The sequence below is a fragment of the Mustela putorius genome, unplaced genomic scaffold (genome assembly GCF_011764305.1).
Source record: "Mustela putorius furo isolate JIRA1106 unplaced genomic scaffold, ASM1176430v1.1 tig00000196_pilon_pilon_pilon, whole genome shotgun sequence".
NCBI lineage: Eukaryota > Metazoa > Chordata > Mammalia > Carnivora > Mustelidae > Mustela > Mustela putorius.
In genome coordinates, this window is record NW_025421310.1 from 3,837,345 (window position 1) to 3,908,969 (window position 71,625).

At 43.2% G+C, this 71,625-nt stretch overlaps 2 protein-coding genes across 5 annotated transcripts in view; both read left to right on the forward strand.

The window, feature by feature from the left end:
* Nucleotides 1-17,613: 17,613 nt before the first annotated feature.
* PEG3 (paternally expressed 3) lies at nt 17,614-51,803 on the forward strand. 3 transcript variants are annotated; one of them, XM_004776905.3, is made up of 11 exons: nt 17,614-17,790; nt 22,786-22,872; nt 29,649-29,759; nt 33,776-33,852; nt 36,213-36,692; nt 37,310-37,399; nt 38,420-38,575; nt 38,663-38,772; nt 42,943-43,045; nt 43,842-43,934; nt 44,110-51,803. In XM_004776905.3, the coding sequence occupies exons 5-11, from the start codon at nt 36,299-36,301 to the stop codon at nt 48,282-48,284; spliced, it is 5,121 nt and encodes a 1,706-aa protein (XP_004776962.2). In that variant the 5' UTR covers nt 17,614-17,790; nt 22,786-22,872; nt 29,649-29,759; nt 33,776-33,852; nt 36,213-36,298; the 3' UTR covers nt 48,285-51,803. The 3 variants fall into 3 exon arrangements, with proteins under 3 accessions (XP_004776962.2, XP_004776961.2, XP_044932791.1); XM_004776904.3 differs by lacking the exon at nt 29,649-29,759; XM_045076856.1 differs by lacking the exon at nt 29,649-29,759 and having other exon boundaries at nt 36,440-36,692.
* A 16,359-nt stretch (nt 51,804-68,162) lies between these two features.
* The window catches only part of LOC101694394 (zinc finger protein 383-like), a 15,703-nt gene continuing 12,240 nt past the window's right edge, over nt 68,163-71,625 (forward strand). Inside the window, exons 1-2 of one of the 2 annotated variants that reach the window (XM_004776907.3) lie at nt 68,163-68,236; nt 71,230-71,315. In XM_004776907.3, the coding sequence (XP_004776964.1) occupies nt 71,282-71,315 (34 nt within the window). In that variant the 5' untranslated portion in view covers nt 68,163-68,236; nt 71,230-71,281. Of the gene's footprint in view, nt 68,237-71,226; nt 71,316-71,625 lie in introns of both variants that reach the window. The other variant, XM_004776908.3, reaches the window with a different exon arrangement.

Consider the following 71,625-nt stretch of genomic DNA (forward strand, 5'->3'; position numbering starts at 1 on the left):
AGCTTTTAACACACAGAAAAGTCTTGCATCAACCACTGATGGAGAAGGTTTTAGGGCTTCAGGCAGTCCTCCCCATCCCCCAGTCAGCCAGGATGACGTCAATGGTTCGTTCTGGCTTGTTCCCCCTCAAGAGCGCTTAGCTCTTGTTAGCTATAGAGGCAGGTTCAGTCTGTTACCATGGAAACTGCAGCTGGAGTGGGGAAAAGGAGGGAGGTTGAGGAGTGGGCGGGGACTGGAACTTTCCAGCTCCAGAGGCTGACTGTGTGTGTTTGGAATCGAAAAGCAGAATCAGTACACAGTTCTCAGTAAATATTCTTGGGGCGACGGAATAAAATCGGGAGCTTGGACAAGCGACTGCATCTCTGAGCCTCTTCCCTCATTTGTAAAGTGAGATGGTTACCCCACTGCACGGGAGGTTTCAGTTAAGATGACGTGCACACAGCCCTTAGCAGAGGGCCCCGCGCTTTAGAAACCTCAAGCATCTCCAGGATGGTCTTCAGATCTGCCCAAATTCCAGACGCCATTTTTTCCTTCCTCCAAGAGGAATGCAGGCCCCTTCCCTCTCTATCTTACCGCGCGGCCTTGTCCCTAAGGCCCCGGATTAAATACAGGGGCCGCAGTGCACCCCAACGGGACTACCTAGTGCCAAGAAGACTGGTATTTATGGGAAATGCGATGGAAGCGGGTGGGCTGGTACCTGCGTTTGCTGGAGCCGTGGCCCCCTCCTTGCCCTAGGCTACTCTGCGACTGACGAAGCGCTGGTCTTGTCGGCCCACCTAGATGATTGCTCCCTGACCGCGGCTCCGCGTCAGGCGCTCCTCAGGGGCTCCGGCCCCGCCTTTGAAAAGCCGTCGCGGAACGTCCCTTCCGGGCCAGCCACCGCGGACGCTCACCTCTGACAAGTGCCAGCCCCCGGGGCAGTCGTTCTAGGACGGGTGGAATCCGCTCTCTTTCCACCAGAACGTATTCAATCCAGTAAACATGTGCCCCGATGGAATTCTAAAACCGGAGCTTACTTCCGGGCTAGCCAACACGCTGCCTCCCGCACCAGACACAGGTAACGGGTCTGTAGACACGTAGCGCAGGCCCTACCCCGGGTGCCTCAGGCCAGGGAAGGGCCATACATCTGCGCCACCCTCGAGGTCCTCGACTGCAAGGCCCCTCTCCCGCCACGGCGGGTCTCCCAGGCGCCCTTGCGCAGGGGCTCCAGGTGCGCCTGCGCACTCAGTACCCACGCTCCACCACGCTAATGCTTGTTTTCAGGGCCTCACACCGTCCTCCGCGGGGAGCCGGGGAAGGCCTAGAGACCAGCGACGGTAGGACTTTAGCAGACCCACGGCGTCGGTAGGATCTTAGCAAACCGATGCCGTGCTTCTACCGACTGTTCTCTGCAGCCTTGGGTAAATACACAGAACTCTGTAGGCCCGGCTCCAGAGCCTAACCCCAAAGGCCGGAGCAGGCGCCTGCGCAGACAGCCGGGCTGGGGGCGGCGCCATCTTGGGCAGCCGCTGTCTCCCTCTCCTTCTGGCCGCGAGGACTCCTGCAGATGAGGGCTTCGCGTCCCTCGCGTGACTCCTGTGGCATCCCCGGCCGCCGTCACAGCCTGGGATCCTGCGCCGTCGTTGTGGCCAGCCCCCGGAAGGCCTCCGGGCAGTCGGGAGCGGCGCGCTTTTCTGAGCCCGGGATTTGTGGGGAGGGCCGTGCGCCCGCAGGAGAGCACGCCCGGGCAGGGGTCTCAGAGGAGCACTGCTGCCGTGTCCACAGCAGCTTCCCGAAGATGGGAGCGCCCGTCCTCGGAAGCTCAGCCGCTGTAAGTGCACAGCCCCGTGGTGTTTGAAGCAGGTGTCGGAGTTGTGCATCCTGGCTCCAAGGCCGCGTTGCCCCCGGTGTGCTCTCCCTCGGCACGGGTCCCAGCACCCAAGCAGCCACCCATGTCCTTGATGTCTCTTCAGACGTCCCTTTCCTGGGCCTCTGGTGAGAATGGGGTCGTACGATGTGTGGTCTTTGGCTGCTGGCTTCTCGTACTTAGCAGAATGCTTTTGGGGGTCCACGTGTTGGTCACGTGTCGTACGTTCACCCGGCATGGGGTCCCACATCCCTTCAAGGAAAGTAGCTTTGGTTCAGAACTGCTCTGCGGGAGTCGAGACGGACTGTCAAGACTTGTTCAGACATTGTGGGAATGCGGCCGCACCTACACCGTCCCCCCAACCCCCCTGAAAGTCTGGACCAGTTTTGCCAATTTCTGTTTTCCCTGGGTCAAGCATATTTAATTCGGATTTATTACCATGGAATCCTAGGAAGTTATTAAAGATGCTGACTTTGGGGGCGCCCGGGTGGCTCAGTGGCTTAAGCCTCTGCCTTCAGCTCAGGTCATGATCTCGGGATCCTGGGATCGAGCCCCACATCAGGCTTTCTGCTCAGCAGGGAGCCTGCTTCCCCCTCTCTCTCTGCCTGCCTCTTTGCCTACTTGTGATCTCTCTCTCTGTCAAATAAATAAATAAAATTTAAAAAATTCAGGTCCTCTCACTCGTCGGTGGAGAGACTCTGGACAGCCGCTCAATCTTTCTGCGTCTCTGTTTGCAGGAGATCATTGTTACTAGACTGAAATTACTGCATAGAAAGTCTTCGTGCACTGGTGCATACCCCAGATTAGAATGTTAGCTCTTATTAACTTTTACAGATTCCTTTTTTGGGATAGCAAGGGTGGTGGGTCAAGAAATGGATGCTACTGCAACCCACCCGTGGGCTAAGGCATAAAGTTCGTTGAGAAACACTTTTTTTATGACTAAGACCCTTTTGTGGCTTATAATTATTTGCTCCCTGGGAGTTGATAGGAAGTTTATAACCACCTCCCCCCAACCACCAGTATTGTTTTGATAGTTTGGGTACTTTTATTTTCTCAGGAAATTGTGCATTTCCTTAATCTTTGCAGATTTATTAGGTTAAAATTAAATAGCTTGCTCTTAAGAGTGTAGTCCCTGAAGGTAGAAACAAGGGTTAGAGGCCTGAGCCCTTACCAACTTTGGTGACTTGAGCAGTGTCCTTGACCTCCTGAGGCTCCAATTTCATGTTCAGAAATGGATAACAATAGCACCTACCTTCTCTTGTGGAGAGGATTAAGTGGAAACCTTTGACTTAACACTAAACCTGGCAGCATAGAGAAAGTTCCATAACTATCAGCTGTTGTTATTTTCATTATGCAGAATTCTTTCCAATTAAAACAGCTTAGGGATTGTAAACCTCTGTGAACTAGTTAATTAAAAGAAGTTGGGAAGCCCTCCACTGTTTCCTAGGCCTTGGAACATGTTATGGAACAGATAAATTACATGTTCCTTGAAAGTTGGAAGGAAGTTCCCATTCCTACTCCAGTCACCCTTCAAAGTCATGCTTTTTCTTCCTTTTGGGACGTATTTTTTATATTCTCCCCTTTCATTTTGCTAAGAGTTTTAAATTTAATACTAGAGAATGGGGGTGAGTAAACCCTTTCTGTAAAGGACCAAATAGTAAATATTTTAGGCTTTGTGGGGTATTTGATGTGTGTTGAAATTACTTAAGTCCGCCATTGTGGTATGAAAGCAGCCATAGATAGTATGTAAATATGGGTATGGTTATGTCCAATGAGACTTTATTTATGGACATCGAAATTTGGATTTCATGTGACTTTTGTGTTTGATTATTCATTTGATTATTTTTTCAGCTATTTAACCACTTTTTAATTCAACTATATTGTATGTAGTCTGTCCAGAGAGAGGGCTGAATTTGGGTGTAGTTTGCTGACCCTGCCATAGGATTTCATGGCACAGTGACTAGTGGTGTGATCTGGAGTCAGATAGGCATTATACTAATCTACCTCCCTCCCTCCCTCATATATATATTGAGATAATATATATGAAAGGTCTTAGTGTTGGGAGGCAAGAGATCACATTTTAGCTATCTCACATTTCTGAGACTTAGTTGAATAGAATTAAGTGGTAGAGGTTGACACTAGATAACTTGAGTTTAAATCCTGGCCACTTACTAGCCATGTAACTCTGAGCTGGTCACTCAGCCACTCTCCCTCCTATTTCTCATCCCTAAAATAGAGATTTTAATTGTACCCACTTCAAACAGTTGTCCTAAAGATTAAATAAGCTAACACTTTATTTATAAAGTACTTAGAAAAATCCCTGGCACATATAAATTTTCAATTAGCATTAGCTGTTATTATTTCACAATACGATATATTTGGTGTTGAAAATCCCTGCGCTGTGTTGTTAAAATGAAAGATTTTCATTTCACTGAAGTACAGTTTATAAAGCAGAGGAATTATTTGTTCCTTGGAAGTGTGAAGAAAGTTGCCAGAAAAAGGCAAGGGCTTAGAGAAATATTTCAAGAAAGTACTCCCTTGATATTTGCCAAATTTTTATTATCTGCCTTCCTTCCAAGAATGATATATTTCATTATGGCTTTCAAATTTAATAGCCTAGACATGTACCCAATGGTGGTTGAGAGTTCAGGCGTCTCACGAATTTGGGTTTGATTCCTGACTCTACCACCTACTAGCATGTACCTGAGATGAGATAACTAACTTCTCAAGGCTTGCCTCTGATGCATAAAACTTGGATAATACTAGCATGTACTTCATAGAGTTGTGATGTGGGTTAGCCATCATAATGCACATAAACGCTTGGTGCCAGGCTTTGCCCATTGTAAGAATTTAATGAATGATAGCTATTACTTGTATTATCTTCCAGGGCACTTTTAATGTAAGACGCATTTGAGATTGAAAACCATTTGCTAGGTTTTTAAATGGACAGCCTTCCCTCTTCTTCTAGGTTTGGAATGCTTAGTATTATTATAGGAATTTTTGGTCTTAGGAGATTGCCTTCAGGAACCCATTAGTCACCAGTTTACTTCTCATAAAGGGGGCCATTTCTTGAAGATTTTCATTGTATTTGCATATCATTGTATTGGGAATTTAAAGCAGTGTAGACAAAAAGACCTAGGTTTGAAATCTGGCTTTCTCAACTGGTCAGATTATGACTTTGAGGAGATAACATCCTCTCTGAGCTGAAGATTTCTCATCTGTAAAACAAATATATTAGTTCTAGTTTCATTATGATTACTGGGAAAATACACCCAGATACGTAAATTTGCCAATAACTTCATCTAGATCTAATTACCCATTTAAAGTGTACAAATCAGTAGCATTTAGTATATTCACAGAATTGTGCAACCATCATCACAAGAAATTTTAGAACGTTTGCATTACCCTGAAGGGAAATCTCACTCTCCATTCCTCTCTTCCCCAACCCTGGGCAACCATTAATCTACTTTCTGTCTCTACAGGTGTGCCTGTTCTGGACAGTTTACATGAATGGAAGAGAGCTCTTCCGACTGGCTCCTTCACAAAGTGTAATGTTTTCAAAATGGATCCGTGTTGTGGTATATATCTTTTTTCCCCCCAATACTCTTGTTGTATGGATATACCATAGTTTATTTGTCCACTCAGCACTGATGGGCATTTGTGTTGTTTCTACTTTTGGCTGTTCTGATAATTCACGTATGTTCTCATGAGGACATACGTCTTCATTTCCTCCAGAAATGGAATTGCTGGGTCCTGTGGTAACTGTTTGACCTCTCAGGGAACTGCCAGACTTTTCCAAGTGGTACCCAGATTGTTTTTGTCAGAAAATGTTCTTGAAAGCCACTCTCCTAATTTAGTTAAGGGAATTGGCAAGCCTTCTGCCTTTTTTTAACGCCCTGTAACAATTTGTGCAGACTAAGAATAATTAGTTTCTTGGGCATTTGAAAGACACTCCAGTCAAACTGAGATTTCAAGTAATTGCTGCCTCCCTAGAAAATGATAGCATTTCTTTAAGTTTTTCCAATGTGTTAGCATAGAATTACATGGCATAGTGGTTGAAGAGCCTGACCTTTGGAGTCATTTATGAGGTATGCAATTTTGAGTGAGACTCTGTGAGCTTCAGTCTCCTTGTATATAAAACAGATAAGGACACCTGTCTCACCTATTGTAAGGACGAGCTGCAAAACATGTAATGCTCGATGCAGTATGGAGAGCCCAAGAAGTGTTAAATAAAGATTAGTTTTTAATCATATAGATCTTATGCAGTTGAAAATCCCTCTGCTGGGTTACTGAAATATATTGGAGAGCATTTTAACATAGTATTCTTTGTAAGAAGATCTTTCCCAATTTTTTTCCCTATCCTTTTAGTAGTCAATTTTGGTCATTTTTATTTTCTTTGAAAATGTTCCTTTTCATTGAATTTTCATATATATCATTTTAAAGTCTTATTTAATATTAATGTGTTTGCTTTAACTTTTAATTATTAACGTATTTGTGTGATTCGCAATTAAAAAGGAGAAAAGGGTATGTAGTGAAAATTTCCTTCCCACGTGCAATCTCCAGCCACCAGTTTCTGGTCCTGTAGATAGCCAGTGTCACTAGTTTTCTGAATAGTCTTTCAAAAGTTATCCTGCGTATATAGTGGTAAATATAGATATGTTTCCCTTTTAACTTAACAAAGTGTTCAACTCCTTGGCTTTTCATTTAATAATGTGTCTTGGACATCATTCCATCAAATATTTCTCCTTTGGATTTTTTTTGGATAAAATATTTCTCCTTTGGATGGTAATATACTATGGGATTTTCTATTACATACAGAATTTGTAAAATCTTTATTTCCAGCTGTTTTTCTGCTTTCTGAGTCATTTTCTACTTTTATCTCAATGATTGTCTTTTTCTTTCTTTCTTTTGTAAGATTTTTATTTAGTTAGTTTACAGAGAGAGAGAGAGAGAGAGCCAGAGAGCACAAGGGGTAGAGAATAGCAGAGAGAGAAACAGAAGCTGGCTCCCACAGAGCAAGAGCCTGATGGGGGGCTTAATTCCAGGACCCTGGGATCATGGGGTCAGAGCCAGAGACAGGCACTTAACTGACTGAGCTACCCAGGCACCCCTGATTGGTCTTTTCTTGTTCTCTTTAGATGTATCTTGTGATGGGCCTTTAGCAAAACACATTTGAGGTGTTGACATGTGAGTATGTGTGGAAATCGTGCCATTTTTCAGGAGACTTGGGTGAGATTTGAGTGTTGGTTGCCCCTAGGAGGATGTGCTGGAGGGTGTGATTGCTGGGGATCTCGTTTTTAAATGGTCTACAGGACCTGTATGGTCTGACTTCTCTTTCTAGCATTTGTCTTATGCCTGTCTGTTTCCAGTTCTGTGGCTCTCCAGATTCCTCTCTGCCTCCTAACCTTCATACGCACCATTAATTAGGCATCGGCTGTCTTTTCTCAGCCCCGATCCAGGTCAGACTCTCCCGTTGTTCATGTATATCTTCATGACATTTACTGCTCGTCACTCACATTGTGTGGTTATATGTGATTATTGGGCTTCACCATGGACCGTATGGCCCATGACGGCAGAGACTGTTTCCTTGTTCGTTGTACCACAAGTGTCTGGATGTAGTTGATATTCCCTGCCTGTTTGTTGAATGATTAAATAAATAAGCCTCTAGGATGTTGCCAGTTCAGGATTAGGGCTTTCAGGCTGATACACCAATTTGAGAGAGAACGGACAAGCAGGCAGAGTGGCAGGCAGAGGCGGTGAGAGAAACAGGCTCCCTGCTGAGCAACGAGCCCAATGTGGGGACTCAATCCCAGGACCCTGGGATCATGACCTGAGCTGAAGGCAATGGTTTAACCAATGGAGCCATCCAGGTGTCCCAATGCCTTTAATATAAATGTTTGGTTTTCAGTTGTCCTGACATCCTTTGAGAGGGTTAAAAAATAAAAGTAAGTTTACCCTTAAGGAAAACTGCATTACTGAGGAATTTTATACAAATTTGTATACTAAGATATTTACCCATTCAGCAATGAATATGTATGTAAGAGCCCTAAATACTGAAGAATGATTTCTTTCTTTATCTTGTAAAGTGGTGTTTATTTTAACCTACCTATTCGTGTGTTGACCCAGCTCGGAACAGGAGCGGAGGACTTCCAGCACTAGCGCTCCAGCAGAGGCCTCTCAAGACTCCCTGCTTAAGCTCTCCACTTGATAGGAGCACAGGCATTTCAGTGGTGACATGTCCAAAAGAGCGCTTTTGATTTTAGGCTCTTCCCTAAACATGTAATTCAGAAACTCACTAAATTACACTTCCATTTACTAAGTTGCCCAAATGAGAAACATAAGAATCATTTCTGACACCTTTTTTCCTGGCCATGTGCACACAGACTGCCAGCAAGATCTCTCTCTTCTGTCTCCAAATTACACTGTATTTGTTCGCCTCTCCCTGTCTCCACTGCCACCAGGTTAGTTCAGAGCACCGTCATCCTTTGCTAGACAGCTGCTTCCTCTCTTCCCCATCTCTCATTCTCAACACAGCAACATGAATCTTCTCAGGATGGATTGAGACAGACCTTATGTATAAGTCTTTAATGGCTTCCCATCATATTTAGGATTAAATTCAAGATCATCTTGGTCCACAGTTCCTAAAGAGCTGGCTCTTGCACATTTGTACAACCTCATTTTGTGTACCTCAACCTCATCCTAACTACCCTCCATCAATTCAGATGTCTTTCTGTTGTTTCCCTTTATGGTCTTTGTATGTTGCTGTTTCGTCTGTTTAGAATGTCATTCCCCTTGCTTTTCTGGCTGGCTCTTTCCTACAACTGAGTCTTTGCTTCTCTTTGTCAGAAAAGCCTTCCCTGACTACGTTGTAACCACCATACAAACACATCCCTCCTCATTTCCACATCCTGTTTTTGTTTGTTTGTTTGTTTTTAGTTGTTGTTGTTGTTCAGAGCCCTCAGCACAGTTTTTAAAGGTTTATTTTGCCAACTTACTTACTGTATGTATCTTCCTAGCTAGACTGAAGCTTGAAGACACATTTATCAAATGAGTAAGGGCAGGGGTCATTTTAGTGGCACTCAAAATGAACCATGAACCTGGCCTTAGCATTGGTCCTTATATGTAGTGGGCACTCAAATAGTTGTTGAAAGAATGGATGAATAAGTATTTACTGAGAGATTTCTATGTGTTTAAGATCTGTATAAGCTATGGGATCAGAATACCCAGTTAGTCCAATCTATTGCAGATTTATTGCATGCCAGAGATTCTCAAACTCTGGTTTTAACACCCATTTACAATCTTGAAAATGATTGAGTCCTCCAAAGAATTCTGTTAATGTGGGTTATACTTGCCACTATATATAGGTTTAGAAATTGAAACAAAAATTATAAATGTATATTAGTTCACTTAAAAATAATTGTAGTAGGGCGCCTGGGTGGCTCAGTGGGTTAAGTCACTGCCTTCAGCTCAGGTCATGATCTCAGGGTCCTGGGATCGAGTCCCGCATCGGGCTCTCTGCTCAGCAGAGAGCCTGCTTCCTCCTCTCTCTCTCTCTGCCTGCCTCTCTGCCTACTTGTGATCTCTCTCTGTCAAATAAATAAATAAAATCTTTAAAAAAAAAAAACATAAAAAAAATAATTGTAGTAAATCCCAATACATGTTAATATAAGCAACTTTTTTTTTAAACTGAAAATGTCTTAATTCCTAAAACAAAAGATTACTGAGGAGAGCAGCATTGTTTTACATCTTTGCTAATCTCTTTAACATCTGGCTTGAATGAAAATAGCTAAATGCTCATCTGCTTAAGCATTCCCTCTGTCAGCCTCAGGAGAACTCCACTATACACTTGGGAAAGAAATGAGATTACTGATGTAGATAACTTAGAAGATACTATTTTTGAGATGGTGCTGGGAGTTTTTGCTTTCACACTTCCACTTCTTTTTAATACGAACTTGCAATGATAGAGATATTTATGACATCTCTGTGGATCAAAAACTGAACAGAAAGACATAAAGATATGTGGGGTTCAAAGAGATAAACCTGCAGGACTTTTGCTCTTAAAATAGGCAGAGGAAGTTAATTCCACTGCTGTGGAGTAAGGAGGTCCAGGAGAAGCTGATGCGCACTGAGGTCCCAGGTTCACTGTGTCAAACGGGCTGGGGTGGAGTTGTCCTGACATAAAATGAGACTGGAAAAAGGCAGTGACGGTTATTCAGGCCTCCAGCTTATGATGGTTATACTCAGGGCAGTGGGGAAAAACATGACCATGTAGAGAGTACCTAGCCTAAGCTGAAGTCTTGTTCAGTGAATAATATACTCTCTCTTCACATGGCATATATTCCCTAATTGACAATATAAAACTTGTCTTGGGATTAAGTTTCTCACTGGCAGGTAGAGATTAACCCCACCCCACCCCCCAAAAAAAAGCTGGATGTGGAGGGAAGAGAAGTTCTGAGAGGAGGGGAAAAGATAATCCACAGGAGAAACACTTAGAAACTAAAATTGCAAAGCACTGAGTTAAATTTAGGAAAACCTGTAATAAGTAAGACAATAAAATCAACAGATAGGACATGAATTCACTCCTGACAAATTGCAATTCAAATTAGATAGTTTCAGTGTGATCTTAAGATTATTATTTTTTAAAGATTTTATTTATTTGAGAGAGAATGAGAGAGAGTTCTAGAGGGGGGAGGGTCAGAGGGAGAAGCAGACTCCCCGCTGAGCAGGGAGCCCATGTGGGACTCAGTGTGGGCCTCAATCCTGGGACACCGGATCATGACCTGAGCTGAAGGCAGTCACTTAACCAGTTGAGCCACCTAGTTGTCCTTGACCTTAAGATTCTTAAAAGATGAAAGATAGTATTCATAACATGTTCATCCATTTGAGAAAGGTGGTCATAAAAGAGTACCAATTAAAAATCATAGACAAAAAGAAAATATAGCCATTATAAAACACATAAAGTGAAATACTATACTGGATGCAGATAAAAGGAGGAATTACAGGGGCACCTGGCTGGCTTAGTCTGTACAGCATGCAACTCTTGATCTTGGGGTCTTGTGTTCAAGTCCCATGTTGAGTATAGAGTTGACTTAATATAAAAAAAAATGTGTGTGTGTTTAAAAAGGAAAAAAAGGAATTAGCAACACAGAAAAGAATATGAAAAATAGAGAAATTAAGATAAATGGAGGATAGATGAAGAAAGGCCAGTATACTCCAGTACAGAAGAAAATAGAATTGGAATGGCAGAAAAGTGATTTTGGCCAAGACATACTGGCATGAATTCTCCAAATGGGAAGAAATACCTTCATCAAGCACACAAGTTCTGAGCAGGATAAACAGAAATAAATCCCACCACCTATTCTAAAAGCTCCAGGGACATTTAAATTGATATCAGACCTTCTTCTCAGCAGTGTCTGAAGACAATGGAATATTATCTTCAAAATAAGGAGAGAAGATAAAGGTCACCTTAGAATTCCATACCTAGATAAACTGTCATTTAGAAATGTCTCCTAAAGCCATTTTTAGAAATACAAATAGAAAGACTGTCTTACACACTAACTAAAATTTTATTTAAGGATTTATTTCATTAACAAAGATGAATCTAGAGAGGAGTAAAATTTAAGCAAAAATGAATGAATAAATTATTAAAATATCAATAAATATAAAATTAGTCATTGAATATAAAAAACTTTTTGGTTTATTTAAAAAGTATGGCTAAATTTCTTGACAATAACTAGAAAGGGGGAATAGGAAATTCAAAAATTGCTAAGGTATTCCAGGATATCTTTTATTATTTATACTGTTAAATATATACTTGTATACAAATTAGGAATTTAAGGTGGACAATAAAATAACTGAAATATAATTGAGAGCTTCCATATTAGCAGATGGGAAAAAAGGGGGGTAAAGAAAATTTGATCTACTCAGTAGAAAGTAAGAAAGGAAAAAATAAACAGAGGAAAAAGCACAATCATCAAGCAAATATATCAGAAATTAATAATGCAAACAAATTAACTCCTCTGTGAAGAATAAACTCACAGAGTAATTTCTTTGATATCCAACTTAACAGAGGAAATCATGGACTTGTTTCTACCTAAAAATATGGCCTTGAAACATAAAGCAAAAGGTAAAGAATTAACCAGGAGCAGTGGATTAAAACCTTAGGCATAATGGACAGTTTCATGATAATTACTTAGGACTGATATATTAAGCAGAGAGAAAATTAGTAAGAATTCTGAAAATGTGAACACATAGTTAATAAGCTTGTCTATGAACACAAACAGAAATTGGTAGCTAGTATTTACAGAATACTCATTATTTTCTAATGCACTGAACAATTAAAAATTGATTATATCAAGATCACAAAGGAAGTTTTAACAAAAACATCAAATAATAACATACAGGTGATGTCATTTGGCTATAATGCAGTTAAATTAGGAATCTGTAATTAAAGACTTTTGCAGAACTTAGAAACCTAAAGGCATTCTTAAATGTCATGAAGAGGAAGTGTGATGGAAACAATATAACATGGTACTGAACAGCAGTGAAATACATGCAAAGCCAGTCAAGTGATACTTGGAGGGAAAGTTAACAGTTTTAAGTATATCTGTTAAAAATTAATGGATTAAAATATATGAGTTAAATATGCAACTCAAGATGCGAGGAAGAGAAACCCAAATAAGTAGGAGCTAGGAAATAATAAAATGAACAGAAATTAAATGGAAAAAAGGAATATGGTTAAAAAAGCCAAAAGTCACTTTAAAAACATAAAATTGTCAAATCTTTAATAAAACTGGTAACATCAGAGTAGATGAAATGGTATTAGTACTAGAAAAGGTGACATTTTACCAATGCAGAAGAGATTATAAATCAAAGAGAATACTGTGAATAGTTCTGTGCTAATAAATTTGAGTGAAGTGAACAGTTTTCTTGTAAAATATAAACGACCAAAATGACTCCAGACGAAGCAGAAATAAAAGTCCCAAACTTACAAGGAAACGAAATCTAAAATATTCTATGAGAGAAGACATCAGATCTACATAATTTTATGGTGAGTTATACTAAGCTTTCAAAAACAGAGAACCCTATTTTTTTTATAGACTGTTGTGGAGAATATAAGCAGCAAGATAACAATCCAAGTCATTTTATAAGGCTGGCATAACCTTGATAAGGAAACCAGGCAAGGACAGTATAATTAAGAACTTAGATGTAAAAAACAAACATGAAATATAAGCCAGTAGTATCCAGCTGCATATATATATATAAATCAGACTCTTGTAGTCATGCTCAAGTAGGATTTAGGAATGCAAACATGTTTCAGCATCAGAAAATTAGATTTCATTCTCCACATTAACAGATTATATAAAATAATAAAGTATAATCTTCCCCCAAAATATAGAAAAGTCATTGTATGAAATTAAACTTATTCACGGTAAATTTTTTAGGAAATTAGAGCTTAAAGGAATTTCCTTAAACCCCAATAAATAGGCTCTACAAAAAAGCTTGTGAACATTTTTACTTGATAGCGAAAGGTAAGATGTATCCCCACCTCAAAGATCCTAACCAATGTGTTATGATAATGGAATGAGTTATGATTGTCAAGAGAAAAAAATTGTCATTAATAAAGATAGTGACATTACCAAAAACCAGGAAAATTTGTAGACAAACTAACAAGTGTTAGAGCTAACAGGACTGGTAAACAAATTCACTGACTATGAAATCAAAAAAGCAATAGCAGATAATTCTTCTCAAAAGCTCATAATCTAATGCAAGTCATGAGAAAATATTAGATAAACTCATTTGAGAGACATTCTATAAAATCTTACTGATACCTCAAAACTGCCAAAATCATGTAAAACAAGGAAGTACTGAGAGGCCGTCACAGCCCAAAGCCTAAGGAGAAGTAACAATGTGTCCTGGATAGGATTCTGGAACAAAAGGAAGATATTTACAGAAAAACCAGTAAGATAAAAATAAAGTCTGTAGTTTAATTAATAATTCTGTACTAATGTTAGTTTTTTCATTTTCACAACATTCCAAGGTTAGGCAAGATGTTAACATCAGGGGAGACTGGGTGAGGAATCTTTATCTTTGCAATTTTCCTATAAACCTGAAGTTACTTAAAAAAAAAAAAAAAGCTGTACCACATTGTAACCCCAAAATAACTGATTAAGTAATAGGGGGAAAAGACCTCCTAAAATCAAATTGAAATTCCAATAGGATATATTTTCTTCAGGTGTTTTTTTGGTTGTTGTTGTTTTTTTAAGTAATATTTGTACCCAACAAGGGGCTTGAACTCACAACCTTGAATCATCAAGAATCGCGTGCTCCACTGCCTGAGCCAGCCAGGCACCCTTGCAGTAGTGTGTTTCATCAAACTTGACAAGCTAATTCCAAAACTCATTTGAAGATGGAGGGTGAAGAATAGTCAAAGACACTTTCAGAAAGCAAGGTAGGGCAGATGCCCTTTCAGGTATCAAGATATTGAAAGCTATAACAATTACTATGATGTGTTAACATAGAGATAGACAAATGGGCCAGTGGGACAGATGAGAGAATTTAGGAACAGGCCTGCCCATACAGAAACATGTCAGGAGAAAAATCAGATCCCAATCACAAAACATACAGAAAATTAAACATAAAAACTTTAGACTTTTAGAATAGCTTTATGACTTCAGTGTGGAAAGGGATTTCTTAAGGTACAAAAAGCAGAAATATGAAGGAAGAGATTGTTAAATTTTACAGCGTCAGTATTTAACACCCATAGGAAAGGATTTTGATGGCTTTTCTTTAAACTTGTTTATGGTACATATTTTAGACTTATATTTAAGTGCAACTGGGGTAGGAAATGGGAGGTAATTCAAATTCATTATTTGCCTTTAAAGATCACCCTGGATGTTCTGTAGAGAATGTTGGGAGGGAAGGGTTTGGACTAAAAGCAGTTTTTCCAAGTGAGTAGGCTAATGACCAAGGGAATTCATGGTGATTAGGATTGTCAGAAAGAGGGAAAACATTGGACAGATTTGGGATGGCTTAGATGTAGGGTCAGCAGGACTTGCTGATGAATTAGATGGTGTTATTAAGGAAAAGAAGACTCAAGAACAATTGTGAGATTTTTGGCTACCACAACGGGTGCTGTTTATAGCAGCATATAGAAATATAGAATGAGGAAAAGGAAAATAAAATATTTGTTTTAAATGCTTTCAGTTCCTGTTAGATATCAAGGAGCAGTCAGCTGTTCAGCCTACAGATAAAGGAGATTGGGCTTCTGTGTAAAGTTCTGTGGCAGAGTATAAACGTGGGAGCTGCTGGCATCTCGGTGATATTTAAACCATGCTACTAGCCGAAACTGCTGCCTCGGGAGCAGATGTTGATGGAGAAGTCTAGTGACTAACTGAGTTATGAGCTTTTATAAGTTGAACAGAGCAGAAGCCAGCTAAGATGATGGAGAAGAGGCCACTGAAAATCAGAGTGGTGTAGGGTCACCAAAAAGAAGATAGTGTGTGTTCTTGTTTGTTATTGTTTCTTTTAGTGAGGATGTTGAATATCACTGAAAGATCCAGTGAAATTAAGATCAAGTGTCCTAACTGCATAGGGAATTGCTCAGCAATTTCTTTGGCTAGAAGGTATGGCATAGTAGAGGGAAAGAATGTGCAGTAAGGCCTTTGAGTTAGAAGACCACTCCATCAAGAGAGGATTTTGGGGAGCGTGGGAGGAAGGAGTGCTGAGGAAAGGGGTAATAGCTGGAGGAGCTCAGAGGGGATGTGGTATCTGAACGGAATGAATGATCTAGGAAGCAGATAGAGGACTATGAGGAGAGAGAGCATGGGGTCCATAGAATGTGTTAAAATCACCTCCAAAACCTTAATCAGACATTAACATCACCGGGAGCTCCAAAACAGCTAGAGTGCTCAGTAGTTCCCCAGGTGATCCTAATGGGTGGCCAGATGTGAAAACCTCTGACCTAAGGGTAGTACCCCATTCACTTGCACTGGTGCCTCTAGAATTTCTGTAGAGGCTGCTGGGGAATATGTTTCAAAGGTGCATAGCAAGCACAATGTTTTCATTCAGGTTTTATGTTTACTGTGGTGCGGCTGGCTGGCTGAGAAGAGACTGGTGAAGACTTGGGGAGTTTAAAACATCCTCCATCCCACGCCAGTAACTTCTTAATGTAACAAGCAACCACTGATTTCTATTTATACTTACTAAGTATAAATAGAAAATTTAATTTGGGGCATCATCTTTTATGTGCTTGTAGGTAACCTGCATTTTATAATTAACTCATGAATTTTTTTCCTCTAAAATTAAAATCCTACATTTTTATTGGTCACATAAAATTGCAATGTATGGATTTACCAGAATACCATTTAATTCTCCTGCGGAGTACACTTTTCTAATAAAAGATGATGCTCCATGAATATGCTTGCGTATTATCTTTCATACATCACTGCTTATTTTCTTTGTCTTGGTCTTTTGAAGTAGAATAGTTGGATCAATGAGTTTCACCAAATTCATTGATTTTATTGCTAGAAAAGAAATTGGTATTTCTATCAAGGATATTCAGACGGTATAGGTTGGAGAAGGGAAGAAAAATCCTTCCTTCGTTCTCCGCCCTTGCCCCCTCCATTCCTTTTCCCTCCAGGTAACCAGTTAACGAGTTCTTGTTTTGTGCAAGTTTTATCTGCAGATGTGTTCATCCTTAACAAACAAACAAATGAAAACACTTACCAGCTCATTCCTACAAACTTGAGCAACTTATGTGTTTACCTAACTCTGGGAGTCCTTGGTCCTTCCTAGTCCCGGACAGCTGCCCCTCACTGTTGTCCTGAGCTACCGGTCCCCTCCCTGGTGTCATCTGCGGTTCGGTGGTCTGCCACCCAGTGCGGCGGGGTTCTGCGGAGTGGCTTGCAGGGTGTGTGCGGGGCGCTGGGTCTTCCGGGAGTCTGTTCAGGGATCTGTGCGGGTGCTGTGGGGTCTGGATGGGGACCGGTGCAGGTCTGCCAGGTGGCGGTAAGGTCTGCCGGGGTTTGTGCCCGGTACCGGCGGGGTCTGCGAGGGTCTCTGCAGGGATCTGTGCGGGACACTGGCAGGGTCTGCGGGGGTCTGTGCAGGTCTGTGCCGGGCAATGGCGGGGATGCGTGCGGGGATCCGTGCACCGCACTCGTCCGTGGTGCCCACTTCGCCGGGCTTTGAGGCAGCGCGGGATTTTTTGCCGCGGGTCTGTCAGCCATTTGTGTCTTCCCATGAGGTACCAGCATCTCCGTGGCCGCCCAGCTTTCTGGTGCGGCTGGTGTTTCCCGTACTGGTTCCGAGAGCGGCTCGTTTACTGAGGGAGCTGGCCCGCGTCTTTCCTGTGTCCCAGGCGGAGAAGTGTCGTCTCCCACCTTCTCGCTTGTCTTTGCACTTCTACATACTCGGTTTTGCCCGCTGGATTTTCACATTTTGGACAAATGTACGTTATTTTTCTAAGTTGGTTTTGTGTTTGGGCGTCATTAGTTGGCCCTTCTCGGTGTCACCCCCCTTTCTTTGTGTGGGGGTCACACACACCCGCCCACTGCCCCCTCCCCCCTTAGCAGACCCCTCTCAGGGGCCCCTAGTATCAGCTCAGTTGACGTCAACCTCCAGCCTTCGCGCCAAGCTGTAGGCACAGCAACCACAGCCTGATTGGCAGGGTTCAGAGGCGTGGCAAAGGGGCCCGGGGTGGGAAACTTGGCCGCTGATTGGCCTGCGCTGGAGCCCCGCCTCTGCGGAGAGTCTGACAAGGAGTCGCGCGCAGAGGCTCCGTGCAGACGCCGGGAGCTGCAGGAGGACGAGGTCGGAGCAGAGGAACTGGCATGTCCACCCTGGGCTGGTGGCGCCGCCGGGCGCCAGGGGTCCTGTGGGCGTGCTAGACCGTGCACGGGGGCTGCACCTTGGTCGGGCCCCAGGCCGTGTGGAGAGGGGAGGTGAGTCAGGCTGGCGCTCGTCCTGCACAGCCACATCAGGACGGTGTCAGGATGCAGCGTGAGGCGGCACAGCGGTCACACGCCACAGTCCGGGACCCTGGTCAGCCGGGGGGTGGGGCTGGCAGACGTCGTCTGGCAGGGTCCTCCCTCAACAGGTCTCGGGCGTGGGTTGCCGTGCTTGCCGCAGGCGCCATCCTGTGTGGCCCACCAGGGTCCCGGGGACGGGTCATCCCTCTGAGGTGGCCCCGGAGCTGGGGGACTGCCGCGCCATCTTGCCTGTGGAAGTGGGGAACGGGGACGGGTTGGCCGCGGACTCCTGTCCAGCGAGCCAACCAGAGTGGGCGCTGGGGAAGTGGCGGGCTGGCGGGTTTCAGGGCGCCCCCTCCCTTCGCAGCTGGGTCTGGGGGCTGCAGACCGCTACGTCCATCCCACGGTGTCCCTGACAGGCTGGTTCGCTCCGGCTGTCCCTGCATCCCTGCTAGTCCTTGGGGGAGGGGCCTGTTTTGCCGCAGTGGCGGCGGGAGGAGCTACTGGCTGCAAGGGGCGGGGCCGAGGGCTTCATGCCTGTGGGGTAGTTTCTCTGGCTGTGAGAGGCTGGGAGCCCTCCTCCCCGCCTAGCGCCTTCTTCGGTGTGGGCAGTGACGGTAGCGGCACAGGCGCTGTCCTGATTGGTTGGCTGCAGGCTGGGCGGGGCCAGGGGCTGTCAAGACTGCGGCTCAGCTGGGTTACCGCTGTGTGCTGAGACCCGCCTACCTTGGCGCCATCTTTGGGGGGGAGTGGCCGAAGTTTGCCGCGCAGGCGTGGTGGTGTCTGGCTGCAGCAGGGGGCGGGGCCAGGGGCTGTAGTGGCTTTTCCGAACCTGTGTTCCACGCAGTGATTGAAGGCTGCAGGGTCTCGACTACTTCGCAGCTCCTTTGGTAGTCATGGGTCTGGCTGCAGAGGCCGACTAGCGTGGGATCTGGACTCTGACTTCTGAGAATGGGCCACGGCAAGTGACTGGGGGCCATTTTTATTGGCTTGCCCCATGTGTGTGGTCTGGAGAGGCAGCGTCTACTAAAGCCAAGCGTTGTGCCTGAAGTTTGCCGCGGCGACCGCGGCCGTCATGAAACCATCAGTTCCGAGGGACAGGGCTACAGACTGTTGGCGTGCCCGCTCTTTCTCCTAGACCACCCTTTTCCTACTGTTTGGGGACAGTTGGTGCCCTGGGTGTGTCTGGCCCCATCATTTGGCTAGGGGAATTGCTGGGGGTGCGGGAGCGGTGGAAGTGTGTTGCGCAGTTTCTGTTGGTGGGCTTGGGGTGGGGCCTGGCCTGTGAAGCCCCGCTCGCTCTGGCACTATTTTTGTTGGTCGACAGGTGGCAGCCTGAGACTTACTGCGCAGGCGCCATCCTGCAGGTCTGCAGAGCTGCAGGGGGAGGATCCAAGGGGAGGGGCTGCAGAGCTCGGCCCACCTTAGCGCTGTTTGGCCAACAGGTGGCAGCCGAGACTTATTGCGCAAGCGCCATCTTGAGTGACAGTGGGGCTAGCCCCAGCGCGGGGGCGCGGAGGGGTAGATGGGCCTAAGACGAGGGGCTGCAGAGCTCAGCCCACTTTAGCGCTGTTTGGCCAACAGGTGGCAGCCGAGACTTATTGCGCAAGCGCCATCTTGAGTGACAGTGGGGCTAGCCCCAGCGCGGGGGCGCGGAGGGGTAGATGGGCCTAAGACGAGGGGCTGCAGAGCTCAGCCCACTTTAGCGCTGTTTGGCCAACAGGTGGCAGCTGAGACTTATTGCGCAAGCGCCATCTTGAGTGACAGTGGGGCTAGCCCCGGCGCGGGGGCGCGGAGGGGTAGGTGGGCGCAAGAAGAGGGGCTACAGAGTTCGGCCCACTAGCACTCTTCATTGGCCGACAGGTGGCAGCCGAGACTTATTGCGCAGGCACCATCTTGAGTGACAGTGGGGCTGGCCCCGGCGGAGGTGGGGCGGGGAGTAGGTGGGCCCAAGAGGAGGGGCTACACAGTTCGGCCGACTAGCACTCTTCGTTGGCCCATAGGTGGCAGCCGAGACTTTCTGCGCAGGTGCCATCTTGAGTGACAGTGGGGCTGGCCGTAGAGGGCGGTCAAGGAGGTGGGGCTGCAGAACTCAGTCCATTCTAGTACTGTTTGTTGGCCGACAGGTGGCAGTCGAGACTTATTGCGCAGGCGCCATCTTGAGTGACCGTGGGGCTGCCGCGGAGGGATGGGGTGGATCCAAGGGGAGGGGCTGAAGAACTCAGCTCACTCTAGTACTGTTGGCCAACAGGTGGCAGCCGGACTTACTGCGCAGGCGCCATCTTGAGTGACAGTGGGACTGGCCTGTGGGGGCGGGTCCAAGGGCCAAGGCCCACTCTAGTACTGTTTGTTGGCCAACAGGTGGCAGCTGAGACTTACTGCGCAGGCACCATCTTGAGTGACAGAGGGGATGGCTGTGGAGGAGTGGGATGAATCCAAGGGGAGGGGCTGCAGAGTTCGGCCCTCTGTAGTACTGCTTGTTGGCCAACAGGTGGCAGCTGAGACTGCACAGGCGCCATCTTGAGTGACATTGGGGTGGGGGTGGGGCCAAGAGGAGGGCCTATGGAGGTCCGCCCACCCTAGCAGTGTGTTTTGGCTGCCACATGGCGGCCAAGACTTACTGCGCAGGTACAATCTTAAGTGGCAGTGGGACTGGCTGCTCCTGCTAGGGGTATGGTCCCCACGAGGCCAAGGGGGGGCTTCGGAGCTCCACCCATTTGATGAACAGGTGTCAGCTAGAGCTTATTGCGCAGATGTTACCATCAGTGATTTTATTTCTGGGAGCTTACCGAAGGGCGGCTTTCATGTTTTGAGTGACTAACAGGAGACTGTAGACCCCATGTTGGCCTGGGATCGCCCCCCCCCCCGAGGTTTATTGCACAGGCAACATCTTGAGTGATGCCTCAGCTGTGGGGGAGGGCGGCTCTGAGGGAGGGGCTGGCTTGTCCTGAATGACAGACAGGATCTGCAGACCCATACCCACCCTAGCGGTATATTTGTTGGCCGGTAGATGGCTGCCGAGGCTCACTGCGCAGGTGCCATTTTGAGTGAGTGGCACAACTACACGGGGCAGTTGTGAAGGACAGGCCGACTTGTCCTGATTGATGGGACTGCAGACTCCTGCTTGTTCTTGTGCCATGTTGGCCAGTAGGTGACTCCGAGAGTTACTGCGCAGGCACCATCAGGAATGGCCATGGACTTGGAGGGTGGGCCTGCAGGTGGTGTTGCCGTGTCTTGAGTGACTAAGGGCACCTCTGTAGCTCTGCTCACCTTTGCTGGCCAAAGGGAGTGTGAGGTTTGCTGTGCAGGCACCCGTTTGGCAGGCCCAGAGTGTTCGCCGCAGTGGCCATGCAGCATGGCGGGAGGCGCGTTTCCTTGGAAGGATACCAAAGCCAGCTCTCAGGGGAATGCGGGGGACAGGGCTCACCCGGACAGCTCGGAGGGTCAGTCTGGAAAACTGGGGTTCAGATTTAGATCTTTTAATATGTTTGGGGAAGGGCAGGGTCTCAAGAAAACGGAGATGGCAGGCTGTGGATGTAAGGTTTGGGGTTTGGAAGCTCTGAGGGCAGTATGGAGGTTATGCAAAGAAAAAGGTCTAAAAGCCTATGAACTAGACAATTCAGAGCTACAGACCGTTACAAGAGGGGCGTGGTATGGGAGATTATGGAGCCGCTCCTGCGCAGAGCTCTTTGGGGCACTGTCACAGCGTCCTCTGGAGGGCAGTGATGCTTCCAACACTGAATTAGCTTTCACCGTGTTTCCTTAAGTCTATTCTGGACTCCAGGGGGGGCTGCTTCTAGTCCTAGCTCCAACAAAGGAGCCTGTAAGTCCCTACCTTTATTTATTTATTTATTTATTTATTTAAGGTAGTAAGGAAGGTAACACGTTGCATTCTTCCTTCCCAATGGTGGTGAGAGAAAATTAAGAATATACATCCACTGGTGAACAATGTTTCTTCACATCCACTGGTCAACAATGTTTCAATATATAGTAGAGTGTAATGGTGAAGATGCTTCCCCCAGGTGCTTCTCGTTGACTGAATGCATGCTCTGAGGCACAGAGGGACTTGAAATAGGAAGTATTAATCCATTGGAAGGGTGTTGATAATCTCTAAAATGTTACATAAGGTTAAGGAATGATGTTACTACTTAATGATAGTACTGAGGTCCACATATAAGTTAATTTTAAGTTAAGTTCATATTACTTAAATTTAAAGTAGAGTTAAATGTCTGGCCCTGCATCACTGGCTGTTAAATGACAAAATTGGGATTTAATTCACTTTTCTAAAGGGTGCATATTGTTGCTGCTCTGTGTGGTGTTCATGGAAAATGTCAGTAGATGTTCTGTTTTCCAAAATGACATTACGATGATCTATAATAGTCTGCCATGAGGTCTGAGATTGAGTTCTCTGAGCATCTGCTTTTCTGTGAACTGGGAACTAGAAAATTAATAGTGTTGTGGTAAGGAGTGACAAATAATAAATAATAAAAGTAAGATGTTAAGCACTATATAGGGCATGTAACTAGTAAATCACTGTACTGCTTTAGCTATTCTTTCCTCCGATTTTTGCTTGCAACATGCATCCTTTGCTTTTAGAGGGACAGCCAGTGTCACATAGCTAATAACTTCCGTTGAATTCTTGACTTGATTTCTTAATCCAAAGCACTGTGTCTTTACTATTTTGCTCTGTTTGTTAGAAAGGGTTCTGAGATACTCAGAAATTGGCTTGCACACCCATTGACATAACCTCATTGGAAAAGGGTTGTGGTTACAGTCCAAGGTACATCTGCCTCAGGGAGCAATGCCCATGGGCCCTTCCATCCTGTAAGGAAGAGCTCTTCTTCCTGGTCTGGTTTGACCTCTGTCACTGGAAGAAGTGGAGATACATCTGTTATGCAGTCCTTTTCAGCCTGAGTAATGTATATACAAAGTAAATTTGATATCTCATGTTTTCTTTTCTTTCCCCAGCTTTGCCTTCTTGAGCTTCTACCCTTCTCAGAGACAGCTGGCAAGAGGACGAGGGACTAGGTCCAAACACTAGGTGGCCAGGTCCAGGTGAGCTGAATTCCCTTCTCACAGTGCTACACTCATCCTTGGAGCGAACACATTTTTTCCTCATCCTGACACTTTCCTACTGCATAGGTGTTCCATATAGCCATGCAAATGTCATTTGTGCTCTGAAAACTCACAGACTCTCCTGGTGAGTTTGTGTGTTCACCAGAAATTCTCCTTGGCTCCACGCTATCCTTTTCAGTTTCCTACTTCTTTTTGCAACACTCAGCTGCACCTTTCAGGCCTGCTCTTTCTCTCTTGTTGGGTGATTAAAGAAGCATGAGAGATTCATTGGTTCATCTATCAAACGTGACCCCGAGTGGAAAAGGAGGTGTTTTCTTAGAGCTCCTGCTCTATTGGGTAATGAAAAATGTTGAAAAAACAATTGTATCTTTCATGTTTTGGGGACAGAACATTCATTATGAACAACAGTTAACCTGAGAAAGGCCACATAGGGCCTTCCTGGGAAAGTCATTGAGAGTCCTGAAGAAAGGAGGACAGTAGTATACTTTAGGAAGTGTAGTCTTAAGAAGAGGGGATGGGACATTTCCTGAGGGATCCAGAGATAAAGACCAAAAGTCTAGGATACCTGGAGCAAAGGAAAGAATTGAGTGGCAGTTGAGCAAAGTGTGGATTTTGAAGGTCAATAGGAACTGTATTGTGAAAGGCCTTGCAGTCAATGGTAAGTATATGGGCTTGATATGAAGCATAGTGGGAAACCATTGAGGTGTTTTAGCCATGAAAGTAACATGGGAATCAGATTTGTGTTTTAAATATACCATCTGGTTGTCAGGTTTAGAAGGGGAGGGTGGAAATTGGTTGCACCCTCAGGTCTGGGTGAGAGGTGGTGGCGTGGATTCAGATCAGAGCATGGAGTTAAGTGAAGTGGATGGATTTGAGAGAGGTTCTAAGAGACTCAGGAGGGCCTGTACTCTTCTTTCATGGCTTGCTGACTGTTTCAGATAAGGTACAAGAAATCACATTATGTGGAAAAGAGAGAAGAATAGCAAAAGTTGTTCATTCCATCAGCAAACATGGACACTATATGCCCAGTATGGGATAGGACCATGTTAGATTCTTTGTCTCTGGAAGTGGGTAACATAGTCACTGACATCAGTATTTTCTGAATGAGAACTCTATTTAGATGGAGAGTAAGAAAACATGCTCACCAAGATAGGTGGCCATGTTGATGGTGTTACCATCTGGAGAAAGGCTTACGTGCTGTCCCAGGTGGGCCCCTGGGAATGGATTTGTTTATTCCTGGCCTCAGTGAATGCTCCAAGTAGCTAATGTCTGATGCTGAAGCCTGTGGAGACTCAGGAACCTTATTTTACTCATGTTAGTAGGTACACGTGACTGAAGCTCAGGAGACTTCTAGAAACCCTACTGACATAATAATTTATGTTGAAAAATAGTGTGGCTAAAGTACGACGTTCCTGTTTTCTCAATTTTGGTTTATCAGTTTTTGGTGGGAGATAAGTACAACAGGGACCCAAATACTCAAAAGTATGTATGATTGGGACGCCTGGGTGGCTCAGTTGGTTGGACGACTGCCTTTGGCTCAGGTCATGATCCTGGAGTCCTGGGATCAAGTCCCCTATCAGGCTCCCAGCTCCATGGGGAGTCTGCTTCTCTCTCTGACCTTCTCCTTGCTCATGTTCTCTCTCACACAAATAAAATCTTAAAAAAAAAAAGTATGTATGATCAGTAAATTCTTTCTCTGTATGCAGACCTACGTGGGAAGTGAAACCATAATGAGCAGGTTGCTTGGTGAGTATGGAATCATGATGAGAGGATGCAGACAAGGTTTAATAGCACTGGCCTGTAAAGTAGGCTGGTGCTACCCTCTGGTACAGTGAAGCTCTTGGTAGGATTACTAGGACACCAGAAGCTCTTTGTCTACAGTCCCTTTCCTCCCCAATTTCCATTCAGATTAGGTCTAACCAGAGTAGCCCTTTTCTGTACATGGTTAAATGAACCATGCTTTGTGGCCTGCCTTTCCATGCTCTTTCTCTTTTGTGGGAAAAAAGTCTGATCAGCTAATTATTGACATTTAAGTATGGTCAGATATATCATACTGGTTCAGAAGACATTTTCTTTAAGGTAGCTTTATTCATCTTGAACTGTTTGGAATCTGATCATTAAACTCTGAGATACTGTTTCCTCTCTTCTGAAATTTTTTGGGAAACCCCACAGGAATGGACAACAACAAGGAGATTTTGCTGCAGTGTGGTAAGTGCTGAGCTTATGTGAGAGAGGTAAGCCCATAGTGATGTGGAGATTACCTGAGAGGAGCCATGTAAAAGACCAGATAGTAGAGATTAAGGCCAGTGTGGTAGGGAGAGTGGTCATTTACTCTTTGCGGACATTCTTATATAAAATTGTTTGCCCAACAGCTCCTGTTGGCCATATGGTGCTGTTCACGGTCAGTTGGACAAGACCACACATCTAAGTCTAGAGCAGTGGTTCTCACTGTATAGCTCCTGGAGGGCTTGTTTGAATGCCTCTTGCCTAGAGTTCCACAGACCTCTAAGTCATCATACCTGGAAAGGCAGCTACATATTTCACAAGTACCTCAGATAGCTTTTGGCACCCCCAAATTTGAGAACCACTACCCTAGAAGAACTTGAGCCATGGTGTGCACTTGCAAATTCGGAGAGCTTGAGTTGTTAGTCTCTCGGCACTGAGCACTTCACTGGGAGGTGAGGTAGGACTGGGATGGGGGCAGCATTTACCCAGGTGCATGCTGTAGTAGAGACTGTTGGTCTGCAGAAAGAGGCAGGAGAATGGAGCAAATGAGAAGAGAGAGGAGACTGCACACCATGCTGTCCTTGAGAAATGAAGAAAGTAACTGCCTCGCTTCCTGACTTTAAAGTACTCAATTCCAGCCCCCTTGGATGAGGTAGGTAGAATGAGTAAGGGGGCTAAATCTAGCTGCACTGTGCTGAGGGACCAAAGTAAGTAAGTAGAGATGGGGATAAAGAAGCTCTCTTGGGGGGAAAAAAAAAAGAAGCTCTCTTGGAGCTTCTTTCTCAACTGATGGGATGTGGGGAGCCTGAGGTCAAACAGTGGGGTCACAGGATTTTTTTAATCTCTCCTTACACATCCCACTTAGGTTTCCAAGCCTCTGGTATGTGTTCTTTGAGTTCTTCCAAGTTCAGTTAAATTCTTGATCCAGTGATCCTTTGAGGCCAGAGACACTGCACTTATAGCAGGGACGCCTGATGAATTCCATCTTTGTTTCAGTTGAGACCCATATTTTTGTTTTCTATTCATGAAATAGAGAAGTGAAGTGCTTTAAAACTTCTAAAGAATAACACTAAAACGGCAGCATAAACCACAATGGCAACACTGTTGTCCTGGCAGCAGCACTGTCCTGTGGTTTTGGGTAGTCAAGCTCGTGTCTGAAATTCACTCCATATAAAATGTTTGTACTGCACGTAACATTTCATGGTCAGACGTCCAGTGTGTGTAAGAACAGATATTTGGAGGTTAAAGAACAGTTAGAAATCTGGAAGCTCTTCTACCTCGTGTGGAGATCGAGACTGGTTTTCCCTCATATGTCTCCTCTCTTGGACTTCGTGGTCTCCCTTGGCCCCTAGGACCAGAGTTGGCCTGTTCCCTTTGTGTCTCCACCGTTGCCCCTGTCTGCAGAATGTGGTCAGACCTTTTAAGATCCTGCCTTTGGCTAGTGCTTAACCCACTTACTACTCTAGAGAACAGGGAAATGCAGAAGCTTTAGTAACTAGGGGCATGTGAAGGCCCACCTCCAAGTCAGAAAAGGTGATGGGTGGGCCATGTGGCCAGAATTCAGTTTGCACTAAACAGGACAGAGGGGAGGCCCTATGTGAGGAGTGCCATCAAGTGGTGCACAGGCTCGAGGGGGATTACAGATAGTGAGTGGAGGACTCCATGGGAGCAACGTGAGGTGGCCTGACGAGGAGGGGGAAGTGTCAGAGTAAGCAGAGGCCATGTCCCAAGCACCACCACAGCAGAGGGAGTGCTGATAAACAGTAACAAGCAGAAAGAAAAAGAACAAATAGCAATTAAATTTACTTTGGATTTTTATATTCAAAAAATGTTTTTCAATTGTGAACTTAGGAAAACATTTAAACTAAAATGCAAAAAGAAATGGAAGTATCTTTTATTACTTTTTAAAAAAAGGTTTCAGGTTTATGTTTAAATGTTTAAAAATGTTTTTTAAAAAATGTTTCAGGTTTATGAAATCTTTACTCATGATTTATGTGGAAGTTTTCTTCTGGTTTAGTTTATACTTACTTCCATGTTTAAATATTTTTATAATTTTTATTTTAACACAAATGAGAGATCATACCCAGTTCATTAATGTTTCAGACAAGTTATAAGAGTGCATGTTTGTAGGATGTGAGACAGTGGTTGGCAGGAAGGTGTGATATACCTTCTGGAGAGCTCAGAATGTGTCCACCACATTTTCAGTCTCCATTTACAAGGATGTGGTTTTTTATGCGTTTACATGTACTACTTTGTCGCTGTTTAATAGTGTCTACAAGAATTTTCATATAAATACATTTTCACTTAAAGCTTTGCTTTCTAAAAATTGCATTATATTCTTTTGTGTGGATATTTTCATCATTTTCTAACATATAAATGTCATGTGTATGTACAAATTTATACCTTATTTTAACTTAATGCTTCAAAATTTTTTTACATTAGTGGTTTCTGTCAAGTTTAAATAAACCAGTGTGTTTGTAGAATGGAATACTTTGTAGCCTTTAGAAAGAATGATGGAGATCTGTAAGTACTAGTACAGAAAGATAACCATCAAAAATTACTAAGTTTTATGGTGCACACATAAGGGGCACCTGGCTGTCTCAGTGGGTAGAGCATGTGACTTTTGATCTTGAGGTTGTGAGTTCAAGCCCCGTGTTGGGTGGAAAGTTTATTTAAAAAAACAAATTTTTAAAAAAGCATACTCCTGCAGAACTCCTAATGTGATCTCATTTAGGTAAAAATGAGATCCTATTCTATATATGGATGTTGGAAGGTTTAGAATAGCAACAAATTTGATCAATGGGTATGGCTTGTAGTTTCCCCATCAAATATTCTGTAACTGAACATTGCTCTATCTTCTGTGTTTGTAATCAGAAATAAAATTTTTTTGAAAACATGACTTAATGGCTACATAACATTCTATTAAAGATTTTTATCTGTTTTCATTCCTTCCTGTTCGAAAATTTTGGAAGAATGCTATGTTTTGAGTACAGTGATTTATTTTGGTGTGAACAAAGTATGTTTGTTATTGGCCTTAGTGGTCTTAGCCTTCTAGCGATGTTTTGAAATAAAGAATTTTTTGTCAGGAGGCCAGACACCAACACTGGTTTTATTATTCTTTCCTAATGTCAAAGGCTATCTCCAGCCTCCTTGGAAAGCATACTTGAATAACTGGTCAGAAATTAAAGTGTTGGCTGTCGCCTCTTACCATATTTGTTAAAATTACTTTACTACTTAGTCCTCAGAAAGTTTATAGTTTGTATTTAAACAGTTAATGCTTTTCTTGATTGAGAGACATTTCTTTATTGTAAACTAAATCCCGCATGTGTATATACTTCCTTGCAAGTCAGTTTTTCGATTGCGTTAGCTCTGTTAGTGTATTTGTCTTAACACTTGGATCACTGTGTTGGAAAGAATACTTTATGTTTTCATGTGTTTGGGTCATTTTATAGACAACTCCCTCCTCCCACCACACACATACCTTACTCAAAATTCTCCTGATATTTTTGTACATTTATTTACCTAGAGGAACTGGATTCTCATTTTGTTAAAACTCCGCACCCTGTTACTGAATCTTAATTTATGTTCAAGGAAGGATTGACAAAAATTTCCACATTCTCATCTGAAAACATATGTTTTCATTTATTAGGACTTGTTTTATGTTCTGTACGTTTAAAATTTTTGTTTGAGGTTCCAAATACTTTGGTGAATTTATGCGAATTTATTTTGTTATTAATGGGCTTCTTTTCTTGTATTTATTGATGAGGTTTTTCAGTTCAAAATAATTCTTTTTTCACATCACACCTTTCATTTCTTCTGTTGTGTTTACTAGGTTTTTTCCAGAATACCGTTGAATGGTAGTTTGGTGGAAGACCTCCTTTCCTTGTCCTCACCTTTAGTTGGAATAGTTTTAGTGTTTCACGTGCTTTCTTGTATTTATTTGAGATTAAATCTTTATTCTTAAATGGTCTTCTACTTTTACCTTTGCTAAGAACAAAATAAGGAGAGGCTATTGAAGTTTGCAAATGCTTTTCAATGTGTAACAGTGCTCACGGGGTTCCCTCCCTTCCCCCTTTAATAGCTCATATAGAATAGTCCACTGGAATTGGGATATCTTCCTTGTATTCCTGGAATGGGCTTTCATGGTTATGGGCTATTTAGACTTTTCTAGATTGGATTTATTAAACATTTTTTGCATTGAAGTGCAAACAAATATTTATTGAACACCTTTTCTGTGCCAGTCCTGTGAAGATAAAATACAATGATGGAAAAGGTAGCAGAGGCCTTGCCCTCAGGGACTTTGGGTATAAGTGTGGGCACTCATTTCTACTGGCTTCATGCATCTTCAAGCACATCTCATTATATGGGTAAATTGTTATTGTTGGCCTTTCTGAGCATCCTTGGAGGGGTTCCCCCTCAGCCTTAACATTTCATGTGATCCATATCAGGCAAACCTTCATTCGACTCCTTTTTGATGCTTTGGTCTCAGCCACTTCTTCACCTGTATCTTCTGTTTTCTTTAACTGTAGGCTGGACTGGGGAAGTGGGGGCGAAGTGGGTAGAGCAGTTATGCTTCTGATTGGCCAGAGGTGCTGTCACAGGATGAGTTCACCTGGGATCTGGGTCTTCCCGAGGGTAAGGTGAGTATGGGGCCCTGGCAGGTACTAAGCATATCTGGCCCCATTCTTAGTTGCCCTTTGGGCTACAGATGTAGGACAGAGTGAGTCAGGGTTAAGGGCTGGGTCACGTAGCGAGTGGAGCACCTTACCTCATCTCACAGGGCTCACCTGCTCTTAGGTATCCCAGTGGGAGGATATTGACCAGTGTTTTGTCTCCCTGAGTTTGATTCTTAATGACTCTGGTAGGACTGCGTTATACAACAACACACCGACAGCAGAATACTTCTCTGACATGTGCTTGTCCCTTCCTGTGACTTTGTGTGTAAAATGATGTCACCTGCCGTCGTTTACTGCCACAGGTTTTTAGCACTGCAAGTGTTAGCTTTTATAAACTGGAAATTAGATATCCATATAAAGACTTAATTGTAGTGGGCAGCCAAATTTTTAGCTCTTATTTTTATCTTACTAATATTTTATTTACTTGACTATCCTTAAATGGAGACTTGCTGGTTCAAAAGGAATGGGTATTTTTAGTGTTTTTAAGCCATTTGCTGAAACAGCATTCAGAAATATGGTTCATGTCTGCACCAGCCAGCTTCTCACCAACATCAGGTTTTCTTTTTTTTTATTTTGATTTTTGAAATATTTGCCCATTTGATAAGCCAAAAAATGTTCACCGTCATATTTCACATTTCTTTGATTTCTAATGTAACTGTTGGATCTTATCACTGTGTGTTTTTATTTTCATGTTAAGACGCTTACCTTTCTCTTACTATTTTCTTTTTTTTTTTTTAAGATTTTATTTATTTATTTGACAGAGAGATCACAAGTAGGCAGAGAGGCAGGCAGAGAGAGAGGGAGAGGAGGAAGCAGGCTCCCCACTGAGCAGAGAGCCTGACGCCGGACTCGATCCCAGGACCTTGAGATCATGACCTGAGCCGAAGGCAGCGGCCCAACCCACTGAGCCACCCAGGCGCCCCTCTCTTACTATTTTCTAAGAGCTTTTCACATTTCAAATATTAACTGTCATCTATATTGTGAAATATTTTCCCCCTCCTCTTCTGGTTTGTTTTTGTTTTGGTTGCTTTTTATAGTGCTATAGAAAATTTGTTAACCCATTTTTAGTTTCAGGTCTGCTGAGTAGTGGTCTTTCAGTGGTCTCTGCTGTTGAGATTCTGCTTGAGCATTCTCCTTTCTGTACCTGTTCTTTGCTGTTGTAAAGAGTGTCTCTGTGAACACACTGGTGAACTCTTGTCTTTGTGCAGTGGACAGATAAGTCTATTAGATTTCAGATGCGAAAACACTAGCATAGTAGGGGATGGCATTGCATTTATATAATAATAATTGTTGGATATCTGAAGAATATATTCAATTTTGAGCTGCAATTTCCATATGTCATTCTTGGGTGTCAGAAGTTCCACAGTTGATTCTTGGCGTTTTTCTAAATTGACTGCCATCTGGTTTAGTGTGTGACCTGACTCCAGCAGGGTGGGATGGGTAGGGAGGGGAGAAGACCCCGATCAGCATTAAGGTGTCAGTGTTGTGTTACCTATGCAGTGGGCAGCACAGTCTCTAAGGCCTCCAGTGCTTTTGTTTATTGTTTTGTTTTAACTTAGAATATATTTTTTGGTCTAGGTAGTACATGTTCATGGTAAAAAATAAAAGGAGAATATACAGTGAAAAAGTAAGTTTCTCTTCTCTCCCTGGCCCCCAGTTCCCTTCCCTGGAGGCAGTCACTATTGATCACTAATAGCAGTCTCATCTATATCGTTAGAGAAATCATCTGTTTAGGTAAATGCATCTGTTTTTATAGTTTCTTAGAATGCTATACACATTGTTGTGTCCCATTTTGTCACTTAACTACCTTAGAGAGCATCTCATAGCCATTTATTTACAATTGCCTCATTATTTTAAAAGGTTTCATAATCATTAGATGAATATGTACTGTTTTTTGTGCATTTTAGCAGTGCTTCAATGAATATATTTTGCACATGTCATTACATATATCTAGGATAAATTCATAGAAATAGAATTTAGAGGACAGGGTATGTGCATTTAAAATTTTGATAAGTTATCCAGATTGCCCTCCATAGAATCTACATTGCCATAAGCACTATGTGAGTATCCCAGTTTCCTCATACAGATGTATATATTGTCCATCTTTATGATTACTCTGTTCTAAAGGCCCCAAACTCTCAGATCTCAAGTGACTTTCCTCTGCCATTGTGGGAAGGAATTGTTAGGGTCTGATTATTATTATTTTTTTTAAAGGTTTTCCTGTTAAAATAAAAAAAAAATGGTCTTACTCACCAAGGGCTATTTATTCCCCTGGTTAGAAAAATTTATGAACACATTTAATGAAGATTGTATTTGTTTGCTCTAGTCCTGAATTTCTTGAGAAAAGAAATGAGTGAATTTTTTGTATAGAACTCGGCATCTACCTTGTGATAGGATTCATAAGGACATTTAAGTGGTCAAATTATTAATGAATAGGAAGTCCTTCATCTCTTTTCTGTGTTCTGGGAGGGTTTTTATAACATGGTAGATTCATTGCTCATGGAAATTTTATGGGAGGTTGCTCCTTAAATCAGTTCATCTTTTAAAGTTCCTTCCCTAGGAACTTTTTTTTGCTCTGCTTTCTGATCAGATTTGTCTGTTTCTATGTTCTTAGAAAAATTGTTGATTCCCTATCAAACTTTTTAACCCTAGAGTTCTTATATATAGTTCACTTACTGGTGCTTTATGCTTCAAATACGTGCCTACTGGGAAGAAAAGTTAACATAGTAATTAAGTACCTATGTGGATTGGGAGTTACCCTTTATATCTCCTGATTTTATTGTCAGGTTAGACAAGCCTGCCCTTGTTCCATAATTATAAAAATTAAACTTTTGTTTATTTTTATTTTAGTTTTAGCGTTTTTGTATATAGTGTGACCTTTTCCCCTAAGTGAATGATAGGCTAGTTTTCCTATATACCAATCACCAAAGTAATTTATACATTCTTTACTAGTTTGAAATGCCACTTTTCATGCTACTACTGGATACTTGACTACATATGGTCGACTCAGACTAAGATTCCTAAATGAATTCATTTTTTTGGTCATAAGTTACAAGTGCATCTTTTTTGTTGTTTTATTTCTTTGATGGTATAAACAAAACCATAATTTGTTATTTTTCTGTAGTCTTTCTGCCTTTAGGCATATTATAAAAGAACTTTCTTACCTGAGATTATGTTAAGATAGTTTTTAAATGTTGTGTTTGGTTTGTTGACCTTTGATATATGAATTCTTAAAATATTGATCCAAATGGAATTCCTCCAGGTCAACCTTAGAACCATTGCCAAGTTACCCAATGTTAATATTCTTTGAAGTTCCATGTATTATAGATTGATTTGGGGGAGGTTTTAGAACTTTGATACACCAGATCTATACATCTCCCATGATTATATTGTGTCTCTCCAGTTATTGCCTTTTATTACTATAATTTATAATTTTATTCACATGGTTGCTATTGTCTTTTATTAAATCTTTCCTATCTTTATAATAGGAGTTCTCTTCCCATTTTTTAAAATTTATAATTGCTGAGACATTTTTAGGAAGTCTGTTATAAGTGTTTTCCATATCTTATAAGGTCTGTTTGCATTGATTCACAGTGTCTGAGTGGATAGTCTTATACAAGTGAATGATAGTTTTACATCTTTATGCTTCAGATTTGTTTCTCTTACCTTGTTCTAATTGGCTAGAACTCTGTAGAATCATGTTCAACAGTGATAGTGTTAAAGATTTGTGTCTGCTTTTATAATTGAGTTCAGTCTGTGGTTTGTTAGTGCTAGCTCTATCTTGGGTTTTTACAATTTGAAAGTTATTTCTCTCTGGTTGGTTTATATGACATGGGAATTGGCCTTTTCTTGAATATGATATATAAAGCTCTCACCTTTAATGCTATCTGAATTTGCAGCCATTTGGAGAGTTAATTCTCTGACACTCTTTTTACATTTTTTTCCACGTTTGTCTTTTTTTTTTTTTTAACTGTCTGCAGGTTTGTTTCATTTTGGCTCACTTCCTCTGGAAAGCTGCTTATTCTGAAGTTCCAGAAAGGATCCTGTTCCCAAACAGGTACCCTGTTGCCTCCGAGAAGTTGGACTAGTGTTTGCTAGGGGACTGGAGTGTTGCTCTGGAATCTGGATGCCAAAGAGCAGACTTGGGCTTTCTGCCCTTTTGTCCTTGCCATTCAGGCATGCCGCTCTTTGGGAACTCTGCTCTTATCAGAGGCGGTCCCTCTTAGCCAAATCCTGGATAAAATGGACTGTTCTCTCATCCAGATTATCATACCAGTTCCCCAGAGCCTTTTCCTTTGCTCTTTTCCTTTCCCTGCTTTGGAAGTCTTCTGTCCAGAAGTGCCTTTGTCTCTGTTACTGCTTGTCCTCCTCAAGGAGGGCAGGGCAGTCAGGGAGACGGTGCTTCATTCATGAGGGTCTTGATGATGGATGTGTGTTTGTGAGGCTTGGTACTCCCGGAGATAGTGGTGGGAGAGGGCATGGGAGGGCAGTTTGTGCATGAGTAGCATGCAAGCCCATCACTGCCAGGGGAACCTAACGTGGCAGAGTTTGCTACATTTATTCCCAAATAATAAAGGAAACACCTCGTTTTCTCTTTAGACATTAAAAAATAAAACCTTAATTTTAAACATACTTGGTTTCCTTTTAAAACAAAAACAAAACCAAAAAAGCAGAGAATTTTTGCTGCATATGATTTTGTTCTTCTCTGGAAGTAAAGCCAGAAGTACAGAACAGTCGGGTGAGTTAATTGACCCACCCAAAGCTAGATTTTGTTTCCATAGTGCCTGCTTCCTTGTACCATTTGTGGCTGTCTACAGGGAGACATGTATAGCCTTAATTGGTTACATTAGAAAAAAGATGAATATCAGTGTTTTTACTCTGTCTAAAGCGTTTTTCTAAAAAGAGGGGGCAGATAATAAAAGAAAAATAAAGAACTAGGGGAATAAATGAAACCATACAGAGGATTATCAAAGCTGGTTCTTTCACGACAAACTTTGGCAATATTGATCAAGGCAGAAGAATGTGTAATAGGAAGCCTGACGGCCACTGCATCATATTCTTACTATTCATGTGAATAACATACGTTTATCACCTTGGTTTCACCACTATTGTGTTTAATTTCCCTCCAGTGTACTAGGCAGGACAGAGGCTTCCCATATACCCACCAGGGCTTCCCACCCAGTTGTCTGGAGATATGGAGAAGGGGCTGGTAGAACAGTTGGCAGGTGAGGAGGGTGACACACCAGAATGCTCTTTTAGAAGCAGTGGCCTAGAGGTTAACCTAGAATGTTCTCTATCCCTGGAAACTTTTCCATGCTTCTGCAGGCACATAGTAATACTTGCCTGTGTCTAAAATCAATTCTAGGATGGGTCTATGTATGTTATTTTTTATAACGTTATTGCACTGTTGACACCTGACTTTGTGTTACGCTGGCACTAGAGGACATGGGGATAGAAAAGTTAATCTCTAATCCATTTAATAGAGTTTATAGTTTGCTGTGGGGAGAGGAGCATGTTAATTCCAGTATTTAAAAATAAATGTGATGAGTACTTGCAACACTTAAAAGATGAAGTACAGCAGGGGTGCCTGGCTGGCTCAGTGGGTTGAGCCTCTGCCTTTGGCTCAGTCATGATCTCGGGTCCTGGGAGCAAGCCCCACATCAGGCTCCCTGCTCGGCGGGGGGCCTGCTCCCCTCCCCCCCCCTGCAGCCCCTCTGTCTGCCTCTCTGCCTACTTGTGATCTCTGTCAAATAAATAAAATCTTAAAAAAAAAAAAAAAAGATCAAGTGCAGCTCAGGAAACATACCTGAGGATGTGGTGTTAGCAGAGCCTTGAGGCTGGGTTTTGGGACAGGCACTCATCAGAAAGGTGTGCAGTGCTGAGGGAAGGGGTCCTAAGTATACTAGCAAACTCTGCCACTCTGGCCAGTAGAACCTTCGGCAATGATGGAGATGTTCAGAAATAATCAGAAATGGCAGGCTTGGCCATCATTCCCTATATTCCCTTTTCCATTTTTGCTGAAGAGAAAATTGACCTCCAGTTTCAGTAATGGCTAGCACCTTGAGCATTTCCCATGTGTGGACATTGGGTAGTTAGGCCTTTAGAAATACTAACTTGTTTAATCTCAGTTTTAAAAGGGTTGAGGGCATTTTTCCCCTTGTGTAGATAAGGGGACAGACTCTAGGGCATTGAATGGTTGCCCGCGGTCACAAAACCGGTTAGTAGCAGAGCTAACTCTCAAACAGGTGTGCCCAGAGGTCATGCTTGTAAGTCCTTTGTGAAGCCAACTTTGTGTGCTGTGTGTGTCTGTATGTTGTGGGTTTATGCATCTCTGTCCCCTTGACCATGTAGGGCAGCCCTGCTCTGCTGCCTGATCCTCAACTTTGGGACATGTGTATATTTCCTTATGATCTACAGGTCCCTGAGTACTGACTGTCACAGGCTGCTGCGTCTTTCCTGTTGACTCATGTTTGGTTGCTCAAGTGAAAATTTTACTTAGAAAAATGCTGCCTCCAAAGTACTTGTCTGCCACCAAACCCAAGAAGTCTTGGGCCCCAGATCTGTATGAGCTAGACAGTGACTTGACTAAGGAGCCGGATGCCACCGTAAGAGAAGGTGCAACTGACCCTGAATTCTTTCATCAGAGGTTTCGAAATTTCCTCTACGTGGAATTTGTCGGGCCTCGGAAGACGCTGTTCAAACTCCGAAACCTCTGCCTTGATTGGCTGCAGCCGGAGACTCGCACCAAGGAGGAAATTATTGAGCTCTTGGTCCTTGAGCAGTACTTGACCATCCTTCCAGAAAAGATAAAGCCTTGGGTGCGGGCAAAAAACCCAGAGAACTGTGAGAAGCTAGTTACTCTGCTGGAAAATTACAAGGGGATGTATGAGCCAGGAGGTGAGACTTTGTAGAAGCGTGGTGAAGGCCGTCATGGAGCTGTGAGCTCCTGGGGGTTTGAAGCCTCAGCATTGTTGGGGTTCAAGGCTAGATCGTTCTCTTCGTGGGGGGCCGGCTTGTTATAGGACATACAGTGACATCTCTGGCCCTTCTCTACCCACGGGATACCAGTTGCATTCCCTCCCTAGCTGTGACAACTACAACGTGATGTTGACAAATGTCCCCTGGGGAGTAGAATGCCCTGGTTAAGAACCACCACCCTAAGTGGTGTGAGAAGGAAAAGCAACACTTCATTGAGGGCCTCCATGAGGAATTGGTGAGCCTCCGTGGGCTTCACAACCCTGGTCCAGTCCCTTTCGTGAAACAGAGGGTGTATTTCCCCCGAAAGTTGTCGTGGCTGTTATTTAGAGGGGAGGTGGGAGGGCATTTGTAGCCACTTGCCAGCCCAGGAGCAATAGGAAGCTGAGGAATGAGAGGATCTGATCACTCCTGATCCAAACTGTTGAGGTTGGGGGTTAGTGCAATAGGGGCAAGAGCAGACTCCACTTGGGGGAGTGATTTCGAGAACACAGGCAAGAGGTGATAAAGCATTAAGTCAGTGTCTGGTGTCCTCTCAGACGACAACAGCAGTGACCTCCTCAGCGAAGACAGCATAAGCCGGAAGGGAGCAGAGTCCCCGCCGCCCCGCTCCGCCTCTTCTTTCTGCAGTGAGTAACCCTGTCCGATTATGCTCCCCCTGCATTCGGCATGCTTCCAGATTTCAGCCTAACTTCCCCTCCACCAAGCCTGCTGCATGGCATAAAAGTGCATGGTGGGCATGAAGTCTTCAGGGAAGACAGCAGCGCCTTCCCCAGGGCAGCTGCTGCTACTCAAGATCTGAGTGGAAAGTAAATTAATTGATGACATAGTGAGACTTTTTTTTTTTTTAAATTAAAGCAGATAGCAGTATGTGGCATGAAATACAATTTTCTTTCTTTCTTTTCTTTTCTTTTTTTTTTTTTTTTTAAGATTTTATTCAGTTATCTGAGAGTGAGTGAGGGGAGGGTGAGCAGGGAGCCTGATCTGGGGCTCGATCCCAGAATCCTGGGATTATGATCTGAGCCAGAGGCAGTCGCTCAACCAATTGAGCTGCCCAGGCACCCCTACAATTTTCAAGATAGTATTTAAAGCCGTTGGAAATTTGCAGCAGGCTATTTGAAGGTATGCCCACACCCTACCAAAGAGGGACAAAGTCCATTACTACTTTGTTTCTAAAAGCTATTTTATCTGTTAAAGGTTCTTCAGTGAACTTTCTAAAAGCAAGAGTGCTTTTGGGAAGGGCATGTGTTTTGTTTCTTTGGAGTAGTGTAATGTGTCCATTAACATAATCAGGGGTAAGCCCAACAGCAGAGAGTCTCAAGTTATTGTCCTGAGTGTGGGCTTGAGTATGTAGGAACTGGAAAACCAACAGAAGTGTTTGAAGGGGAACTAACCTCTAAGCCAACCTTTGGAACTTGCTTTACAGTATGTCCCACTTGAGCAAAGCCTCCAGAAATGGTGTTCCAGGTCTAGGGTAATAAGAAAAACTCAGATCATGCTTAGGAGTCTGGAAACCTCATTGTGGGATCCCTTTCATCAAGGGAGGAGCAAGGAGAGTGTTCCTTTCCCAAGTGGTATGTGTGCACATGAAGGGAGAACACACGTGTCAGAACATTTCTGTTAACTTCTGGAATGTCTGGCTTTCTCAGGTGACCGGGACCGGGAATGGGACCAGGACTGGGATCAGGACCGGGACCGGAATCGGGACTGGGGGCTGGACTGGGACCGGGAGCGGGAATGGAGAGGGAGAAGCAGAGACCTGGAGTCTCGAGACCGCTGGCCGTATACCAGGAATCCCAGAAGCAGTAAGTCACCTGCTTGACGTCCTGATGAGCGTGTAGGGTTAGGGTTAGACTGGGCCTTGTCCTTTATGATGTCTTTTCTCTTCCCAGGACTTCCTCAACGGGATCTTTCCCTTCCTCTGATGGAGAAAACAACTTTCGCGATGGAAAGGGAGCGCAAACGTAGGGACTCCGTGATGGATTATGAGTCAGGATCCCAGGTATGCTTAGGTTTCCTCTCTTTCTGGAAAGGCCATCTTCTTTTCATGGCAGAGATGCCTTTCTTTCCCAAGAGGGTATGTTCATCTGCTCCCTAGCGTCCCAGCTGGCTGTAGGGAGGGGGTAATTACTCCCTGCAAGGATCCCAGGCCCGTCCCCAGAGGAGACAAGTGGCTGGGGCGACTCCTGCCTATTTTCCCATTTATCCACATAGTCAGAGGAAATACTTTTCCACTCAGCATCTGAGTCATGCTTTGGTCATGTCTGTTGTTCCTTTTGGGCCAGGGATGCAGAACTGTTCTGGAGAGCTTTCTGGCCGGCCCACTGTGGGGAGCCAAGGAAGTGGCCAGGTCATACAGCAGACTGGCAAGTGAGAGCCAGAGGCTCTGGAGCCAACCAGAGCTGGGCTTTGGGTTTAAAGCCCAGCTCTGCCACCTGTTGGGTGTGCAGCCTTGGAACATTTACTTAAGCAAGCTGAACCTCAGTTTCCTCATCTGTAGGATGGATGTGGTGATTGGCTCAGCAGGGCTGCTGGGAGGAATGAGTGCGATTCATGTGTGTATATGAAGTGCTTATCATGAATGCCTGGCATGGGCAGTAATTTTAAGAGGCGGTATGCTGGGGCAATTGGTGAAGGGAAAAAGGACTTGGGATTTGAGCTGACCTTTAAGGAGACGGGTCACTTAGAACATGGCATCGTAAAGGGCAGCCATAGCATTGAAAGGGCTTTGAGAAGAAGCGGGTAGCTGAGTGTGAGGAGCCTGCGTCTCCTCTTAACTATTAAGGACCTCCCTCAGGTCAAGGAGTGCAGTAGTGACTGAGGTAATTAGGGTCCCTGGATGCCCTGGAAACTTTGAGGCTTATAACAGAGAAGGGTATTCAATAATCCCACAAATAAATTTCCATAAAAATACCATATATGTTAATTATACAGGGTGCTGTTAAGGAAAAATTGGGAGTTACAACAAGAAATTGTCATGGACGTCTTGGTTTGGATTTGAAAGGAGATCTCTTGAAGGCAGTAACATTTGGCAGCTGAAGGACAGGAACACTTGACTAGGTGAAGTGTTGGGTTCAGGAGATCCCAGGCGAAGGCCCTGAGGCAGGAACCAAACAAAGGAAAGGTTAGCCAGAACACAGAGGACAAGAGACCCAAGACATCCTGAAGCCTGGGTAGGCCTGGTTGCTGGTGTCCTGTAGCCAAGTGGAGAGCTCAGGTCTATCGCCAGTGCACTGAGATATATTAGTAATGGTGCCAGTGAGATTTATGAGTTGGGATCAGCTGACGAGGGATTTGTGTCCTACCCTGAGAGGTCTGTCATTTGTCCTCTGTCCCAGGCAAGCAAGGATCCACAGGTGTGTATGAGAAGGGAGGATGGGTAGTGTCTGGTTATTGAAAGCAGAGCTCTTGCAGCAGCAGAAGGATGTGGAGGAAGGTAGATGGGGTCAGAGGTGACTCAGGCCCTCCAGCCCTTGTGTCAGGGAAACAATCTAAGTTTGTGACACACTTAGTTTTTCACTAATTTTGATGCTTTATTTGAAGAAACCAAAGTAGCCAAAATTTTAGGAACCTAGTTAAGAATACTAAATCATAGACTCTTTCTTAAATTTGATTTCGGGAAAAAAAAAAGTCTCATTGATAGGCATTTTCCACCCATGAAGCTGGTCTGCAGTGAAGATCAGTGGCTCCCGAGCACTGCTATGCCAGATGGTCACTAAGTTTTCACTGATATGTGGGGAAATGAGAAATGCAAGTGTCCTTATTTTGGGAGTGTTAGAGTACTCTTATGAGACGAAGATGATGGGAGATTGGTAATTGACTTTTGTCTTATTTTGCTTTTTAAATGCCCTTCCTTGAGGGGCGCCTGGATGGCACAGTTGGTTAAGCATCCCAGCTCTTGATTTCAGCTCAGGTCTTGTCTCAGGGTCTTAAGTTCAGTCCCCAAGTCAGCCTCCATGCTGGGTGTGGAGCCTACTTTTAAAAAAACAAAAATGCCCTTCCTTGACTCTGAGAAGAACTGCATGTCTGTGTCTTCTTAAATGTCTAGAACCCACTGATTGCTGCTAACTCAGTGTGGTAGGAGTAGCAGCTGCAGCAGATGTAAATTATATTGTGAGGGTATACACAATAGAAAATCCTCACCCTCTTTTAACACTGCGTGTAAATCTCTGAATCACTTGGCGTGTGGGTCCTGCCATGAAAGTGAAGTGGTGCCACGCTGCCCTCTGGGCGGTGCCCATTTGAGTGGAGTTTGATTGCTGCTTGTGCAAATTTAGGATGCCATTTTGGTGGCATCTAATGCCAGGGACTGCTTTAGAGAAGCCCTGTTACATAGATTATAACTTCACTTTAAATCAGAGCACCATTTTTCTTTCATAGGAACAATGTAGTTAAAAATTTAACATGTATTTATTTTACTCAATCAAATGGAGAGAAGAATATGAAAAACAGCCATTGCTTTTTGCCATTGTCCTTGGGGGTGTCTGTCAACACCAGGGGTGGTGACCCTTCTGACTTCCCTGTGCTCCCCAAGTTCTTAACTGCATCTGTTTCTCTGCTAATCCCCCAAGTTAAGAGCCCTGGTTCCCTTTCTCTCACCAGAAATGCATCTGTTCCCACCCACACTTTCCTTTGTAGTATAATAAACTGGTGCTGGGACTTAGGATGCACTGTCACAGACATGAGCATAGCATGGTTTTTGCTCTTGAACTTGCTGTTGGGCAGGAGATTGGCACCCAGCAAAAACAATGAAAGTCAGCTTTCTGGAGTGGCAGTTGTACCCAGTTTGCAGTGCCTCCTGAGCTATGTTGCTTGTTCATTATTCTAGGAATTCTCAGCCTGGACCTAGAAAGGATTTCAGTTTTGAACTCGGCTTAGTTTTGGTTGTGTTTTTTGCTTTGTATCACTGGATGTTGGCAGGTGCATAAATGAAGCTTTCCTCTTAACTCGTAGTGTGTGTGCTTATTATCTTTCTTCATAGGAGATACACCTAATTGTGAATGCACTTTTTTTTTTTTGCTACATTTCACATGGCTATAATGCCACTTCCCAGAGAAATTAATAAATTTAATACCAAAATATCTTTATATAGTAATTTGGTGGTTTACATTTTCTTTATGTAGTTTTTCTTGGTGTTTAAACAACACATCACATTGCAGAAAATCATCACCCACAATATTGCATGGCAGGTTGGGCCTAACTCTCCATTTTACAGACGAAGAACCTGAGGCTCAGAAAGATTTCTTTTCCCAACGTTGCATGGCTCATAAATGGTACAGTTCTCCTTTGACCCTCGAGTTTTCTCTGGCTCTAAAACCTGCAGGTTTTCCATGGTGCTGTGTCCATCCTTAAGTCTATCTCTAGGCCATGGTGCCGTACTCCCTGGGACCACACTTCCGTGAGACCATTGACGTTCTGGTGCAGCAGTAAGGAAAGATCCTGTAAGATCCCGCATAGAAGATTCTTCTGAGTAGAAGAATTTAAAAATTACTTTTAGAGGCATAGCTGTTACAGTGGAAGAGGCAGCTATAAAATGAAGGCATTCAGTACTTAAAGTTATATCTGGGTTATTTGGAACTTGTCCACACCTAGAAGAGCCCACCAAGTATCCGTGTTGTACAGTGAAGGTGAGCATAGGACACAGTGAGACCTTGGAGGGAGTCTTAAGTCACAGTTGCTGACTAGTTGTCTGCTGAAACATGTTTTCCTTCTGTCCTTGCATATGCCACACATAACTGATGTTTGGCCTGTTGAAGCTCTCCCACCAGTCCCTTTTCTCTGTGTTTGGAGTCTTAACCACTTAAGGTTCCACCCAAGTCCTACAAAACCCTGAGCTGTCCTTCTACCAAAGCTATTTAACACTGATTATCTGTACCCCACTTTATTGTTCATTGTTCTCTAATTGTTTCATGAGTCTTTTCTCTCCAACCAAATTATAAGCTGCATGAGGGCAAGGAATATGTGTCATACGTCTTTTGGATCTTCCTCAGAGTATAGCGCCAAGGTAGGTACAAAGTAGGTCCGTAGTAAAACTTGCCTGGGATCACTCAGAACCCCAAACACTGTAAGCACTTTCTACATATCTTTGTATGTGTAGCACCCATGTTGCCAGAATTCTCTCTTGGATGCCTGTGGAAAGACTCCATTGAGAGGTCTGTGTTTGGTATTTTAGGATGCAGTGTCATACCAGGACGTTGTGAACCTGACTGAGGACAGGAAGCCTCAGAACCCAATTCAGGACAACATGGAGAACTATAGGAAGCTGCTCTCCCTGGGTAAGCAGGTGCTTCTGTCAGTTACTCCAGACCTAGTCATTGAAGCTTTTTGTCACCTTATTCTTAAAGCTGCAGGATATTAGAATTGATGTTAATATATTTGGACTTTAAGGGCAATAATAAGGCTTTGAATATTTCAAGGAGAGAAGTAAATGATGAGATTTATGTTTTTGAGAAATCATTCTGGCTTTGGGTAAAGAGTGTATTGTACGAGGTAGAAGAGAATGGGGTGATGTCTCTTGCCACAAGAGTTGGCACTTTTTTCTAGAGAGGTAGCAGTGAAGATTTTTAAATACAAAAGTAAAATGGGATCCCGAGTTCCCATTTGGACTGTCCTTGAAGTCCTCTAGCTCCAGTCATAGCGGGCACTTGGCTATGCAGGTCTGATGCTGGGGAGAGAGCTGTGCGAGGCAGTGGAGTTCAGAGAACAGCTAGAGAAAAGAGTCAAGGAAGAAGAGAACCATGGAGGCCGATGAAAAAGAGGGTGTGGGGATTTAAAAGGTTATGAAAAGGTTACTAAAAGGATGCATTGGATTTAAGGACATGGGATTGTCTCAGATTTCTAGGTGGAGTTGGGAGAATTAATTAAAATGCAGGCTAGAATGGACTGAGAGGTGGACAGTGAGGATGTGGGACTGCACATAGGACTGTTCAGAGACAGGGACTGTTCACGGAGTTGGATATGAGCTACCTCCTTTAGTGGTTTGTAGGAAGGTAGGCATTATTTTGTGTTGAGTCTTGTACCCAACCTGATTGCAGCTATATAAGCCATAACTCATATTATTCTTGTGAACAGGGGTTCAGCTTGCCGAAGACGATGGTCATTCCCATATGACACAAGGCCATTCATCGAGGTCAAAGAGAAGTGCCTACCCGAGCACCAGTCGAGGTAAGCACTAGGCAGATCCCAGCTAGTGGCCACTTTAGGTAGTGAGATGGGAGCTGTACCTACACACTGGTAAATCTCTTACATTTTGTATTCACACCATCATCTCAGAAGGCCCACTGTTACTTTGCACATGTACAGGGACTAGGGAGTATTTACATTTGGGGTTTCTTTTCAGGTCTGAAAACCATGCCTGAAACCAAAAAGTCAACCCATCGGCGGGGAATTTGTGAAGATGAATCTTCCCACGGGGTGATAATGGAAAAATTCATCAAGGATGTTTCACGAAACTCCAAATCGGGAAGGGCCAGGGACTCTAATGATCGGTCACAGAGGTTCCCCAGAAGGCCAGACAATGATTGGAAAGAAGCTTCATTCAACAAGAGGGAGTCGGTGATTCAGGAGAGGGGCTATGAAGGGAATGCTTTTGGGGGAAGCTATAATTGTAACTCAAGTCTTGTTTCCAAAAAGAGAGTTCTTGAAAGAAAAAGGCGCTATCACTTTGACACAGATGGGAAGGGCTCCATTCATGAGCAGAAAGGCTGTGCAAGGAAGAGACCTTTTGAATGTAGTGAAATGAGGAAAGCCATGAGCATGAGCAGTCTTAGTGCCCCTTCCTTCACTGAGTCGCACCCACTTGATTTTGGGGCAATGTCCTATGTGTGTGATGAGTGTGGGAGATCTTTCAGTGTGATTTCAGAATTCGTCGAACATCAGATCATGCATACTAGAGAGAATCTCTATGAGTATGGCGAATCGTTTATTCACAGTGTGGCTGTCAGTGAGGTTCAGAAAAGCCAGGCTGGGGGGAAACGCTTCGAATGTAAGGAGTGTGGGGAAACCTTCAATAAGAGTGCCGCCCTTGCCGAACACCGGAAAATTCATGCTCGAGAGCATCTTGCAGAATGTAATGATGAAGAGTACGAGGAGCCCTTCATGCCTAGCCCAACCTTCAGTGAACTTCAGAAAATATACGGAAAGGATAAATTTTATGAATGTAAGGTATGTAAGGAAACCTTCCTTCATAGTTCTGCCCTGATCGAACACCAGAAAACCCATGGTAAAGATGACAAAGATAATGAGCGTGGGGAAGCCTTTAAACCTAGCCCACCCCTTAATGAGGTTCCGAAAATGTATGGTAAAGAGAAAATGTATGAATGTAAGGTGTGCGGGGAGACTTTCCATCATAGCTCATCCCTGAAAGAACATCAGAAGATCCATACTAGAGGAAACTTATTTGAAAATAAGGGTAAAGTATGTGAGGAAACCTTTATTCCTGGTCAGTCCCTTAAAAGGCGTCAGAAATCTTACTCCAAAGAGAAGCTCTATGACTTTAAAGATGGTGGGGATGCCTTTAGGCAAAGCTCAGACCTCGGTGAGCATCAGAAAATTCATTCTCGAAAGAACCTCTATGAAGGCAGAGGGTACGAGAAGTCTGTCATTCATAGCGTGCCCTTCACTGAATCTCAGAAGAGTCATACTATAACAAGACCACCTGAAAGCGAGGAGGATGAGAAAGCGTTCACCATCAGCTCTAACCCTGATGATGGCCAGAAGATTCCTGCTAAAGAAAATGCCTGTGAGAGAAAACCATATGAGAGGTCTGTTATTCATAGTGTAGCCTTTGCTAAAGCTCAGAAAAGTAACAGTGCAGTGGGGCCCAGTAAACCACAAGTGATTGCAGAGTCTACCCAGAGCTCAGGTGTTACTGAACATCAGAAGGTCCATGCTGGAGAGAATTCCGAAGGAAAGAAATATGAAAGATCTGTTATCCATAGCTTAGCTTCTTTCAGACCTCCCAAAAATTGCAACGGAAATGAAGTTGTTGAATGTGATGAGAAGGGAGAATCCTCCACTCACATTTCCGACCCTCGTGATAAGCAACAGAAAACTCCTGCCAGAGAGAACCCTTATGAAGGTGCTAAGAGTAACAACTACAAGGACTCTGTTATACAAAGTGTGTCCCGTATCGAACCTCCGAGAAGTCTGACTAGTCAGGGGTCCAGTGAGTCGTCTGTTCCCAGCTCCAGTGTCCGCGAACATCAGAAGGCTCGTGCTAAAAAAAAAAACATTGAGCGTAGGAACCATGAGACCTCTGTAATTCACTCCCTACGTTTTGGTCAACCTCATACATTTCGCCCTAGAGAGAGATTCTATGAATGTCCAGTGTGTGGAGAATCCTTTGTTCGTAGTTCCGACCTCACCGAGCATCAAAAGATTCATGATAGAAAGAAGCCCTCTGGAAGTAAAAACTATGAACGATCTGTAATTCGCAGCTTAGCTTCTACTGACCCTCAGACAAGTTATGCTGAACAAGCGCAGACAAGTTACGCTGAACACCCGGGGCAGGCGAGATACTCTGAACAACCAGCGCAGACAAGTTACGCTAAACCCCCAGCATCAGCAAGTTCCACGAAACCCCCAGCACCGGTGAGTTACCCTAAACAAATAGGGCCGACAAATTACATTGCACACCCAGTGCAGATAAGTTACCCTGAAAACCCCATGCAGATGAGTTACATTAAACAAATGGCACCACTGAGTTTCATCAAAGAACCAGCACCGCTGAGTTTCATTAAAGACCCAGCAGCGCTGAGTTTCCTTAAAGAACCAGCACCACTGAGTTTTATTAAACAGCCAGCATCACTGAGTTACACTGAAGAGCAAGCACAGACGAGTTACGCTGAACAGCAGGTGCGCAACAAATGTAAGGAGTGTGGGGACTGCTTCGCCACCATTGAAGAGCTTGGGGCACATCAGAAAATCTATGCCCGAGAAGAATTCCATGGCCGGAAGCTCTTTGGAAACTCTGTTATTCAGGGCATAGGCCTTGATGGGCCTCGGCAGGTAGAGTCTCAGCCTGATGACCCTCGGCAGGATGACCCAGATGAGCAGGACGAGCAGGATGAGACTGAAGACTCAATCTATGGATGTAAGGACTGTGGGCTGGGTTTTGCAGACCGTGCAGACCTGAAGGATCATCAGAAGGTTCATGGCAGAGAGTATCTCATTGATAGTCGTGAGTACACACATTCTGTAATCCATACCCATTCTGTCAGCGAATATCAGAAAGATTATATTGGGGAGCAACTCTACGAATGCCCTGCCTGTGGGGAATCTTTTGTTCACAGCTCTTTCCTTTTTGAGCATCAGAAAATCCATGAGCAAGATCAATTCTTTGGCCATAGAAGGTATGAGGAACCTTTTATGCAACCCTTGGTCATTAACCCACGGAGGCCTCGTGCCCCACAGAAGAATCCTCCTGCAGGAACATCCCTTCAGTGCCACGTGTGTGGACAAGACTTCATTCATGGCTCTGTCCTTAGTGAACATATGAGAATTCACACTGGTGAGGATTTACCGGAGCAGGACCAGAGAAGTGAAGATGCAGTCAGTCCAGGCTTGGCCCTTACTGAGTTTCAGAGAAGTCAGACGGAAGAGAAACACTATGAATGTAAAACATGCGGAGAATCCTTCCTCAATCAGTCAGACCTTACGGAGCACATGAGAGTTCATGAGAAAGATGAGCCCTATGATTATGGGACCTCCTTTGTTCATACCTCATTTCTCACTGAGCCCCCTAAGAGAGATTCACCATTCTATGAATGCAAGGACTGTGGGAAGTCCTTCATTCACAACACAGTTCTCACAAAACATCAGAAGCTTCATCTTGAAGAGGAAGAAGAAGAAGGAGCCCAGGAGGTGGAAGCCAATGTCCTTGTTCCACAAGAAGTTCTGCGGATCCAGGGATCAAATGTAGAAGCTGCTGAGCCAGAGGTGGAGGCTGTTGAACCAGAGGTGGAGGCTGCTGAGCCTAACGTAGAGGCCGCTGAGCCCAATGGAGAGGCCGAAGGGCCAGATGGGGAGGCTGCGGAGCCAAATGGGGAGGCCGAACAGCCCAATGGAGAGGCTGAACAGCCCAATGGAGATGCTGATGAGCCAGATGGTGCAGGGATTGAAGACCCAGAAGAAAGAGCTGAGGAGCCGGAGGGAAAGGCTGAAGAGCCAGAGGGAGATGCTGACGAGCCAGATGGGGCAGGGATCGAAGACCCTGAAGAAGAAGGTGACGATCAGGAGATTCAGGTTGAAGAACCATACTATGACTGTAGGGAGTGCGGAGAAACCTTCACCTCCAACTCAGCCTATGGTGAGCACCTGAAAACCCATGCCAGGGTGATAATATTTGAGCCTGGAAGTGTCTATGGGGAAAGCTCACGCTACACTGAACATGCCAGCACCAGCACTAGTGACAACGATAGGGCCGATGACAAGTACTTCAAATGTGATGTCTGTGGGCAGCTTTTCAGTGATCGCCTGTCCCTTGCTAGACACCAGAATACTCATACTGGCTGAGAACACAAGTATAAAGTTTAGAAAATTTTCAATTAGAACTTGACCACCACTAAACCGGAGACTTAAAACCAATCTATAATAGCGTCAGAAGGAAACTTACCCCGGCATGTACACACCTGACTTGTAGTATTAGACAACTCAGACTAAAGAGAACGAAGTGGAAACTTCTTTGGTTTTAGCTCTCCCCCATCACACATCACTGAATGTATGTGGGAAAGCTATAGCACATACCTTTCATCTGAGTAATCTATTGGAGGGAAAATTTTAAAAGTTTTTGAGATTACAGAAATTGCCCCAGTCAAATGTAAATGACACTTCTGTAACCTATATATAATATCCCCTGCGATGTATATAAAATAGCATATGGTAGCAAAAGCAGTAATTACATATATTTGGATTTAATATGATAATACAGTTTACTGTGCAGAGGCACCTTACCTGGTACTCTGATTTTTTTTTTTTTTTGGAGGAGGAAGAGAGCAACAAATTAGAATATATTTCTAAGTATCTTAGATTCTGAGAAAGACTTATTGTGCATTATTTGAACCCCATCAGTATCGTTTTGAGTAATTGTGTATTGTTCCTTACCCTTAAGTATTCCTGTAAAAGTGTAAGCATGAAAAGTAAAATGTCTTTTATTCTTTGCTGTTTGAAAAGAGAAGTACTTGGAACTTCCTTTTCAGCCTTTTTGTCTACACCAACACTTTGGAACCTAATGCTGTGTAAGCCTTTACAATATGTGGATTGGCCTTCTGTGACCCAAAGTAGTTGGTTGCCACATTGTACCTTGCAGTGATTCTCATGCAAATATATTACAAGTTTTTGTTTTTGTTTTTTTTAACCAACTTGTGTATTTGATAGTGAATTTTTAAAAGCTGAAGCTTTTCCCTATAAATCTTATGCTTTTGCCTTTGAAGAGTGGGTTGCAACCATCACTAGATCACAGTAGTGCCTACTGATGATTGAAAACCAGAGGGAGAGGCTTTCATGTTGTAAATAAGGACGCAGGCTTACAATTTCCATCACTTCCTTTGTGCGCTTCCTGCCTTAAGTGACAAGTAGCAGCGTGGCTTCATTAGTATTATATGGCCACGAGTCAGTTTGCCCCCTGGATGCCCAGGAGCTAGTATCCTTAGAGCTTTCTATCGCTTAATTCTCGTCTTCACCTGTCCGACCCTCCACCCATGTCTAACTTGCATTTTAAAAATTAAAAAAAAAATTAAAAAAAAAATTTAAAAAAAGCTTTCTTTACAGTCAACTTAAGCTTAACATGGACTCAGGTTCCCCAGCAGCCTTAATTTCTTTCCTTAACATTTGTTCCTCCCTCTTTCAGCCCTTCTAAGTATTTCTGAGCTATCCATTTAGTGTCCCGTTCGTCTGATCACCTCAGTTTTCCACTTAATCACAAATTGACCTTATAGCTTGAGGTTTTCTGTGTCCTGTTCTGTGGACCACCTGTGCTCTTTTGCTTCCCCTACCCTTGCATAATAACTATTAAATTTTTTGACTTTGAGTTGGCTGGGAAAAAAAAAAAAAACAACTTAGTGGATCTATAGATTAAGTGAGCAAAAGATAACAGCAGATAATTTGAGCAAGCAAAATTAATACACCTGCTGGGGGAATGCGTCTAAATCTCACTCTCCTGGATCTGCAGGGTTGGGGCTCAGAGAGTGTATGTCAGAGCTGCAGGGAATGCCAAAGTCGAGGGAGGTTGTATTGTTGAAAGCATGAAGCAGAAATGAGGAAGCCAAAGAAGGGAGTCCTAATACATCACCAGATCTAGGAGGGTAAGGAAGCAGACAGAAGGAAACATGGAAAGCAAGGCTTAGAAGGCCAGGTTTGTGGGAATGAATTGAGCAGGATGTCCTGGGCAGTTAAGAAGGGGCCTTTTCAATGTAGGTGAGGGCCAGCTGCATGGAAAGACCTGAGGTTGGAATGGACATCCAAGGAGCATTGAGGCCCCACAAAACAGGAGGACCCTTTAGATGGGAACCAGCATTGATGTTATTGGGGTGAATTTGGATTTATCACTGTTGGCAGTATTAAACAACTTGCCAGACTTCAGGGTGCCCATTCCAACCTTATGTTAGTGAAAAATTAGGAACAACATAAATGCCAAACAGTAGGAAAATGATTACAAGAAGGTATCCATGGACTGTCATGCAGTGGTTTAAAAATGATAATCATGAAGAGTTATGTAGCAATGTGGAAGTATATTTACGGAATATTGAGTGGAAAAAGCAGGACACAGAACTATATTTATACTACAGTTATAACTGATTAAAAATGTATGCTTATAGTCAAAAGCTATTGTGTTGTTCTTGTTGTAGGCTTATAGTTGAGCATTATTTTCTTAAATTCTTTGAATGTTCTTTACTGTAGTGTTACTAAAAAGTTTATAATCACGTTTCCATTGTGAACATAATTTGAACTCATTATCAGACACTTGGAAAATACAGAAAAGTAGAGGAAAAAAATCCATATTCCAACCATCCAAAGACAGATATACTCTTCAACATCTTGTTTATTCTTGTTTCTGTGCACAGGTTTATGATTATAACTGTGTCAAATGTGTATTCAAAATAGCTGTTATGTTATCTTTGTGGAATTATGGTTAAATACTTTCATCTTAATGTCTTCAAATGTTCCTTATAATAGTGTTCTGATAACAAAGTTTATTATGATTGTTTACATTACAAGCATAATACATACCCAGAGAAAATATTGGAAAATACACTAAATTAGAAAAGAGAAAAAAGTCACCCATATTCCCAACACACAACAACTACTGTTAACATCTTGATCTATTTCCTCCATCTTGTTTTAGTGCACACGCTTGTGATTATAACAGTGTTAAATATGTATGCATAAAATCTAAAATGAAAAAAATATATGGAAAATAATTAAAATAGTGTTGTCATTGTGGGATTATGGTTAAATATATTGTCTCAAATTCCTTGAATGACCTTTGGTGTTTTGGTATTAAATCTTATGTATGTATTTCTCCATTACAAATATAATACATACTCATAGCAACCTTTGGAAAATTCAGTAAACTAGAAGAAAAGAAATTGACCCATATTCCCAACACCCAACAATTGCTGTTAACATCTTGATCTGTGCACCAATCTATAATTAGGGTGTTAATGATAAGTATACATAGAGTAAAAGATGGGAAGAAATATGGAAGACATTTAAATAGTTATGTGGTTGTGGGATTATGGTTAAATATTTTGTCTTGGTTTCTTCGAATGGTCTTTATCATAGTGTTTTGGTAATCCACCTTTATCACATATATTTCCATTATAAACACTGTATGTGTTCATTATAGAAACTTTGAAGTTACAGAAATGTAGAAGAGAAACTCACCCATATTTTCACCATCCAAAGACTGTGGTTAACATCTTGATATATTTTCTTCATCTTGTTTCTGTGCACAGGTTTTTGGTTTGATAATATGGTTGTGGTTGTTCTATCTATCTGTAATAGTGTCAACAATAAAAATAAAGTTAAAAAGAAGGTATTTGTCAGTCTCTTCTTTTGTCCATTCTAAGTGTTTGGGGTTGGTAAGTGTAGTTTTTTGTTACAACTATAAATCCAAAAACTTAGTTTCTCCTTAGGCCTTTAAGTTTGGCTTACAAGTCTTACTACATTTTTAAGTGTTTATTTCAATAATTCCTTCTAAGAGATATTTAAATGCTACAGGATTCTTCATTTTTAACTGCACTTCTGTATATTCCAGTAGTGTTTTTAAACTTTGCTAATAAACACAAGTATATTTCACTCAACTTGAGTCAGCATTTTAATTTTTAATCTCAAATATGAGATTCTTTCAAGCAAAACTACAAACGAGTAATGCCTTAACATAAAAATGTTAGTACTATGGTTTAGAATCTCTTTATTATTATTATTATCATTATTTAAGATTTTATTTGACAGCACAAGCAGAGGGAGCAGCAGGCATAGGCAGAGGGAGGAAGAAGCAGGCCCCCTGCTGAGCAGGGAGCGCCATGTGGGACTCAATACCAGCACCTGGAGATCATGACCTGAGCAGAAAGCAGATGCTTAACTGACTGAGCCATCCGGGTCCCCTAGAATCTCTTTAAAGTGTCTATTCCTAATTCTTCCTTGAAGTTAAAAGTCTTCAGGGGGGTCATTTCTCTTATTTTAACCTGATTTTACCACCCAAGGATCTCATGCAATTTGGTGGGTTACCATCCCAGGTAAATTGGGAGGTAATTTTTAAACATGCCTATAATTCTGTTATGATCAGAGATTTTTGGCCAGGTTGCTAGCTGGATCCCTGTTGGTTAGGACTGTGGTTTGCATCTTAGCCAGTTTGAAATTGCTGTGTCCTTGACTCCATGACACAAAGGAGGTGCTTATATACTTGACTCCTTCTAATCTGCATGTCACATGATTGGATTCTACTCTTCAGGATATAAAAATGTGATTTTCATTTAATTCTAACTACTCTGGAATTTGACAGTGGCAGAGTCCTGGGTTCTTTCATTTTATTAGAAATTAGCTTATTTATATTAAAATGAAAGCCCACCACACTATGGTTATCTCTTGTGAACTCTGACTCCTCAGTCACAGCTTTGATGGCCCCTCTGTGGTGAGGGGTAATCAGCATAGGTCAGGGTGAGAGGGTCAGTTCTCTTAAGACTGATTTCCTGAAGTTTATATTACAAAAGGAAGTAGAGAAAAGAAATTCAGTGAAGGTCATCTGGGGTTGCCTGACCAGCACTTTCACACTTCCAGAATTCCTCCACTGTGTTTCTGTTGTAGCAGTAACCATGCTCCAGCCCCACATTTATTCCATGATATTTGACTCCTCCCTGATCTCAGCTGATAGGTGCCCTTTGGCTCCCAGTGTGTAGTCAGACTCAGACTAAGGGCTACCTGAGAGCTCACAGGTTGGGGGCTGGGTGTGCTGATGAACAAACGAGTCTGGAATTAGGCCATATACCTGAAGGGAAGCTTGGCTCCTGGTGCCTAACTCACCCCAGTACCTTGTGGATTCTGGCTGAACTGCCCCCTTTTGGGTTTCCTAAGAACTTCTGTATCTTTAACCTTCCTTTCACATGAGGCAGCTTTGTTATTGAGGCAGTTTTTGCCCTTTTCACCAAGCAAAAAACTCTTCCTCTTTCTGGAGACTACTCCATAGTGCCCTGCCCCTACCTCAACTAAAGGCTAAGCCTGGTGCCTATTGGGCTCCCTGAGCAGAAGGACACAACATGCCTCATTCCAGTGGTAGCACTGACTCATTTGTTTCTGCACGGATAGAGCTGTTCTGGTAACTGTCCTTCTTGAGAACTCTTTAGTTTTTCCTTTGATTTTCTGGGCTACCCAGTACCCTCCCAATCTACTCATTATTTGCTTTACTTGGCCAATGTTTGTTATTTGCAACCCAAAAGAGCCCTAACTGATAGAGAAGTTCATACCAGAGAGTGGGTTGAAGATAATAAACATGAGGGAAATATGAGATACTTTGAATTCAAATTTGGGCCTTGGGGTGGAAAACTAGAAGAACAAGGCATGTGGTAGTAAAATATCTAAATACTGCTTGTGATTGGCCTTCTGGATTCACCTCTCCTTGGGGTGAAGGGCTTTTAATAGCTATCATCATAGACAAATTCAGAAACTTGAGTGTCAAGATCAGAGGTATGGAAGGATTTTTATATATACCTTGATCCTGCAGGTCACTGACTTATTCAGTTAAATTGATAGCCTAGCTCTGTTTATAGAGCAAGGCTGAAAAGTTTGGGTGGCCCTGGAGAAACAGGATCTTGGCAGTTGTAGTGATGGTACATAGGAGGCTTAGAAAGACTTGAGACAACTGAAGCTCCAACCCTTTGAAACATGCCTCATTTTATCACTTCCCTCCCACACAAAAGAAAGTTGAGGGGGTGCCTGTGGGAGGGGCAGCAGTTGAAATGTTCTACGATCTCCATAGTGATGGGAGGTCCCTGAGTGTTGAAAAGGGGGACACTTCCCATAGGAAGATGGCTGGTATAATGTGATCCTGGGGGGAGTAGACACACAAAATTGGGTGTGATGCTCCCCAAATAATTCATATAACAAAATAAGCAAAAATGTAGGTTCAAAAGAGGTGGTCAAGGGCCACCCTACTGGAGTCAGAACTTTTTTGGGTCAGTTTGTAAACACTTAAGGGAGAGTCCAGAAACCTTTGAAGGACTCTGCTATGTCTGATACTTCTGCCTTCCACCTAGCAAAGGGACCTGCAGCCTTTTACATAGATAAGTCATTTGTTGACAAAGAAAAATTCCAAGGACTAGTGGATGTTGCACCTAAACAAATTATTAGGGATCAGAACATTGGTGACTTGAAGAACAATTATAAATACAACATGCTGTCTGTGGGGAAGCCGGCTATTGAGAACTGGGCTCTGCACATCTTAGTTACACCTTCCAAACTCTTCCACTTGGTTTAAGTCAGTCCTCCCCCGTGAAGGCATGAATGAGAAAGAACCCAAGACTGGTTCTATATCCACCCCACACCAACCAGAAGTCTGGGGGAAGGTGCATCACACTGAGCCCCTTTTATCATTGAGAGGCAATGTTTTATCCTTAATGGAATAGAAACTTGTTTTGGATTTAGACTTTTCTTTCTCTGCCCACCCACCTCTTAACATCTGTGGGCTTGCTGCATGCTTTAAACACCACTTTTGTACTATATGTAGTAGTCATCGATTGCAATCATGCTGCATAATCACCAACCACAAACCTGAAAACATACAATAAATATTTGTTTCCCATACATCTAGGATCAGCTCAAGATTGGCTAGGAGACTCTTCTTACCTTAGCTAGGCTTGTTCTTATGCCTGGGGGTTGGCTGGCTGTCAGCTAATGTAGGCTAGTTATAGTTGGTGTGGGAGGCCCTTAGCTACATGTTTCTTATCCTCCTAAAACTAGTGGACTACTTCCTTATGGTAATAGAAGTATAGGGGCACCTGGGTGGCTCAGTGGGTTAAGCCCCTGCCTTCCACTCAGGTCACGGTCTCAGGGTCCTGGGATCAAGCCCCACATCGGGCTCTCTCTGCAGGCGGGGAGCCTGCTTCCCCCCATCTCTCTACCTGACTCTCTGCCTACTTGTGATCGCTTTCTCTCTGTCAAATAAATAAAATATTTACAAAATAAAAGAAAATATATATATATTTGCAAATATATATGATTTCTATATATTTTATATATTTTATAATGTATAAGATATATTATATATATGTATATATATATATATGACCTTTAAAAAATTTTCAGTGAGAAGAGAACATAGATAGACAGTGCAATGAAATCAGGAAAATGATACAACAAACAATTTCAACAAAGACGTAGAAACAAACAGTCAAAATCCAAACACTGGATGTGAAGAATACAATAACTGAACTGAAAAATACATGAGTGGGGTTCAAAAGCAGACTTGATAAAAACAGAAGAAAAAAATGAGTAAACCTGAAGATAAAGTCATTCAAAATGATTCATTCAGAGGCATAAAAAGAATGAAAAAGAGTGAAGACAGCCTAAAGGGCTTATAGGACTTCAAAAATGAACAAATATACACATAATGGGAAGGAAGGGAAGGGAAGAGAGAGAAAGAAGAGAAGCAGAAAACGATTTTAAGGAAAAGTGGCTGAAATTTCCCTAATTCTGGGGAAGCAAATAAACATCCAGACTCATGAAGCTCAAAGAATTCCAAATAGGTTGAATTTTAAAAGACCTACACCAAGACACAAAATAATCATATTCTCCAAAGCCAAAGAAAAAGAGACTTGCCATTAACTACATAATCCCAGATTTCTCTGCAGAAGCTTTGCAGGCCAGAAATAAATGGGATGACAGAGTCAAAATTGCTGAAAGGAAAAAACTGCAAATCAAGACTACTATACCTGACAAAGCTGTCCTTCAGAAGTGAAGAAAGATAAGGCCTTCCAAGATAAGCCTTACATCACCACTAGACCTGCCTTACAAGAAATGCCAGAGACAGTTCTTCAAGCTAAAAGAAAAAAGACACAAATTAGCAGTATGAAAACACATGAACATACCATTCACTGGTAAAGGTAAGTATATTAGTTAAATACAGAGTACTCTAATACTGCTATGGTGGTGTATAAATCACTGTCAATTCTTGTATAAAAGTTAAAAGACAAAAGCATTAAGAAATAATTATAATGACAATAACTTAGTCCATATAAAAAGATGTAAATGATAATATCAATCACAAAATGCATGGGGAAGAGCAAAAGTATAGAGTTTTTCTGTGCAAAGTCAAGTTGTGCTCAGCTTAAAGTAGACTGTTGAAACTATAAGATGTTTTATATAAGCTTCTTGATAAAAAAAAATTTTTTTTAATAGATAAACAAGGGCAACCTGGGTGGCTCAGTCAGTAAAGCATCTGCCTTCAGCTCAGGTCATGATCCCAGGGTCCTGGGATTGAGTCCCATGTTGGGCTCCCTATTCAGCAGGAGCCTGCAGCTCCCTCTCCTTCCCACTCATGCTCTCCCTTGCTGTTCTATCACTATCTCTGTCAAATAAATAACATTGAAAACACAACAGGGATACCTGGGTGGCTCAGTCGATTAAGCATCTGCCTTCGGCTCAAGTCATGATCCCAGGGTTCTGGGATTGAGCCCCCATTGGGCTTCTTGCTCAGTGGGGAGCCTGCTTCTCCCTCTCCCTCTGCCATTCGCCCTGCTTATACTCTCTGGCTCTCTCTCTCTATCAAATAACTAAATAAAATCTTAAAAATTAATAAAATAAAGACAAAAAGAAATCCCAATGCTTCTAAAAAAACAGATACATAAAACGTAAAGAATAAATGAATCAAAGCATATCACTACATAAAATTATCAAATGACAAAGGAAAATAGCAAGAAACAAAGGAACATTCTGAAGGACAGATCACATCCTGGGTCACGAATCAGGTCTCAACCGGTACCAAAGATTGGAATCATTCCCTGCATATTTTTGAACCACAATTCTTTGAAACTGGAGCTCAGTCACTAGAGGAAAGTTGGAAAGAACTCACATACATGGAGGCTAAGGAGCTTCCTACTAAAGAATGAATGGTCAGTAAATTAAAGAATTTTAAAAATTTGTGGAAACAAATGAAAATGAAAACACAACTGTTTAAAATCTTTGGAATGCAGGAAACGTGGTCCTAAGAGGGAAGTATATAGCAGCACAAGCCTTTCTTAAGAAATAAGAAAGGTCTAAAATATACAACCTAACCTTACATCTAAAAGAGTTGGAGAAAGAACAGCAAATAAAACTTAAACCCAGCAGGAGGAGAGAAATAATAAAGATTAGAGCAGAAATCAATGAAATAGAAACCAAAAGAGCAGTAGAACATATCAGTGGAACAAGGAGCGGGTCCTTTGAAAGAATTAATAAGACTGATAAACCCCCAGCCAGACTTATCAAAAAAGAACAGAGAAAGTATCCAAATAAATAAAATCATGAATGAAAGAGGAGAGATTACAATCAACACCAAAGAAATACAAACAGTTATAAGAACATATTATGAGCAACTGTATGCCAACAAATTAGGCAATCTGGAAGAAATGAATGCATTCATAGAGATGAATAAACTACCAAAACTGAAACTGGAAAAATAGAAAACCTGAATAGTCTCATAACCAGCAAGAAAATCGAAGCAGTCATCAAAAATCTCCTAACATACAAGAGCCCAGGGCCAGATGGATTCTATCAGGGAATTCTACCAAACATTTAAAGAATTAATACCTATTCTTCTGAAGCTGTTTCAAAAAATCAAAATGGAAAGAAAACTTCCAATTTTTTTCCATGAGGCCAGCATTACCTTGATCCCAAAACCAGACAAAGAATCCACCAAAAAGAAGTACAGACCAATATCCCTGATGAACATGGATGCCAAAATTCTCACCAAAATGCTAGCCAATAGGATCCAACAGTACATTGAAAGGACTATTCACCAGGACCAAATGGAATTTATTTCTAGGATGCAAGGGTGGTTCAACATCCAGAAATGAATAAGTGATAACACTATGTAAATAAAAGAACAAGAATGATACGATCCTCTCAACAGCTGCAGAAAAAGCACTTGACAAAGTACAGCATCCTTTCTTGATTAAAACTCTTCACAGTGCAGGGATAGAGGAATATATCTCAATATCATAAAAGCCATCTATGAAAAACCCACAGCAAATATCATTCTCAATGAGGAAAAACTGAGAGTTTTTCTCTTAAGGTCAGGAACACAACAAGGATGTCCACTATCACCACTGCTATTCAATATAGTACTAGAAATCCTAGCCTCAGCAATCAGACAACAAAAAGAACTAAAAGGCATCCAAATTAAGAAAGAGGAAGTCAAACTGTCATTCTTTGCAGATGACATGATACTCTATGTGGAAAACCCAAAAGACTCCACTCCAAAATGGCTAGAACTCATACAAGAATTCATCAAAGTGACAGGATATAAAATCAATGCACAGAAATCAGCTGCATTTCTATACACTAACAAAGAGACAGAAGAAAGAGAAATTAAGGAGTTGGTCCCATTTATAATTGTACCCCAAACCATAAGATACGCAGGAATAAACCTAAACAAAGAGGCAAAGTATCTGTACTCAGAAGACTATAGAACACTCATGAAAGAAATTAAGGAAGGCACATAGAAATGGAAAAACATTCCATGCTCATGGATTGGATTTAACAAATATTGTTAATATGTCTATGCTACTTAGAGCGATATATATATTCAATGTAATCCCTATCAAAACACCATCAATTTTTTTCACAGAACTGGACCAAAAAATCCTAAAATTTGTATGGAGCCAGAAAGACTCCAAATAGCCAAAAGAATATTGAAAAAGAAAACCAAAGCAGGTGGCATCACAATTCCAGACTTCAAGCTCTGTTACAAAGCTTTCATCATCAAGACAGTATGATACTGGTACAAAAACAGACACATAGATCAATTAACAGAATAGAGAACCCAGAAATGGACCCCCAACTCTATGGTCAACTAATCTTTGACAAAGCAGAAAAGAATAGCCAGTGGAAAAAAGATAGTCTCTTCACAAATGGTATCGGGAAATTGAACACCCATATACAGACGAATGAAACTGGACCATTTCCTTAAACCATACACAAAAATAGACTCAAAATGGATGAAAGACCTAAATATGAGACAAAAATCCATCAAAATCCTAGAGAACAGAGGCAGCAACCACAGCAGCTTCTGGCTAGACACGTCTCCAAAGGCAAGGGAAACAAAGGCAAAAATGAACTATTGGGACTTCATCAAGATAAAAAGCTTTTGCACAGCAAAGGAAACAGTCAACAAAACCCAAAAGACAGCTGAAAGAATGGGAGAAGGTGTTTGCAAATGACGTATCAGATAAAGGGCTAGTATCCAAAATCTGTAAAGAACTTATCAAAGTCAACACCCAAAGAACAAATAATCCAGTCAAGAAATGGGCAGAAGACATGACCAGACATTTCTGAAAAGAAGACATCCAGATAGCCAACAGACACATGAGAAAATGCTCAACATCACCGGCATTAGGGAAATACAAATCAAAACCACAATGAGATACCACCTTACACCAGTCAGAATGGCTAAACTGAACAAGTCAGCAAAGGACATATGTTGGCAAGGATGAGAGTAAGGGGAATGCTCTTACACAGTTAGTGGGAATGCAAGCTGGATTGACCACTCTGGAAAACAGTATTTTGAGGAAAAACAACTTTTTCATCAAAAAGTTGAAAATAGAGCTACCCTATGACCCAGCAATTGCACTACTGGCTATTTACCCCAAAGATACAAATGCAGTGATCCAAAGGGTCACATGCACCCCAATGTTCATAGCAGCAATGTCCACAATAGCCAACTATAGAAAGAGCCCACACATCCACCAAAAGATGAATGGATAAAGAAGATGTGGTGTGTATACCCACACAAATGCACACAAACACACAGTGGAATACTCTGAAGCCACCAAAAAATTGAAATCTTGCCATTTACAATGATGGGGATGGAACTAGAGGTTATTGTGCTAAGCAAAATAGGTCAGTCAGAGAAAGACAATTATATGACCTGACTGATATGTGGAAATTACAAAACAAAACAGGATCACAGGGGAAGGGAGGGAAGAAAAAAACAAGATGAAATCAGAGAGGAAGACAAGCCATAAGAGAGTCTTAATCACAGGAAATAAACAGAGGGTTGCTGGAGGGGAGAGGTGAGAAATGGGGTAACTGAGTGGTGGATGTTGGGGATAGTATGTGTTGTAATGAGCACTGGGTGTTATATAAGACTGATGAATCACAGACCTGTACCCCTGAAACAAATAATACATTACATGTTAATTAATTGAATTTAAATAAGAACAAAAAACAAAACAAAGATTATATGACTTTCTAACAATAAAACGCAAAGTTATTAAATACAGATAAATATCTATGTATAGAAATATGCATTAAAGTTATTGGTGATGTATAGAAACAGACTAAAATGAAACTGTCCAATAATAGATGAAGAGTTGAAGACATTTTGATAGTCTCCCATGCTGTGAAAATATGTAGCTATTAAAGAGAGACTTACAGGGCGCCTGGGTGGCTCAGTGGGTTAAGCCACTGCCTTAGGCTCAGGTCATGATCTCAGGGTCCTGGGACCTGGGATTGAGTCCCGCATCGGGCTCTCTGCTCAGCAGGGAGTCTGCTTCCTCCTCTCTCTCTATCTGCCTGCCTCTCTGCCTACTTGTGATATCTCTCTGTCAAATAAATAAATAAAATCTTTTTTAAAAAAACTTAGGCACCAATAATAACAGGGAAGATTGCTAAATATAAAAGGAAGATATAAAATTTTAAAAATGAAATGTGACATTAAAAATATTTTAACTAAAAAATTAAAAGTCAGGGGGCGCCTGGGTGGCTCAGTGGGTTAAGCCGCTACTTTTGGCTCAGGTCATGATCCCAGGGTCCTGGGTCCGAGCCCCACATCTCTCTGCTGAGCAGAGAGCCTGCTTCCTCCTCTCTCTCTGCCTGCCTCTCTGTCTACTTGTCATCTCTCTCTGTCAAATTAATAAATAAAAAATCTTTAAAAAAAATTAAAAGTCAGAAAACAGTTAAGGAAATGACAATAATATGCCCTAACCTATCAGTAAGTGCTTTTTAAAAAATATTTTATTTATTTATTTGAGAGAGAGAGAGAGAGAGAAAGAGAAAGAGAATGAATGAGTAAGGGGAGGGGCAGAAGGAAAGGAGAAGCAGGCTCCTGCTGAGCAGGGGGCCAAACTTGGGGCTTGATCCCAGGACTCTGGATCATGAACTGAGCTGATAGCTGATGCTTAATGGAGGGAGCCCCCCCAGATGCTCCTCTGTAAATGATTTAAGTGTACATGGATTAAATCCCTCAATCAAAAGACTATAGAAGAGGGGCGCCTGGGTGGCTCAGTGGGTTAAGCCTCTGCCTGGGCTCAGGTCATGATCTCAGGGTCCTGGGATCAAGCCCCGCATCGGGCTCTCTGCTCAGCAGCAAGCCTGCTTCCCTTTCTCTCTGCCTCTCTGCCTACTTGTAATCTTTATCAAGTAAATAAATAAAATCTTTAAAAAAAAGACTATAGAAGAGCTGAGCAGGTAAAAAATGAAAACAAAACAAAACCATAACCCAAATATATGCTGTTTACAAAAGACATATTTTAGCTTTAAGGATACACATAAACTGAAAGTGAAGGGTTGGAAAAAGAGATTTCATGTAAATGAAATGGTAACCAAAAGAGAAGAGCGGTGGCTATTTTTATATCAGATAAATTATACCTTAGGTCAAAAACTGTTACAAGAGTCCAAAATAGTCATTATAGAATGGTAAAGGGATCAATTCACCAAAAGAATATAAAAATTATATATGCACCCAATTTCAGAGTCCCTAAACACACAAAACAAATATTAACACAAATGAAAGAAGAAAAAGACAGCAATACAATAAAAGTAGGAGACTTTAGTGCATCACTTTCAACAATGGATAGATCAGACAGAAAATAAAGAAACAGAAGATTGAATCAACACTATCAAATGGACCTATAGATGTACAGAACATTCCATCAACAGATAGGTAGCAGAAATACCTTTTTCTCAAATGCACACAGAACATTCCCTCAGATACATGATATGTTAGGTCACAAAACAAGGCTAAAATAATTTAGGAATATGGAAACCACATTAAGTATGTTTTTCAAACACAATACAAAACAATGAAAAGGATCAATGAAACAAAGAGCTAGCTTTTAAAAATAAAAACAAAATTGACAAAACCTTAGCTGGACTGAGGGGGGAAAAGGGGCTCAACTAAACAAAACTATAAATGAAAAAAATTGATACAACTGATAATCACAGAATTACAGAAGAAAATTATGACACTGCTATAAACAATTACATGCTAATTCTATGAACAATTACATGCTAATAAGTTAGATAGCCTAGAAGAAACGGATACATTTTTAGAAATGCACAACTTACCAGAAGACTGTATCATGAAGAAATAGAACATTTGAACAGGCCAATAGTGAATAAGGAGATTAAACCAATAATCAAAGGCTTCCTAACAAAGAAAAACCCAGGACCAGATGGCTTCATTGATGATTCTACCAAATATATAACAAAGAATTATCACTGATCCTTTTTTTTTTATTAAAGATTTTATTTATTTATCTGACAGAGATCACAAGCAGGCAGAGAGGCAGAGAGAGGAGGAAGCAGGCTCCCCGCTGAGCAGAGAGCCCAATGCAGGGCTCGATCCCAGAACCCCGGGACCATGACCTGAGCCAAAGGCAGAGGCCTTAACCCACTGAGCCACCCAGACACCCCAATCCTTTTCAAACTACTCCCGAAATCTGGCCCCCTCCAAAAATAATAAGGAACTAGAAAAAAATAAATAAAAAATAATAAGGAACTAGAAGATACCCTTCCAAACTCATTTTACAAGTTCAGCACTACCCCAACACCAAAGCCAAACAAGGACAAGAAAATAAAACTACAGGCCAGTATTGTTGATGAACATAGATGCAAAAATCCTCAACAAAATACTAGCAAACTGAATTCAACAGCACATTACAAGGTTCATATACCATGATCAAATAGGTTCATACACCATGATCATCCACGGGTTACAGGGATAATTCAGTGCCAAAATAATGTAGGCCACATGTGACAAGCCCACAGTTCACATCATACTTAATGATAAAAAAGCTGAAAGATTTTCCTCTAAGATCTGGAAAAAGACAAGGATGAACACTCTCACCACTTCTATTCAACATAGTACTGGAAGTCCTGGACAGAGCAATCGAGCAAGAAAAAGAAATAAAAGGAATCCAAATTGGAAAGGAAGAAGGAAAGTTTCTCAGTGTGTGTGTGTGTGTGTGTGTGTGTGTGCGTGTGCCATCACAGAAGATAATATATAGGTTCTGGTGATTAGGGTGCAGACATCTTTCATCTTTGGGGAGCCATTATTCTACCTAAAGTTTCCTCCCTTAGTTTGGAAAAGAGGGAAAGGACAGGGTGTTGCCTGCTTTATTTTTCTGGAGTGAGAAGGGGAGAAGCTTTCCTTCTACTAAAAAGGTCTACTAATGTCAGGTGTTGCTTTGACCCGTGGTTAAGCGACCCTTGAGCCAAGCTGACTCTGGCTTCAAATCCCAGCTTCCCATTTCCGAGTTGCTTTTTCTAACAGCTCTGTTCTTTCATTTCTTATAGATCAGAACTAATATCTATCCAGGATCAGATATGTAATTTGGGAGGTCTATTGCAAAATTAAAATGTGGGAGCCCATGTTAAAAAATTTTTAAAAATTAAGAATTTCAGACAAACACGGAGAGCATTAAACTTACCTAGGGACACATTTCCAATCCCACCTCCGACACCCAGGAAGGGGATGTTCTGGGTCTTGGCCATGGTTGGGGGTGCTGGTGACACAGTGGGCCCTGGGCGAAGGTCCTCCTCTCTCTCCACTGTCTCAGGGGCAGGGGGTCCCAGTGGTCTGCAACTATCATTCCACCAACCTGTGAGAGCGGAGACAGGAGTCCTTCCCTGCCCCCACTCTGGGCGGGTCCTGGGTGACAGCGGCAGCAACTCCGGAAGGGAAGGGATACCCACCTCCCCCCAGTCCCTCAGATCTGGGACAAGGGGTGGAGGGACCCTCCTGAACCAAATCCCCAAAGGCCTCCTAGAGTCAGCTGTTTTCTGCCCTTAGTTCCAGCCAGTGTCATCCCCACTATTCTTCAAACACGCTACACATGTGCCCATTTCTAGCCTTTGCATCAGCTGTTCCCTTTGCCCGGAAGATATCTCCTTCAGGTATCAATGTATCTCACTTCTTGGGCTCCTTCAGATCTGTTCAAATGTTTTCTCTTTGGGGATACTTTCCTTGGCCACCCTGAAATTGCAGCACTTCCCAAGCACATGTCCCACCCACCACATCCCCCCATTCGATTTTTCTCTGTAATATTACTTTCCACCATCTGATTTACTACTTACCTTACTTAGTGTTTAATTTTCTCTCTCCTGCATTAACAAGGAAATGCCACAGATTCAGGGATCTATGCTTACTTGTTTCCCTACTGTATTCTCAGCACCTGGATTAGTTCCTCTTCTAACCCAGCTCTTAACCAGTAAGTAGACCTGGCATACATAATAGATTCTCAGCAAATGTTAGTTACACAAGGAAACAGTATTTGGGCTCTGGATCCATTATTCCTGGGACTGGATCCCTATTTTGTCACTGGTCCACTATGGTATGGTGGGCATGTATTTTTAAACTTTTTTTTTTTAACTTTTGACCTTAACTTCCTCATTTGCAAAATGGGCTTGTTTTCATGGTTCAAAGCAGAAATACATGTAGCTTGGCTACTCTTCCTTAAGTTACCTTTGCTATTCTTACCACAGAATTCTTAACACCACCACCCCCCCAGACACCCACTGTGTGTTTCCTTTGGTTTGTTTCCAGCTTTTAAAGAGAGATGATTGACAAATAAAAATTGTATCGATTATTTTAAGGTGTACGATGTGATGTTTTGATATTCATATACGTGGTGAAATGATTACCACAATCAAGGTAAGTAACATATCCATCACCTCACGTGGCTATCATTTTATTTTATTATCTAAGAGGGTAGATCACTGAAGATCTGCCCTCTTAGCGTATTTCCAGTATACAGTGCCATATTACTAACTGTGGTCCCAGGCTATACATTAGAGCTCCCGAACTTACTCAGCCTGCATAACCAAAAATTTGTGCCCTTTGCCCAGCACCTCCTCATTTCCCCTACTCACCAGCCACTGGCAACCACCGTTCTATTCTCTACTTCAGAGTTTGACTTTGAGTCCGCAGATAAGTGAGACCATGCGATGCTGAACACCTTTCTATTTTCCGTAGTGGCTGCGTCAGTTTGTATTCCCACAAGCAGTGTGAAAGTGTTTCCTTTCTCTGCAGCCTCGTTATCTTTTGTGTTCTTGGTAATGGCATAGAATCAAGCATGAGGTGACATCTTGCTGTGGTTCTCATTTGCATTTCCCGGCTAGTTCATGATGTTGAGGCCCTTTCCATACACCCATTGACCATTCATATGGCTTCTTTGGAGAAATGTGTATTCAGATCTTCTGCCATTTTTAAATTGATTATTTTCTCACCATTGAGTTGTATGAGTCCCTTCTATATTTTCGATATTAGCCCTTGTCAGCTGTGTGGTTTACCAGTAGTATCTCCTCCCATTCCTTAGGTTCTCTCCACTCTGCTGATCGTTTACTTTCTCAGCAACATTTTAGTTTGATGCAACCCCACTTCCCTCACTTATTTATTTTTGCTCTTGTTGCCTGTGCTTTTGGTGTCACATCCAAAAAACCATTGCCAAGACCAATGTCAAGGCGATTCTGTTAATTCTTCCAACCGATGAACAGGGGATATCTTTCCATTTATCTGTGTCATTAATTCCTCTCATTAGTGCTTATAGTTTCAATGTATAGATCTTTTGCTTCTTTTGTTTAACTTATTTCTCAGTATTAATTTTTTATTGTATTGCAAATGGAATTATTTCTTCATTTTTTATTGGATAGTACTTTATTAGTATATGGAAATGCTACTGATTTTTTGCATGCTGATTTTATATCCTGCAACTTTATTAAATTTGTGCATTAGTTCTAACTTTTTTTTTTTAGTGGGGGCTGGAGTCCTTAGTATTTTCCATGTAAGATCACATCATCTGCAAACAGAGAAAATTTTACGTCTTCCTTTCTGATTTGGATGCTTTTTGTTATTTTGTTCTTGCTTAACTGCTCTGGCTAGTGCTTTCAGTACTGTATTGGATGGGTAAGAGTGGACATTCATGTCTCCATCCTGATCTTAGAGGGAAGGCCTTCAGCCTCTGCTGCTGATGTCTGATGTTAGCTGTGGATTTACTGCACATGGCCTCTATCATGTTGTGGTTCTATACCCAGCTTGTTGAGAGTTTTTATCATGAAAGGGTATTGAATTTTGTGAAATGCTTCTTCTGCCTCTATCAAGGTGATCATGTGGTTTTTAACTTTCAGTCTATTAATGCTGTGTATCACATTTATTGATTTGTGTATGTTAAACCATCCTTGTGTCCCAGTATGTATCTCCCAAAGAGAAATACTGAAAAAAGTCTATCTTCCAAATACTACTGTTAGACTAATACATATATATGTGTGTGTGTACACACACACACACACACACACACACACATTTAAATTTTTAAACAGTATTTATTTGAGGGCGCCTGGGTGGCTCAGTGGGTTAAGCCACTGCCTTAGGCTCAGGTCATGATCTCAGGGTCCTAGGATCGAGTCCCGCATCGGGCTCTCTGCTCAGCAGGGAGCCTGCTTCCTCCTCTCTCTCTCTCTCTCTCTCTCTCTCTGCCTGCCTCTCTGCCTACTTACTTGTGATCTCTCTCTGTCAAATAAATAATAAAATATTTAAAAAATATATTTATTTGAGACGGAGTGCAGAGGAAGAGAGCCTTCAAGTAGATTCCTCACTGAGCTGGGAGCCCCAAGTGGGCTCCATCTCAGGACCCTGAGATCAAGGCCTGAGCTGAAACCAAGAGGCTCGTGCTCAGCCCATTAAGTTCTCCAGGTGCCAGAAAATAATTCCTTTTTCTTTTTTTAAACGATTTTATTTTATTTATTTGACAGAGATCACAAGTAGGCAGACAGAAAGGGGAAAAGCAAGCTCCCTGCTGAGCAGAGAACCCTTCACCGGGCTCAATCCGCATATCCTGAGATCATGACCTGAGCCCAAGGCAAAGGCTTAACCCACCGAGCCACTCCTAGAAAATAGTTTCTTAATATCATTAACTACTCAGCGCTCAGATTTCTCCAATAGAAACAACAAACTGGTTTTAAAAGTTTATTTTCTTCTCATATAAAAGTCACAAAAACTTGAGATCTTGTTGAATGTAGAGTTTGTCTGTTTTGATTTCCTTTTCATTGAGTGAATCTTGGCCTCCAGCGGCTGCGGAGGGATGCTGAAAATTTTGAGGTGGGGTCACTACGGGCCACTACTGCCAGGTAAAAGGGAGGACTGCAGAGCTTTAAGTCCACTCTTCCTCGAAAGCTCCTTCCCTCTGCGGGAACCCAGACCTTCCCTTCTGCCGGGTGGGAGGAATGGGACATCCTGCCACCTCCCAGCCACCACCGCCCCTGAAGCGCGGAGCGCCCGGCGCCGCCCCCCTCGGTCTAGGGACTACATTTCCCAGCGGTCCTCGCGCCCCCACCCTGGCTTTGGGCTCCTTAGCGGACACAGAGCGGCGGGAGCGGCGAGGCGCGGGGACTTCTGGGACTGGTAGTTTGGCGGGCGGCGCTGGCGCGCACTTGGGACGGGGTTTGAATTCCGCTCAGCCTCATTCAGCTCGGGGAGACCGCGGGCTGCGCGCGGGGCGGTGAGTTTGCGGCGGGAGAGGACCGGGGAGCTACGGGAAGGGAGCGTGTGTGGGTCTGGGGGGCTCGGGGTCTGGCAGAGGAAGCGGGGTGGCTGGGCTGCGCGCTTAGCAGGAGAGGAGCGGTCCCGTCCGCCCTTCCAGTGCCGCTGGACCGTGGACGACGGCGGGTGTGTGGGGGTGGGGGCTCCGAGGTAGCGATCCGCTCCGCGCAGGTGAGTGTGCGAGGGAGGGCGCGTGGCTTTGAGGGTGCCCGCGCGCGAGGCCCCGACTCGGGACGGGTGGCCACGTGTAGAGCGGCGTCCGTCCCAGCGCGGGAGCTCCTGCGGGACCTCGCAGCCCGCGGCTCCGCATCTCTCCGACCGCGGGCGGTGCAGGCGGCTGCGGGGCTGTGCGGCTGCGGGCATCTGAGTGTGTCCCACTGCAGCTGCCTCCCCTGTGGCGTCTGAGTTGGGGTAGCTGTCGTCTTCTTCGCGGGAGGGTGTCAGTTTGTGTCACCCTGAGTCCGCCGGTGAGTGTGGCCGAATGTGTGGGCTTGTGTGTCTGTGAATCCTGGTGGGTCATGACTTTTTGTGCAGTTGTGAGACTGTGTGTATCTGACTGTGTGAGTTCGTGTCTGACTCCTGGGTGTGGCTCGGTTTGGTTGTGTGCCTCCCTCTGTGTATGATTGTGCGTGGGACGTTGTGCCTGCTGGCACGAGTTTGTGCGTACCTTCCGATGTGTCTGATGTGTCTGCACCTGTGTGGTTGTGTGAACTCGTGTGGGGGGGAACACACAGGTGAAGACTGTCTGTGTGCTTGTGTAAGTGTGGCTGCCGCTGTGGGCGTTTGTGCGACTCTGAGTGTGTCCACCGTTGAGTGGGCTCGTGTGCATCTGAGTCTGTGTGTGCTGGTGTGTGTGTGTGTATTTGAGTGTGTGTCTTGTTTAAATATGGGTGTGTGTGAGTGTGTTCATCTGTATCTGTGACTGAGTGTGCGTGTGTGCTTGTGCGAGTGTGTACTCCAAAGTGGGTTTGTGTGTTTCTACCTGTTTGATTGCAGAAGTTTGTTGGTTCCCGCGGGGCGGTCTCTGGGCATATCCGGAGCCGCCCGCGCGGGCTCCAAGGAGACACTCAGGGCAAGTGGACCCAGCCCGTGCCCGGAGGACTGGCTGCCCTGGAGGAAGCCCTTGTTGGTTTAGACTCCAGGCAGAGAGGACAGCCCGTGGCTGTCGCTTCCCTGCAACAGTGCTCTGGCGGTGCTGGGGCAAAGCGCCCAGGGACACCCTGCTATCACAGGCTCCTGCTGCCCTGCCACCCTGGGTCTGGGAGGAGGCACCCTCAGGCTACGCACTGGCCGTCAGCCATCCGGGCCTCGGGACACCGGGCACTCTGATGCCCAAACTCCACTGGTGTGGCCCCCATGCCTCAGAGCCAGGCTGAGGACCAGGCATTAGCCCCCAGAGCCACTGTCATTTTCGGGTCTTTCTGTGCCCCTGGGTCTCAAAGTTCCTCCTGTCATTGTTGGGGAGAAAAATGAAGCGAAAGACGATGCTGGAACTGCTCCTCTGGGGACTCACTCCAGGACCTGCTGGGGAGGCTGGGTCCATGTGGGAGGCAGGATGGTCAGACTTGAGGCATGCTAGTTTGATGGGGGAGGCAGCGAAATTCAGGTTAGCTCTGGGTTGTTAGAGTAGACAGATGGAGGTCAGGAGGCTATGTTAGTGACTTGGCCTGCTGCAGCATGGAAAAACTGGGCGGGGGGCAGTCCTGAGGGGAGTTTGGGGAAAGTGGAGAAGCAGGGAGCCCCTCAGGAGGCATTTGGGCATCATCGCTGGACAAGATTTGAATCACACACAGTTTGCATATATCATCATTTAATGGCTTCATTTTTATGGCAGGCAAAGCTGAAGGAGCAAGGAGGCTAAAAACTCCCAAATTGTGTGTTGCCGGTTAACAAATAGGACTCCCCTAAAAACTATACGACACCCACTTAAATTTGAGTTTCGCATAAATGTGCATTACATTTTAGTATAAATATGTTCCAACTATTGCATGGAACTTGCCACGTTATACTTAAAAATAATTGACTCAGGGGGGCGCCTGGGTGGCTCAGTTCCTTGAGCCTGACTCCAGATCTCAGAGGTCGCAGCCCCATGTTGCGTACAGAGCTTACTTCTTAAAAAAAAGAGAAAAGAATTTATTCAAATAAGTAAGTAAAAAGAAAAGTTTTAATATAGACGTATCCCATGCATTGTTTGGGACATACTTACACTAAAAATTATTCAATTTTTTATCTCAAAATTCAAGTGTCAGGTTGCTGTGTGCTTTTTGTTAGTAAAGGATCAGGCCATCCTGATCCTTTCAGCTTCACAGCCAGTGTCCATCAGACTGGAAGTCCCACTCCACCCGCCAGACAGACTGGCCTGCAGTCCTGCCTTGTTGCAGGGCCTTCCTGCCTGGGTCAGACCAGGGTCCCCAGATCCCTGGATCCCAGGGCTGGCCCTCCCAGCAGCGCCGTGGCAGAGCGGGCCTCCCCCGCAAGGCTGTGGTGCAGGCTCCTGAGGACTGGTCTTCACCACAGTCCCAGGAAAGAGGGTATAAGCACTCGCCAGGCGAGGCAAGGTCCAGCTCTGAACATCAGGCTGACTTACAGCTTTCAGGGCCAGAAAGACAGCAACACCAGGGCTGGCCATGAGCAATATGTATTGAGTGCCTGCTGTATGCCCGGCACCAGAGGCCTGCTGTATGCCTGGGTAACCAAGCATCCCCGTCAGGGCCGCACGAGCCCTGGCCTTGGCCTTGCCAGGCACCATGGCAAGCACTGTCCATAAACTACCCAGTTGGCCTTGAAGGTGACTCTATGAAGAAAGTGTGGCTAACACCTCTCCTCCACAGAATGGTGGGGAGGTGGCATCACCTGCCCCAGACCACATGGCTTCTCTGGTGCTGGGACTAGAACTGGGGCTCCCGACACCATGGCCCACACCCTAACTACTCTGGTCTCCGCCCCTAGCAGAGTCCTGCACCTCACAGGGTCCTGCCTCTCAGCACCGTGGAGGGAGGGGACCATGGAGGTGAAGACCCAGCCATCTGACAAAGGCGGTAAGAGAAACACAGGGTGGAAAACTGTGGGCAGGAGGGGGGGAGGCAGGCCTCTAGGGCCCAGCGATGGTGGGAAGTTTTACCCTGGAGATTGGCCCCTGGCTACGACAAATCATCCCCATCTCTGTAATTCTCTCATTTTGAGAACCTTGTATCAGTAGAACCCTGCAGCTGGTGACCTTCTGAGATTTGCTCCTTCCCACTGGGCACGGTGCCCCGGAAAGCCATCCGGGCTGCTGTGGGAACCCACGCTTCATCCCACCTTATTGCTCAGTGGGGTTCCGTGACATGGCTCTACTTCTGGAGGGAC

Coding starts and splice junctions, on each gene's coding strand:
- PEG3 (XM_004776905.3), top strand. CDS start 36,299: ATGCTGCCTCCAAAGTACTTGTCTGCCACCAAACCCAAGAAGTCTTGG. Junction 36,693..37,309: donor GGGGATGTATGAGCCAGGAG/GTGAGACTTTGT, acceptor GTGTCCTCTCAG/ACGACAACAGCAGTGACCTC. Junction 43,935..44,109: donor CTACCCGAGCACCAGTCGAG/GTAAGCACTAGG, acceptor GTTTCTTTTCAG/GTCTGAAAACCATGCCTGAA.